The 71,386-nt window shown below is 43.6% G+C and overlaps 7 protein-coding genes across 7 annotated transcripts; 6 read left to right on the forward strand and 1 right to left on the reverse strand.

Annotated features, from left to right (window-relative positions):
- The first annotated feature begins 4,592 nt into the window (after window positions 1-4,592).
- On the forward strand, window positions 4,593-5,540 carry LOC149862524 (olfactory receptor 6E1-like). The gene has a single exon (XM_090053967.1). It carries the CDS (start codon window positions 4,593-4,595, stop codon window positions 5,538-5,540), a length of 948 nt encoding a protein of 315 aa, XP_089910093.1.
- A 7,905-nt stretch (window positions 5,541-13,445) lies between these two features.
- Window positions 13,446-14,387, forward strand: LOC149862525 (olfactory receptor 6E1-like). The gene has a single exon (XM_090053968.1). The coding sequence runs from the start codon at window positions 13,461-13,463 to the stop codon at window positions 14,385-14,387; it is 927 nt and encodes a 308-aa protein (XP_089910094.1). The 5' UTR covers window positions 13,446-13,460.
- A 9,364-nt stretch (window positions 14,388-23,751) lies between these two features.
- LOC149862526 (olfactory receptor 6E1-like) lies at window positions 23,752-24,717 on the reverse strand. The gene has a single exon (XM_090053970.1). The coding sequence runs from the start codon at window positions 24,715-24,717 to the stop codon at window positions 23,752-23,754; it is 966 nt and encodes a 321-aa protein (XP_089910096.1).
- An 8,820-nt stretch (window positions 24,718-33,537) lies between these two features.
- On the forward strand, window positions 33,538-34,512 carry LOC149862527 (olfactory receptor 6C75-like). Its single transcript, XM_090053971.1, has one exon. It carries the CDS (start codon window positions 33,550-33,552, stop codon window positions 34,510-34,512), a length of 963 nt encoding a protein of 320 aa, XP_089910097.1. The 5' UTR covers window positions 33,538-33,549.
- An 11,558-nt stretch (window positions 34,513-46,070) lies between these two features.
- LOC149862528 (olfactory receptor 6C75-like) lies at window positions 46,071-46,982 on the forward strand. Its single transcript, XM_090053972.1, has one exon. The coding sequence runs from the start codon at window positions 46,071-46,073 to the stop codon at window positions 46,980-46,982; it is 912 nt and encodes a 303-aa protein (XP_089910098.1).
- Window positions 46,983-54,214: 7,232 nt separating this feature from the next.
- LOC149862529 (olfactory receptor 6C1-like) lies at window positions 54,215-55,189 on the forward strand. The gene has a single exon (XM_090053973.1). The coding sequence runs from the start codon at window positions 54,215-54,217 to the stop codon at window positions 55,187-55,189; it is 975 nt and encodes a 324-aa protein (XP_089910099.1).
- Window positions 55,190-62,144: 6,955 nt separating this feature from the next.
- Window positions 62,145-63,089, forward strand: LOC149862530 (olfactory receptor 6C75-like). The gene has a single exon (XM_090053974.1). The coding sequence runs from the start codon at window positions 62,145-62,147 to the stop codon at window positions 63,087-63,089; it is 945 nt and encodes a 314-aa protein (XP_089910100.1).
- Window positions 63,090-71,386: the final 8,297 nt, after the last annotated feature.

The following is a 71,386-nucleotide window of genomic DNA, read 5'->3' on the forward strand; positions in this document are numbered from 1 at the left end:
CTACATATAATCAGTAGCCCATTTAGTGCCTAGCTGGCTACTTAATAGAGTAGGTGCTCCTCTGTGCTGTTTTGGGAGGCTGACGGCTTTTTCCCTTATTTTCTGGGTCTTGAGCATTGGTTCTGACTTTCAACTGCCCCAACATAGTCCTGTGAACCGATTAGGCATAAGGCAGTCACTTTTCTATTTCTCCTCTTGAAGCTGGCTCCCCAGGCAGCTGAGAGAGGGGTGTATGTGGAGGCAAGAGGCAGAAAGGTAAGAAAAAGGATGTGTTGTAGGGAGATAGATGCCATCATAGAATATAGGGAGTCTTGGGCTCTAGTCTAATTTCTTGTTCCTGCTGGGGTACAGTCTTCCTCTCTGCTCTCTATTGGCTTCAAGCAAGGACTATTAACAACAAGATATGGGTGGGCAGCTTCAGGAGAGAACTCCAGGATGTCTACTTTAGGTCTCATAGTAAGAGTGCTGTTTTGGGAAGTTGGACAGATACAACTCAAGCTCTTTCTGGTTGTGTGGGCCTTGAGCCTGAATTTTCTGTAAACAAGATGAACACCCTAACAACTTGGCTAGTAGTGCTAGCAGACAGGTCTGTCCAAGCCCTCATCCTTTTCCTCGTCCATCTCTTTTGGGTACTTATACTTCAGAACTGTGTAACTACCCTGACAGTAGCAGTGAATATGAACACTTGCAGATCTACATTTTACGGGTAATAAAATTACAAAATGTGTAGGTACCTGAGATACAATTTGGCCCATTTTTAAAAGTAAAGAGTGTTAACAGGGTGCAACTTCTCTCCACAAAAATGGAAATGAAGCTTCTAAAGATGTTTTATGTTGACATGAGCTTCCAAAAAGTTTTTTTTGTTTTGTTTTTTTTTAAATAATACCCTTTTGGGAGCAATCAGAACTGGACCTCTTTTCTTGGTATTTTGGTTTGACATCTGGTCTGGAAAAAACAAACAAACACACATTTTCCATATTCACTTTTTCTGAATGTCACCAAAATCTTCATGAATGAACCCTTAAGGTTCTTTGTAAAACCTTAGGGTTGGTAGGGATCTCAGGAGGTCATGTAGTACACCCCCCTGCTAAAAGTAGGACCATACCAAATTATATCATCCCAGCCAAGACTTTGTCTACCCAGGTATTAAAAACCTCCAAGGATGGAGATTCCACCAAGGATGGAGATTTTTGGTACTCATTCCAGTGCTTTACTACCCTCCTAGTGGAATTTTCCCCCAGCCCCCTTATAGCCAAACTCGGCTGCCCTTGCTGCAACTCGAGACCATTGCTCCTTGTTCTGTCATCTGTCACCACTGAGAACAGCCCAGCTCCATCCTTTTTGGAACCACCTTCCAGGGAGTTAAAGGATGCTATCAAATCCCCCCTAGGGCTTCTCCTCTTCAGAATAAATAAGTCCAGTTGCTTCAGCCTCTAATCACCAATCCTGTTTCCCTAGCCTCCTAAACATTTTTGTTGCCCTCTGCTGGACTCCCTCCAATTTGTCCACATCCTTTCTGTAGTGAGGGGCCCAAAACTGGACACAGTACTCCTGATCTGACCTCAGCAGGGCCAAGTAGGAAGGCAGAATCACTCCCATAAATCTGTTGGCAATGCTTCTAGTAATGTAGCCAAGTATGGTCTTAGGCCTTGTCACAACAGCACATTGTTGGCTCATATTCACCTTAGTGTCCACTGTAACCCCCAGGTCCTTTTCTGCAGAGCTGCTGTCCAGGCAGTCAGCCCCCAAACTGAGCTGATTGGTTCATCCTAAGTGCAAATGGCCAAATCACGATACACAAGTGTGGTGAAAAGAATTCCCTGAGATGAACTCCTACCAAGGAAGTGACTTACTGATGATAAAAGCTATGACCTATTCAGTTTTCTCTCTTCAGCTTCTGGGTCAGTGTGGGTAGGGGAGGTAGAGAGAACTTACACACAATATTCCTTGAAAAATCCAAGCAAACAAATGTACCTGCTCCTGAACCTTGAACCATAGGACCCACTGAATGCACATCTCTCCATAAGAATAAGTGTTACTCTTTGGTGGGGGTGGTGTGTGTGTGTGTGTGTGTAGAGCTGCTTCTATGGATTAAGCATTGTCAAACCATAAAGATGACTCAGCAAATACAGAAAAGACAATTCTCAGGATTCCATGGAGAAGTTGGGTTGGTGTCTCTTGAGAGACCTGCTAATGAGCAATGAAATAATGCCATCAATGCTAAACCGTATATATGCCTAGCCAACATAGGAAAACTTCTTCTTAATGCAGAGCAATCCTACATTATCTTAAAGGGCACCTGCAAAACATTAACAAAGAATATTAACAAAGAACTCATTTTCTAGTTCTTTTTTTCATTTTAGACAATTAAACACATGATCTAAGACCCTGAACTATAAGGAGCTGCAGAACTGTGTCAGATGATCTTACGTAGTATCCATTTTCACTGCACTTTAGTGAATGAAGAGACTTAGCTGCTAACAGGAAAGTGTCTTTAGAGGAGATTCTAACTTTCTGGGGACACCCTATTTCCTTTGAAGCATTTCTCAAGCATTAAGCAACAGGTTCAGGACTGGATACAATGCCTCAAAATGAATTTATTACGATCCAGCAGATCTGAAGATCTCCGTTAAAGAACTTTTTTGTTTGTCTATGTGAGAAGTGGTGAGTTTTATGTCTTTATGACTTATGTTTTAGAGCTACATACATTATACAATTTGTGAGGAAGAACATACACTTTTCTACACACTGATGGTTGAAGAGGGAGAAAACAGCCATGTTAAAGTAAAAAGAGACTGGGAAGGGCAAAATTAAAACCTCAGATGTAGAGGGTGGCTCTCTTGAAAAGATTTATTGACCTTTCAAATATTTTGAAATATCTTATTAGAAAATCCAGCATCGGGGTGTTATTTACCATAAACACAGAAATAATCATTTGCTAGTTCTCAATATAAATAGTTATTGTATATATGGAGTTAGCCATTGGCTGAAATCCATTGTAGAAACACATACTGAAAAGAAACAATTATGCCTTCAATTCAAGAGACAAGAATTGCTGGCATTGTATTTTATTGCACCAGCTGCATGATTGGAAATGACATAGGCCAGCTTTTGCATACCAGACTACTGTTACTAAAGTCTGCTAGAAAGAAGAAGAGCAAAGCTAAGTGGAATAAGGGCCTCCTTATGAGACAGCTACAATATCACTTCAACAGCACCATTCTTCCTTAACAGCTTTTTGCATTAAGTTATCTGAAGTGGCAGCATGTAGATGCAAAAAGGGAAAGAGAGGAAGACAAGAAAGCTATGTAAGTACATACGTAATTATTAAATAAAGGTACATCATTACAGCTCTGTGTTTTCTGTTAGAAGGAAAACATATTTTCTTCTACTTCTTTTTTTTTAATTCAGAGACAATCATCTGCCTGATATCTGCAGGATCCCTTAAATATTTCAGCCCCAAAAATAAAATGGCTTTGATTCCCCAGTCACATACTAATTTGCAGGTCTCTGCCCCAGGGTCTCACTACACCTATAAAGAGAAAAAAGTATCATCTAGCTCAAGAATCTCAGAATTACAATAGATTTGCTAGTTTTCATTCCATGGAAGTAAGTCTTCTACTGGGAGTCCATGAAGACTCAACAGACAAGCAATCAGACAGACTGCAATACACAGGTAGATGGATAGATGCCCAAGAGACCTTTTCTGTACTAACATGATAGGGGTCGTTTTTATAGTGCTGGCAATCATTTTTGTTCATTTCCTTGTTTGTTAGATTGATTCAAAAGACTCAAAGTAGCTTACATTCAACAAGCAATCCACCAAAAAGATTCCCCAAACACCCCTAGAACTCCAATGTTGATATTGCTCCCATTATGATAGTAGAAGGCTAAAACATGATAGTCTTTGGTTCCTTATTGAAACATAGACCAAAAAGAAAGTCTTTATCACAATGAAGATGCAAATTTTCTAGAGTTTGAATCTCAGAATCCACACACGTTAAAGGAGTGGGGCTTATAGCTGGACTAGAGAGTCCATGTTGATCTGAACATTCTGAGTGAATATCAGATATCCAGGGGCAGAAGCCAGGTGTGAGAATGTGTTTTCCTGACTTCTCCTCATGAATGCTGTGGAAGAAATCAAACTTCACGTTGTGGTTGAATCAGAACTGACAGAGCCAGCTTTTCTTTATTTAGGGCTATACTGTGATCACAGGGAGAATTCCATACAGCAAGGGGAATCACCCTTGTCTGTTTCAAAGGATTTCTCAGACTCTCTAAGTTTACAAGCGTATTTATACTAAAGACACAGAAAGGGATAAAAAATACACCTTGGAGAAACAAAACAATAGTAAATTACCCAGAAACTTAGAACGTTTACTTAAACAATTAGCTATGCATAGGGCTATCCCAAGGAATGCAGGAATGCGAATTCCTTATCTCAGAACATTTGAATTAAGCAGTATCAGCAGGTCTGGTCTTTATCTGTTTTTTTTTCTAGTCAAGTAAGCCAATTACTTCTACAATGCTTTTTTGTCCTTTCTCTGCTAAACACTGTTTTCTTTGTGTTTGCATAAAGATAAGCTCCACATATGGAGAACCAGACTGCAGTGATGGAGTTCATCCTCATGGGTTGTACCAGCAACCCCCAGCTACGACTTCTGCTCTTTGTAATGCTGCTTCTCACCTATGTCCTAACTGTAGCAGGAAATATTCTGATCATCATTGTCACCCTCATGGACCATCGTCTCCAAACCCCCATGTACTTCTTTCTTAGAAACTTCTCTATCCTGGAAATCGGCTTCACTTCTGCTGTCAGCCCCAAAATCTTGGCTATCCTTGCATCAAACAAAACAACAATTTCTTTACCAGCATGTTTTGTTCAAGGATTTCTTTATTTCATGCTGGGCACTACAGAGTCCTTCCTATTAGCAGCAATGTCCTTTGATAGATATGTGGCCATCTGTAACCCTCTGCGCTACACCACCATCATGAACTCTCAAATCAGGACCCTTCTGGTGCTGGGTTCCTGGATTGCGGGGTTCCTCCTTATTATTGGCCCTGCAATACTGCTCTTCCACATGCCTTTTTGTGGCCCTAATGCCATTAACCATTTCTTTTGTGACAACTCTCCACTACTTAAGCTTGTCTGTGCAGATACCAAGCTCTTGGAGTTTATGAGCTTTGTTATAGCTGTGTTTTCTTTGCTGGGCTGTTTCACTGTCACGCTTGTGTCTTATATTAGCATTGTCATCACAGTGCTACAAATGCCCTCTGCTGACAGGAGGCAGAAAGCCTTCTCCACCTGTGCCTCTCATCTCATTGTGGTGTTCATCTCTTATGGCAGCTGCATCTTTATGTATGTCAGGGCTACAAAGGACAGCGAAGTGGATGTCAGTAAGTGGGTGTCTGTTCTCAACACCATGGTGTCTCCTCTGCTCAACCCCTTCATCTATACCCTGAGGAACACGCAGGTTCAGGCAGCTTTGAGGGACATTTTTGGCAAGGGTGGAGTGTTTTCTAAAGAACCAAAAAAATAAATAAGGCTCTCTTCCTTGGCCCTCTTCTGTTCATGATTTGAAATCCCACTAATTATGGGTTTTGGTCAGCTACTCGTTTGGGTATCTAAGGCCACCACCCATATGCCCAGCTCCATATCCCCAGCTCTCAACCCTAAACAATAACCTGTGCATTTTGCTTTCATTTCACTGTTTTTCAGCCCAGGGCACCCCTCTCTGTGTTCCTCTGGTGACAACCTTCACCCTTGACCAGTGGCACCTTCATAGTCTAGTTCTAGACTCCCGTATGTTTCCTTAACTATGCTAATTTCTCTCTGTCCTTGCCCATGCCCATTTCAGGCCTGCTGTCCTGTTGTACAGTGCACTTAGTTTTGGCATGCTTACTGCCTATGGATCACTCTCTTGCTTGCCGCTGGTATAGAGAGTCAGCATAATAATATTATTAGTGATACTATTTTGTTGGTCTATTATTTTATGTTATACAAAGTTGATCTATTATTTTATTTTGTTAGCTCTTCCTTTACTCTCCCATTTGCTAAAGTATACAGCAGCTTCTCCAAGAAGTACTGAGCTGTTAAATTCATGAAGCTGCTTCCATTCAGATATAAACAGAAATTTTAATCCACCATATATTACCTGAGCTGGATAGACATCTGGTCATGAAGAAGTTATAAAACTCAGTCCCCTGCAGAATGGGATATGGCTGATGATATTATAAGAAATGTAATGCTGCATGTCTTGGACATACTTCTCCTTACAAGAAGCCTGTGACATTTTAACTTAAATCTAGACTATTTCTTGGTGAAGCTGACTAGTTCTCAAAGTAGGGCTTCATTAAAAACAAATTTTTTTTTAAACATCTAGATTTTTTCTAAATTATGCAGTGTTTTCCTTTCTGTTTTTGATTGCTATCTTCTTAAGTCGGTAACAGCTACATACTGTTATGTTTTGGAAATATTTGCCCTACATCAAGGAGAGGTTCTGTGTAAACCCTCCTGAGTTCAAAAAGAGCATGCATATTGCTCAAACATAAAACACCGTAGGATGAGCATGCTGTTCCTTCTACTTCAATTATGCTTAGATGGAATTCAGTGGAACACTATTATGCATGAAGTCCTACAAACATTACACAGCTCTTCAGAAACAAGACAACAGGATCAACAACTTCTAAGTTTCACTTAGAACCAAACTCTGGTACTGTGTCCATTATGTGAGTATAAGTCTTCTAATGTATTATCCCCATGCAGCTGTTCACTTTGGGTCATTTTAACACAGTTGACCTCCACCAGGTTCATGTGCCTATACATCAGAAGGTTCCTGGATTTCCACAGAGCTCTTCTGATGCAGGACACAAACTGATGAAAGCAAGCCAACGGGCTCCCCTGGCGTCTGGTTTAGCATCACCTCTCTGGTCAGCTGTCTGTCCCCTGTAACTGCTAAAAGAGCTGCTTTACCATTTTCCACATCTTCTTTGCATAGACGTAGAAGCTTGAAACAGTCCCCAAGTGCGGGGGGGTGGGGCGGGGATGGACCAGATGATCTTGTGAGATCCCTTCCGGCCCTTACAATCAATGACTCTGTGGGGTTCAGAGGAAGGGGAGGGGAGGGGCAGGGGGTTATTCAAGCCTCAGCTGGCCATAAAGGTTCTTGGGATGACCTGGCCAAGAGAAGTTGCCCACTCCTCCCCAACCCTATAATTGAGTTGCTTGGAAAAATTGACACAGCACTGTTGTAAGCCTCCTGAGCTGTGTAAGAACTGAATTGTGAATAGAAGGGCAGTTATAATGCTAATAAACTCTATTTAACAGTCCTAGCTACACAACCCCTCTCATCTCCCATCTCCCTCCCCTCCCGGCCCACAAAAAAAAACAGTTTGTATCATGGCTCCAACCCAATCTCAGGCTGCTCTGTCTCACATGTGAAGCAGGTCTGCTGGTTCTCATCCCTAACAGGCAGGTTGCCCCAGCAAGCCTGGCTAGGGAGTCTCCAGGTTATGGCTATCTGCTCTCTTGCTCTTCTTACCACTCAGTTGCTCTCCTTCCTGCCAGCTTCTGCTTCCAGTTCAGCTCCACACTCCTTTTCCCAATCTACTGCCCACTCCAACCCCACAGTGTACCTTGTCTCTCTGTAGTAAATTATATGGCTTCATTATCTTAGTGTCAGAAGGACAGGCTGTGTGTCACTGAGATCTCAAAAAAGACACACTCTCTGCTCTCAGTTCCAGAGTCAAAATAGGGGAAGTCCAGCCGCGCTCCTGTAGCCCTGGACAGGAGCATGCTAAATTGTAGGGGCATGTGAAATGATCCATATTCGATTCAGATTTGGATTTGGCTCAAACTGGGGACAGTCATTTGATTCATTGATTCGGATCACTGTCCCCAATATGATTTGGCCAAATCCAAATATGAAGATTTGATGCTGATTCAGAGAATAAGCAATTCTGCCATAGACACAGCTTTAAATATTTTTTCTACATATCTTGAGGTACCAGGCATGGCTCATGGAGGGTGTGATGCTGAGGTGCATGGAGCGCCCCACAGGAGAGCGGGGAGGCCCCCTTCAAGTACATCTGCTCCACTTCCAGGTCTGCCACTGAGTGCACTGTGGCAGGGGGAGGGGTGCATCCCCCATTCCCCTGCCTCAGCATTTGACCACCTGGGGACCCCAGTTGCCCCCCCAGTTGCCCCCCCAACACCCAGGAGGCACCAATCTCTGAGCCAGGTTCTGCACACTGCCCGGTGGACCCGGAAGTGGACCAGAAGTGCTTCTGGTCCACTTCTGGGTCGGTTGCTCAACATGCTGGGGAGCCGCCAGTGCTTCTGTGGGATGCTCCCTCCACCCCAGCATCACATCACTCATGTACCACCTGGTACCTTTTCATGGGATCTACCAGGTACATTGAAGCACAGTTTGTTTGCCCCTACCTTTCTTCCAGGAAGCAGCTATTTTGGCTGAATTCTTCCAAAGCCTTTCAGCAAAAGGAAGATATGCAACATGTTACATCTTATTCTGACCTGTTCCTGTTTAGTACTTATAAGCAAGGATCCTGGTTTTCTCTGATTTAAAATAAATCCCCAATATTTGGTTAAGCAGAGTAACTCCAAATCCACAATTTTCACTGATATAAATGAAACACCACTTTCTCTCTATATATAGTGACTATATATATAGAGAGAGAGAGAGAGAGGGAGGGAGAGAGGGAGAGAGAAAGAAAGAGATGTTTCATTTTAATCACAGAAAATGTGGATTTGGGTTTCTTTTTTTTAACCAAAAATTGGGGATTTTTTTCAATCAGAGAAAACCAGGATCCCTGCTTATAAGCAACTGAACAGAAAGCCTTATAATAGGAACTGTCTGGCAACCTCTAGTAATAGGTGGCATACTACCTGGCCTGCCTTTAATTCAAACTGTCCCCTTTCTACCTGTACATCTGAATGGTTCGTTTCTAAGATTACCATTATTTCTACTGTAATTTGTAAACCTAATTCTTGTAGCAAGTATGGAGCAAAGACTCAGGAAAGTTCTCATTCCCATTTGTTATCTCTTTCTTATTAATCATTCAGTAAGAAAGTAACTGCTGCTTTGCTATGATAAAGTCTGTAGGACCAGTCCTGCAGCTGTCAAAACACACTCTGGGCTGGAACCGCATGTCCTGTGGCTCAAAATATTTAAAGGAACATTGTTTTACAAATTCACCAGGAATGGGAAAAATGGGTACAATCAGTAATTTTGGTCAAAAACTGCAGGTCAGTTTGGCAATTTATAAATATCTTCTAATTTCTAACTGAAACACATTTGTAATCTCTAAAACATCCACTGATATCTTACGGACTACTTTCCCTCTTTCTAACCATTGTTATGCAGCTGGAGACCTTTAGTTCTTATTTAATCAAAAACATACTGTTCATCAAAGAAAAGCTTCAACACGTATCCAAGAAATACGTATTGCAAAAAAAATAGGTTTTATTATTTAAAGCAGGATTTAATTTTCTTGCTTCCTGGCTTTCTTGAAGCAGTTCTTTATATACCAAATTCATTAATTTAACTACAGCTGCTCCATTTCTCATCCTTTCTGGGCTAGCCAGTAGGAACGAAACCAGCAGATATGTCCTGAACTTGGAATTGTATTAATGTGTGAGAATCCTGCTGCATTGCTCTAGAGTTCATATGAGCAAAAAGCTCTGTCCATGTATATATGATTACAGGTTGGGGGGAGGGGAGGAAAGGAGAAGCGGCTCAGGTGTCTGTGCAGGTAGGTGAGCAAAAAATGGATTCATGTCTGGCTGAGCTGCTGGTGTCTGAAAATCGAAGCAACATCTGATGACCAAAAGGGTGAACTACACAAAAATCGCTGTGCCATCTGGTGGACAAAGTGGGTTGTTACATGTCTTTAAGTGCATTTCTGTTTGCAGGTAACAAATCCATGGATGTAATGTTTTAATTTGCTGCGACCCAAACTAAACTTTGTTGCAACCCAGACTAAACTATGTCCAGATGAGTTTTATTATAATGCACCACAAAGACTTTAAAAACACTAGGAAAACCTGCTCGTGCAAACAGTAACGCTGTTGGAATGCAAGTAAGGGCAAATTTTGTGACGTGTACAAAAGCCCAAAACGTTATTCCCAATGCTCATTAACAAGACCTTCAGGAGTTACCAACTCAACTTCTCACAGGACTCCCCAGGAGCACTTTATTCAAGTGATAGTGAATTGCTTAGTTTTTTAACCTGGCTTATTTCTAGTCCCTGCCTGGCCAAAAAATGTATGTGAGGTATGGAAAGGTCAGTATCGGCAAAGTGGAAATTCATTCAACACTCTCTTGCCCTCCCAGCTCAATTTATAAGCCCTGGGAAGAGAGGGGCTTCCTGTGCCATTTAACTCCAATCCTCCAAAAGTGCTAACAGCATTTAATAGAGCTGGGCAAAAACTTAGATTTTGCAAAAAGAAAAATAAAATAAAAAATCACCTGAAAAATATCAGTAAGCTTTCTCTCTCTTGCCATGTGACTCATCTCTTCCTCTTCTCCTATATACCATAGAGGGATAAAGAATATGGTATAATGTTGTTTGTATGGTAAATAGAATTGCCTGAGATGCACTGCTACCAAGGAAGTGACATACAACTGATGAAAGAATATGGTCCATCCAGTTCAGCTTTTGGGTTGGGTTGGGTTGGGTTGGGGAGAGGCAGGGTGAACTTATACCCAATGTTCCTTGAAAAATCCAAGCTGGCAAGTGTACCTGCTTCTAAATCCTGAACCCTAAGACCTACTGAAGGCACAAAGCTCCATTTCAAATCTCTGGGAATTTTGGATCCCTTTGGAGCTACTGATTATATCAGGATAAATCCAGAATCAATCCATAGACTGTGAAGAGCGAAGGTAAAATAATTGCTACAACTCATGACACTTTCCACTGGTAAATCTTAGAGCTCTATAGGGGACCTAAGTGCTTCTATTCCTCTCTGACTGCCAGAGGTACTGGGACACAGAGAGATGAAATGACTTCACTGAGGCCACTCCACCAAGACTGTGACAGGGACAAAAATAGAAGCCAGGCCACTTAACCATTTGTCTTATACTCTGTTCACTCACCCGCACTGCTAGAAATGTGTCCTGTCCTTTATTCACTTGCATTATCTGAGAAGAGGTGAATTAAAAAAAAACTTTCAAAAGTAGGAATAAAAGTGCTCTCCTTGGGGGTTTTAAGATGAACAGTTTCAGTAGTGGGTTTTGGGTTTTTCAAAAAGAAGGTAGACTTTTAAGAAAACACATTTATTAACAGTGTTACTGTTTCTTATCTGCGGGTGGGTGTGTGTGTGTACAGAGCTGTTTGCATGTAATAAGCATTGTCAAACCATGAAGATCATTTGACAAATAAAGAAAAGACAATTCTTGGGATACCATGGAAAAGTTGGGTTGGTGTCTCTTGAGAGACCTGCTAATAAGCAATGAAATAATGCCAACAATGCTGAATGGTATATATGCCTAGCCAATGCAGGAGAAACTTCTTCTTAATGCAGAGCAATCCTACATTATCTTCAAGGGCGCCTGCAAAATATTAACAAATCCTACTGGTTTTTTATTCTCCAGTTCTTTCATTCATTATTTTAGACAATTTAACCCCTGATCTAAGACCCTGAGCTACAAGGAGTTGCAGAACTGAAGAGTCAGATGACCTTATGTGGTATCCACTTTCACCCCACTAAGGTGACAGAAAGGAGTTAGCTACTAACTAGAAAGTGTCTTTAAAGAGGGTGCTAATTTTCTGGGTACACCCCATTTCCTTGAAAGCATTTCTCAAGAATTAAGCAACAGGTTCAGGACCAGATGCAATGCCTCAGAATGAATTTATTCAGACCCAGAAGATCTCAAAACCTCCATCAAATAACCTTTTGCTTGTCCATGAAAGAAATGGTGAGTTTTTTGACGTTATGCCTCATGTTTTAGATGCATTTTATAATGTGTGAGGAAGAACATATATTGCTCTACACTCTGACAATAGAAGAGGGAGAAAATAACCATCTTAAAGTGAAAAGACACTGGGAATGGCAAAATTAGAACCTCAGCTGTAGAGGGTGGCTATCTGAAAAAGATTTATTGACCTTTCAAAAATTTTGAAATATCTTATTATAAACACCAGAAATAATAATTTTCACTATCTCCAAATCAATGGTGTCCTATGTGAATGAGTTCTTTGTGCTAATTCTCAATATCAGTAGTTATTAATGTAGCCACGGGCTGAAACCCATTGTACAAACACAAACTGAAAAGATACAATTCTGCCTTCAATTCAAGAGGCACAAATTTCTGGCAATATATTTTTTTTGGACAAGCTGCATAATTGGGATAGACACAGGCCAGCTTTTAGATGCCAGAGTACCATTCCTTGGTTCTGCTGAGGAGAAAAGCAGACAGAGCACAGCTAAGTGGAACAAGGGCTTGTGTGCTCATGTGACTACAATATCACTTCAACAGCACCTTTCTTCCTTAAAAGCTTTTTACATTAAGAATATCTGAAGAGACAGCATGTAGATGCAAAACAGTAAAGAGAGGATGACAAAAAAGCTATGCAATTACATAAGTCATCATGAATTGAGGGTACATCCTTACAGCCCTGAGCCTTCTGTTGGGAAGAAAACACATTTTATTCTTTTCCTTAAAAAAAATCAGAGATAATCCTATTCCTGACATCTGCAGGATCCCTTAAATATCTCAGCCCAAAAAAGTAACAGTTCTTTGATTCCTCAGTCACGTACTAATTTGCAGGCCCCTGCCCCAGGGTCTCACTACACATATAAAGAGAAAAAAAAGCATGACCTAGCTCAAGGATCTCTGACTCTTAACAGATTTGCTAGTTTTCATTCTTGGGAGTCCATGAAGACTCAACAGACAGTCAGTCAGATAGACTGCTGTACATAGCTAGACGGATAGTTGTCTAAGAGGCTTTTTCTATAATCACAGTATAGGGGCTGTTTTTATACTGCTGGTAATGATTTTTGTTTGTTTGATTGATTCAAAGGCTCAAAGTAGCTTACTATAAACAAGCAATCCACAAAGAAGATTCCCCAAACACCCTTAGAACTCCAATGTTGAAATTGCTCCCACTGTGACACTAGGGAGCTAAAACACGATGGTCTTGGGTTCCTTATTGAAACATAGACCAAAAAGAAACTCTTTGCCACAATGAAGATGTAAATTTTCTAGAGTTTGATTCTTGGAGTCTACACACATGGAAGGAGTGGCGGTCATATTGGGAATAGAGAGTCCATGTTGATCTGAACAATTTGAGTAAGTATCAGCTATCCAGAGATAGAAGCCAGGTGTGGGAATGTGTTTTCATGACTTCTCACGAATGCTTCTTTGTCCTTTCTTTGTTAATCACTGCTTTATTTGTGTCTGCATAAAGATGAGCCACATGTGGAGAACTGGACTGCAGTGATGGAGTTCATCCTCATGGGTTTTCCCAGCAACCACCAGCTACAGCCTCTGCTCTTTGTAATGCTACTTCTCACCTATGTCCTAACTCTGGCAGGGAATATTCTTATCATCATTGTCACCCTCATGGACCATCGTCTCCAAACCCCCATGTACTTCTTTCTTAGAAACTTCTCTATCCTGGAAATCAGCTTCACTTCTGCTGTTGTCCCCAAAGCCTTAGGCATGCTTGCATCAAACAAAACAACAATTTCTTTACCAGCATGTTTCACTCAATGGTTTCTTTATTTCATGCTGGGCACTACAGAGTCCTTCCTGTTAGCAGCAATGTCCTTTGATAGATATGTGGCCATCTGTAACCCTCTGCGCTACACCACCATCATGAACTCTCATATAAGGACCTTTCTGGTGCTGGGTTCCTGGATTGCGGGGTTCCTCCTTATTATTGGCCCTGCAATACTGCTCTTCCAGATGCCTTTCTGTGGCCCAAATGTCATTAACCATTTCTTTTGTGACAACTCTCCACTACTTAAGCTTGTCTGTGCAGATACCAAGCTCTTGGAGTTTATGAGCTTTGTTATAGCTGTGTTTTCTTTGCTGGGCTGTTTCACTGTCACACTTGTGTCTTACATTAGCATCATCATCACAGTAACGCAAATGCCTTCTACTGCAAGGAGGCAGAAAGCCTTCTCCACTTGTGCCTCTCATCTCATTGTGGTGTCCATCACCTATGGCAGCTGCATCTTTATGTATGTCAGGGCTACAAAGGACAGCGAGGTGGATGTCAGTAAGTGGGTGTCTGTTCTTAACACCATGGTGTCTCCTCTGCTCAACCCCTTCATCTATACCCTGAGGAACAAGCAGGTTCAGGCAGCTTTGAGGGACATTTTTGGCAAGGGTGGAGTGTTTTCTAAAGAACCAAAAAGATAAATAAGGCTGTCTCCTTTGGCCCTCTTCTGTTCATGTTTGGAAGTCCCACTAATCATGGGTTCTGGTCATCTACACTTTGGGGTATCTATGGCCACCATCCAGAAGAGAAGCATCCATATGCCTAGCTCTCACCACTAAAAAATGAGCTGTGCGTTTTGCTTTCATTTCACTGTATTTCAGCCCAGGGCTCCCTTCTCTGTGCTCCTCTATTGACAACCTTCACCCTTGACCAATGCCACCTTCATAGTCTAGCTCTAGACTCCCATGTGTTTCGGTTTTTTGTGGGGGGGGGGGGTTTTGGGGGGGGAGGGGTTGCTATGGGGATACACTTAGGGTGTGGCAAGTTTAGTCTATTATTTTATGTTATTAGTTTTTCCTTTAATCTTCCTTGGCTTAAGTGCACAACTAATTCACCTAATAGGAACCAAGGTGTTTTGTACATAAAGCTGCTTCCATCCAGCTTTTAACAGAAATTTCCATCTACCACATATTACCTGAGCTGGGTTGACATCTAGTCAGCCAGAAGTTATAAAACCCAGCTCCCCTGAAGCATTGGATATCCCTGATGATATTATAAGAAATGCAGTGCTACCTATATTGGACACATAACATCTTATAAGAAGTCCGTGCCATTATCATTTAAAGCTAAACTATTTCCAAGTGAGGTTGACTAGTTCTCAGACTAGGGTTTCTTTAGAAACAGATTATTTTGTAATCTAACTTTTTGCTGAATTATGCACTGTTCTTATTTCTGTTTTTGATTTCTATCTTAAGTCAGTGAGAGCTTCATTTCTATTACATTTTAGCAATATTTGTCCTGCATGAAGGAGGGGTTCAGTGTAGTCTTTCCTAAATTCAAAGGTGCCACACAGTTTGCTGAAAGGCAAGAAATCATAGCATGAGCATGCCGTTCCTTCTACTTCAATTATGCTTAGCTGGAATTTAATGGAACAGTATTATTCATGAAGTGCTACAAACATTAGACAGCTCTTCAGAAACAGATGCAAGAAAACAGGATCAACAACTTCTAAATTTCATTTTGAACTAAAATCTAGTACTGATTCCATGATTTGATTATAAATCTTCTAATCTGTTATACCTGCTCAACTGTGTGCATGCCCTTTGACATGAAGATTTAACCCTTAGAGTCTTAACTTTTAGCATGGGAAGCTTTTTACAATTTGTATTCCAACATAATATAGTGCTCAATTCACTACTTATAGTCTCTGGCCTGTGTTATGAATAAGGGTCAGACTAATCAGGTCCTATCTGGACAGAACAGCAAGGATGAGGTCCTCATTCAGTGAAAAGATTTTCCATTCTAATTAATTCAGTGTTAACTAGTCAGCCTCTTATCAACTGAGAATCTGGCGTGATACTCTCTTGGAGATAATGTGGAGTGTAGCAATGGGGCAAAAAAACCTTGGAATGAGACCCAAGATAGTACACAGGAAATTCCATATTCCATCAGATCAGGTGTCCATCTGGCCTGAGATCATCTTTCAGAGAGTCGCTAAAGTATGAGCCTTCAAATAAATGAGAGTAGTTGTAGGATAGCCTCTCACAGCAGTTCTACCCTTACTCTTTCCAATTACCAGTTATCTTCCACCTTTGAACAAGAGGGTTTAGAGATGTTCTCCTCCATATCCAGTCCAGTATCTCTACGGACACTCTCCTTACTTATTTGGACCTCCGATTGCTTCCATGAACAAGCCCTGTCAAGATATCTTTCCAGTGACTTATGACATGTAGACACTACAAAAATGCATACAGGCTTAGTCAGTCAATAGAGTTTAGCACCTGTCTCCAAAAGGGAATTTCTACCTACAGAAATGTCAGACTTGACTAGAAAATTAATCTTGATTGAAAATGGGAGAACACCCTGTTCCCACCCCACCTACTTTTTGTTTTAAGGTAAAATTCTAAAAATATTCAATTTGGTAGAACTGATTCCCTCCACACACTCCATATTTCTTTCTTGACTGTCAAATAAATATTCTCACTGATAATCCAATTTAAATTTATGACATTGTTGGATGCTCTGAGCCTCCCTCCCTCTCTTTTCACCAGGCAGTCTGAGCTACAGGGCTGTGTAGTAGGGCTGTGCAAGGCTTTGGACCTTGCTTCAGATCCAGAGAAGCTTCAGATGCTTCAACATCTGAAGCAGCATGTCTGGATCAAAGTGCTGGCTTTGTTAGGCTTTTTGAAGCATTCCAGAGCTTCCAAACCACTTTGGAAAAACTTCAGAGCCTCCTCGGAGATTCAGACATAGGATATAATGGGGAATTAATTAAATATCTATAACGTTGTTTTCTTGTCTGATTTGGATAAAACTCACAAGGATGGTAGCTTCTACTAAGGGCATGAAGCATACCAAGTTTAAAGAAAATCGGTGCAGGAGTTTGGGGCAGTTGATTGTCTGTATTGATTATTTCCTCTCCTTAGTCTGTGGTTTTGTAGGTGTTAATCATTGCTAATTAACTGGCTACATTAGGTAGCTACTGTGTATTGAGCTGGTCCCTGAGTGAATCATGATTGATTGGTAACTGGTAACACAGTAGCTTAGCAGCCAGGCCTACAGTAGTGTCTCCCCTCCCCCCCGCTACCAAAGACAGAGACTGTCAGTTGCACAAGTACCCATGTCACGAGTTTTGCCTGTCAGTAGCTAGGGGTGCAGCGCCCCAGAACACAGAAGCCCTTCACTGATCTCCTTGACAGTTGGCAGTCTTGTGGCTGCAGCATATTCCATCAGATCAGGTGTCCATCTGGCCTGAGATCATCTTTCAGACAGTCGCTAAAGTATGAGCCTTCAGATAAATGAGAGTAGTTGTAGGATAGCCTCTCACAGCAGTTCTACCCTTACCATCCCTGCAGCCTTCACCCTGCTGCGCCTTAACACACACAGAGTCACCCACGTCACAAGTTTTGCTTTTCCACAGCTTGAGGTGCAGTTCCCTCCAAACCCCTGCACCGATCTCCTTCAAACTTGGCAGGCTTTGTGATCTCACCAGAGGCTACCACTCCTGCAGTTTTCACCCTCCTGTGGTGTAACATATACACGTGACATGAGTTTTGCTTTCAGGAATTTAGGGTGCAATTGCTATAACAACAAAGTTATAGATATTTCATTGATTCCCCATTATACCCTATGGCCAGATCTCCACTTCAGATGGATCAAAGCAGAAACCTGATCCAGAGCTCTGGATCGGATCACTGACATCGGAAGTGGCTGGATCCGAAGTTGGACTGAATAGCTGCCTACTCACACAGGCCTACTGTGTAGCTGTAGACCTCTTCTCAAATTCACTTTGCTCTTCCAGGGTGATATTGAAATAGAAATGACTCCTCTAGGCAGGTGCCAAATGCAATTATTTTAATTTTCCTATGAGATAGTATTGGGAAATGTTGAATATGTAGTTCACCTAGAAGATCCTTGTGATACAAGGTTTCCAATTGGTTAAAATTCTGCTTCCTCTTTAGAAAGGATTTCAATTTGGATAAATACAAAGAAATCACACTGCAGAAGCTGTTGAGATGTTGGTTCCAATCCTTTTAGTTTTAGTAAAATAAAAACTTGAAAAAAATAAATGATATATTTTAGCCTATTTATGCTTTTTTCCCCATTAATTAAAGTCACTATCATAAGCAGCCCTGAGAAAGGAAAATCAAACTAGGGTGACAGAGTTCATTCTGGTGGGGTTCCCCAGTACAGAGAGAATATGTGTCCTCTTCTTTGTCTTCCTTCTCATCTAGTTGGTTACAGTGACTGGAAACTTGTTTCTTATGGTCCTGATACAGATACTCTGCACCCACATGTACTGCTTTCTGGGGAATGTGTCCTTCCTGGAAATCATGGCAACCACAGCCATTCTACTGAAGATGCTCTCAAGCATTCTTGCAGGAAGTGGCAGCATCTCCTTTGCTTGCTGCATGACCCTGAACTATTTCTACATATCACTGGCACAGCTGGGGAGTGGAACTTGAGCTGAGCAGTAGTCAGGATGTAGTTCTCCCACTAAGACTCAGCTAACACTGCTTCCACCAGGAGCAACACCAGTCAAAGCAGTGGTGTGAGGCACCATGGCTTCCAGGAGCTGGAGCTGCAGCATCCATTGTGCCCATAGGGAGCCTGTTCTTCCCATAGATCTTTGTCCTGCCCCTTCTCACAAGCCTCTAGTGGCAAGTCACAGCAGTTCAAGGGAGGAACAATAAGAACCGTTTTTTTGCTTTGATGTGTGACTCTTCCACTATGTCGACCATTGCTAAGACAAGTAACATTTGTTTGGCTTAAAGCATAAGGCCTTGCAAGGCCCTTATAATCCTTCCTAAAAGTTTGCCCAAGTTTCCATTTCTTCTAAGCTTCCTTTTTGTGTTTTAGCTCACTGAAGAGGTCCCCGCTAAGCCAAACTTGTCTTCTGCCATACTTGCTAGTCTTTCTGCATGTTGAGATGATAGACAAAAAGAGTTTGCAACCAACAAATAATGAATGATCATTCTAGATCATTTGTTAAGCTCAATGCAATCAATACAAAATATATCTTTCAGAAAAAAATACTTTTCTGGAATTGTTAAGTAAAGGATGATTCTGCCCTGACAAGGGGGGCTGGACAATATGCTACCCTCCCTAGTCCCTTCCATACTTACTTTTTTAGGAAGCTGTAAATCTTTATGGCAGTGTAGAAGGTCTAACAAGTAGGAACCAAGAATGCCGATCAGATCTATAATTTAGGGAAAGGGGAAAGACTCCATTTTGGAAATCAGTATCTCTAAAAATATTTGGGAGTATAAGTAAATACCATAATTTTACCAGGGCAGCAATGGGACTCAAAAGGCCAATGTGTCTTTTGGATATGTATTAAAGGAAGAGTTAATAGGAGGTTTAAACTTTCAGTGTGAGCTGGTTGAAACAAAAATATTTTGTTTTACTAAGAAAAAATAATTTTACAGATCAGCATTGTCTAATAAAAGAACATTACATTGAACAATCTTCAAGTAACTCTAGTTATATTGCTATACATTTGGCAGTGATGTCGCCAATACTGGAATACTGCATCCATTTCTGGTTTCCAAATGTTTAGGACATCAAAATATTGGCACCATTTATAAATCCTTTGAAGCAACACTTAAACCCTTTGGGCTAGGTATTATTCCTTCTGTAGAGTGCCTAAGTAGATGTAAGCAGCTAACTGGAATTCTAACCTAACCTGTGTTCACTTCAGAAGTCCCCCGATAGTTGTGCTTCATCCCTTCCCCTGAGAGTTATTTTCCTCAAAGTAATAAAATGCACAAAAAGAGAAAGAAATGGACTAAAATATGAGCTTTTTACAGCTATCCACTTGATCGCAAATAGCCTGTCAACAGCTGAGCAGGAAGATTCCCTGTGTACAATGCAAAAAAGCCTGTGCGCCCTTTGGAATAGGATCCAGAACCTGCTTTCCCACTATCAGATGAGGGCTGTCTAGCTGTGAGCTTCTAGCCCCTTGGTCCTGAGGCTAGATCACCATTCTTTTATGTACTTTAATGGAAATTGCATATTAAGGAAAGTGTCACTTGAAAGGACTGAATGAGGCAACCCTGGAAGGAAGCTTTTTTTTCCTCCTGTCAAAAGGTTGAAGACCATCCTGGGGATGACAACAAAGGTTAAAAATATTTCCAAGAAGGATGAATTCTAGAGGAAGTAATACATGGGGGTTTGGAGATGAGCATCTAGCAGCAGGAGGAAAAGGATAACTGTGTTCCCCATCAGGATGCAGGGGAAGGTGAGCAGGAAGACAATCAAGAGGATCTCTAGTTGGCAATCACTGGTGAAACCCAAGAGGAGGAACTCTGTCACTATTGTCTTCTTCTCCATTTACAACTTCCCTTGAAACAATACAAAAAAATTGCAGCACAGTGTGCAGGCAAGAACCGGTAAAGACAGTTTATAATCAGAAGAAATGAGTCCTATAAAATTTTTATTGTTTGCTTTCTTTCCAGGTTCTGGAAGTTTGCAGTGAGTGCTTCTCCTCTCTCCTCTGCATAACATCCCAAGACTGCTCCCCTTTAGAGGGTGGCTGTACAGTCAGTTTGCTATTCCTTGCTGATGTAGAGATGGGCACACATGAGCATTTTTGTGTTTGGCACGATGATCAATCTTGAGGTAGATTGCATAGATTTTCTAACAAGAGCTTCCAGGCCATTGAAACAGAAGCAGACCCAATGAATTGATGGATCTCTGGACATTGAGCCAACAACCTTTGGTTACCAATGGATTGCTTCTGCCCTGTGCTGAATAACCATTTACTGCCCTCTCTCCTGATCTCCACAATTGCCTCACATGTACTCTCAGTCCCTGCCTAGGTGTCCTGCGCTTTCAATTCCTGCTTTCCAACATCTTTCTCTCCACTAAGATGATCCACCCCAAAAATGCATCCATCCTCTCCCTCTGTCCTCTCTGCTGTAAATCGGCGCTAACCTTTTCATAGGGAGATAAATGAATAGACACATTGCACGGATAGCAGCGACAAATGCTCATACCCAGGATTGCGTGTACCCAGGGCTCTTTGTACTTGACAAAGAAAGAACTCAGGAAACAGCAATCTTACAGGTCAATCCATGAAATTTGGGTATCCACCTGCTGTGAAAATCCTAAACTTCATGCCTATGCATAGTCATCATTCCAGCTGCACTGGACAAGGATAATTCTTCTCTTTCGTACCCTGTGGTAAATCTGAGATAGCTTTCATTGTTTTCTAGGAAGTTAAAGTGATGGGCACAGGCTGACAACCTGGCCAACTGTGGATACATTTTAAAGGTTATGATAAGGGGTCCCAGGTGCTCCTTAGAAAAATCTCCTCCATCATTTCTGTTATTTGCCAAACATTTTCTCTGGATGGGAGAGGATAATTTTGCCTCTTTTCCAACATTATCTATAAATTAGTGGACAAATCTTTTGCTTTTAAAAGCCAACATACTTTCAGTAAAGCTACATTGATTTACACCTTATAAGCAACAGTCTTGGGTGTTTATCTTATATTGAATTAAAATGGTAGTATTAATGATGCTGTAACCATGATGCTCCAGGAATTACGCAAGAACCAAGGATTTGTTTGAGCTATAACTTCTGTAGGACCAAATGGATCATTGGGATAGAGCTAGACAAGCCTTTGAATTCAAGACATTCTTCACTATGTCTGAGCAGTAAAGGCCAGTACAAGCACTGCCCTTTGTGTTTCTATATAGGATCATGCATTCAGTATCAAGGAATGCAGTCCATATGTACATGTTTCAAGGGCAGTAATCATTATGAATCATTATGTAATTCATGTGAGTAAAGCACCTGGAAATCTAACGTGAGGAGGCACGTGTCAAAAAGGGATGGAAGATCCTTGTAATATTGCTAAAGAAGAAATAAAGGTACTCATGTAATATCAAGGCATGATGATTCCAAATGTATATCTGAAGCTGATCAAATATCACTGTTTCCTGCTGTAAGACAGCACATTCAGGGAGTAATGGAAAAAAAAGAAAAGTTAAAAAAAAAAGAAAGAAATGGTCTATGCTGCTATTGTTTCCTGTCTGTTTGTCTAGCAAATCTTGACCTTCAGTTGTCTAAAACTCCACCCTCATGAATATGTTTTATTAAGTATTAAACTACTCATTTCATTTCCGTAACTATTTGATTTTCTCTATGATCCACTCAGGTATAATGGTGACAGGGCCAGATAGACAGTGTAATTGTTACCTCTTGTAACAATAAAAACATAGGAAAAATGCTGCAAAAATACATAGCAATAAAAAAATAGCAAAAATGTGGGGACTTTTAAACCAGTTTCATTTAGGGTTAACATTCTGCCATATTAGGTAACTTGTATTATTCCAGCATTCTGCAGGCAGGCAGGCTCCCACCCCCTTCAGTTGGATTTAGAAAGTACATTTCTCCCTAGTCTAAGATTTGTACTTCTTGTTTAGTAACTATAGTGATTTCAAACTGAACGTGTGTCTGTGTTGTTTCTTCACATCAGTGATTCTGTACCATTTTATTCATGTCAGTGATACTGTACCATTATGCCGTGGCATCTTGGGGTGTAAATCCTTTCAAGTACTTTTAGATATGAAAACATGATTCACAGGATAAAAAGAGAGGCCGTGTCCAGATGAGCACAGAGGTTTCATTCCTTGGGGACAAGTAGCAGTGGCACACCTGTGTTGGTCCCAGAAGTCTCACCTGGGGTGCTGAGGGCCAGGGAAGCTGTGCCCACAATGCTTCTGCAGCAGGGAATCTGGCTGGCAGCTGGAGCATGGCTCTGGTTGGCCAGGCTTCAATTTTGGATGGCAAATGCTGTGCCTGTGCCTCTCTGCTTTTTTTCTGTGTGTGTTTTTTTGACTCCGAGATCATCTGCAAGATAGCAGTGCGGGGAATGCCTGAATATGCAGTGTATGGCACCCCAGATGGATCATGCACAGCCACACTCATCTGGACACGGCCAGAGATTTCAAACAAGAATCCATAGTGTTAAAAATATTCTGCCCTATTGTGCTCTTTCTTTGCTGTTTGTAACAAGAGAATTTCCCTGTTATTTTTTTTCAGTCATCAAATAGAAGAGTAAAAGCTAGAGCTGGCATTTTTCAGTGGTGTCTTTGGTCCATAAAGTTTGAAAACCACTGCTTTCCACTATTCTAGTTGTGTACACAGGAAAAGACACAACATGAGAAAACATACAACCAAGAAGCTATACTCATATGAGAAGTATAATATCTAACACACAATGGACAAGGGGAAGAGGAAGTGGAAAACAATGAAACAGACAATAATACTGAACAGAAAAGAGGGAAAAATAAATGAACAGTTATAATACAGAGTTGCCAACCATTGCTGGGATTGCAGCAGCACACTTTGAAGGAGGATTTTGAAAGACAATGTGGAGTCTTTCAGGAGAGTTACAAGTAGTAACATAAACATTACAAAAACAAAAATTACAAAAAGACTAACAGCCCATCAAAGTCTAACAGCCCCACAGCCAACAGGGCTGCAGCCTTAAGTCCTGAAAGGTCCCACTGCCATTGCCACTCAGGATAGCAATGTAGCTGCCGTCACATCTACCCACCTTTGACTTCCAAAGCTGAATGGCCTGGCACACTTCAGGGCTGAGTTAATCTGAAGTCTTCTCTGGCACAGGTCCAGAAAAATCTCTCATAACTGTGAGGCTGTAACAAGATCCCTTAAAATCTTCACTGTAATACTCCCAAATTTAAGTAAGCATTATAGTGCATATACTATGAAACTAAGAATTGAAAGAATTATAGACATAAAAAGGTGTTTTCCTCTTATCAAATTAAAAATTTTTAGGGTCCATACTTTCAATGGCATTTATGTCCTTAAGTTCTAATGGAGTAAGGGGCCTAAGTGCCTTTGGGGATGTGAACTAATGCTCAGCCTCTTGACAACATTCCTCAAGGCCTGCTTGACTTGCTTGTTCCGGAGCGTGTATATGAAGGGGTTGAAAAGCTGGATGCCCAGGGTATAGAGAAGAGCCAACACTGTGTCAGACTCTTGCCCTCTGTTTTCTGGGGGTCTGATGTACCTGCAGATGCAGCTGCCATACAGCACAGATAGAACAATAAGGTGAGCAGAGCAGGTAGAGAAAGCATTTTTCTGCCCTGCAGTAGATGGGATGTGCAGGATAATGAAAATAATTTGGAGATAAGAGACAATGTTGATTGCCAAAGTACTGAGTAATGTGAATACAGCTACAAACAGGGTCATTAGTTTTACGAGTCGTGTATCCTGGCAGGAGAGTTGGAAGAGAGGGGTGGTGTCACAGAAGAAGTGGTTGATGATGTTGGGACCACAGAATTTCAGCTTGGCCGTCATTACTGAGGGTGGAAGAACTAAAAGAAAACTCACTCCCCATGAACACATCAACAACTGGAAACAGACCTTAGCATTCATAATGGTGGCATAACGCAATGGGTTGCAGACAGCTATGCATCTGTCCAAAGACATGATAGACAGATAGAAAAAGACATTGGTTCCCAGGAAGAAAAAGAAAAAAATCTGAATGAAACATCCGGGAAGGGAAATGGTTTTTCTCTCTGCCAAAAGGTTGGAGAGCATCTTAGGAATGACAACCAAAGAGTAAGTGATTTCCAAGAGGGAGTAGTTTCGAAGGAAGAAATACATGGGGGTTTTGAGATGACTGTCCACTAACGTGATGAAGATGATGACCATGTTCCCCATCAGGATCAAGAAATAGGTGATCATGGCAGCAAGAAAGAATAGGCTCTCTAGCCAGCGTTCGACAGCAAAACCCAAAAGGATAAACTCTGTCACATCTGTCAGATTCTCCATTTGCAGCTTCCTTTGAATCATGGAAAGGAAACAGGTTGAAGAGGAAGTCCTGGTGTAGTTTATAAGCACAACTAATCCAGCTATTAAATGTGAGAGAAGGAGGTTGCAGTTTATGCTTTGTAAAGCAGTGAACATGGAGACACTTGGTCACAGAATCAACAGTATTTACTGCTTTTCTCATCACCTATGAAAAGCATTACAGAGAATTCCCCTTCCCTAAGTGGCTGGTAGCTAGCTCAGGAGCCAATCAGGAACCGTATGGTTACTAAGGGCCACTGCCTCACTGGGACATATTATGGGAGGTGGTGGTGATGGGGAAACCTAGGTTATTTTTTCTCCCAAAATTTTGGACTATGTGGAAGGTATTCTCTCCTTGGTTCTCCACTGGGAAGTCAAATACGATCCTATGTTAGCGAGAGACCGTAAAGAATTTGTAGTAAATGCAAAGGTATTTTAGCAACAATTTATATAACCAACATTTTAAGGTTCTCACTTGTGAAAATGACAGTAAAGTATTTTCTACTCAACAAAAAACTGAAAGCTAACATACAATAAAACGTGGGAAGATTACTACTATAATCACAAATATTAATTTTCTCTACTTTTTTTTTTAGGAAACAATTCATTATTTTTTGTTGTTTTCTTCATTTCTTTAAAATGCAAACTAGTCAGCTCTACATCCTGAGTTCACAATATAAGGATAGCAGTGGACAGTCCCTGAAAATCAGAACTATTTTCCACGTCATAAATGGAGTTTCTAAAACACCAGCTTTTTTAGCTCAGGCTCTTCCAGGCTAACCCTACCAGTTTCATTGAATGCCGTCTCCCCACCCCCACTTCCAAAATAATAATTCCATATGCCTTCTTAACAGAATAAAGAAACAACTAAAACGTAGGTGCTTTGTGAGAATAAGCACTTCCAAAAACTAATACCGATGAAGATGATGATAATCACAACCATATGAATTATTCAAATTTATGATTTTAATCTTTGCTTTGAAAAGACTAAACATGGAGACTGCTAGGCATCTTATCAGTAGCACTTATTACTTTTTCACTACTTATGCAAAGCATTACGCCTGGTGTCAGCAAACTTTGGCCCACAAAGAGGTCCAATCTGGCCTGCAAAGATCCCATTTGGCATGGGGGATGGTGGCACTGAGCTGGGCTGTGCCATTCTTCCCCTTCACCGTGCAGCTTTCTGTTTTATGGTGTCTGTACTTTCCTTGCTGAAAAGTGTCCAGGACCTGTGGTGAGAATGAGTCCAGGTAGATGCCCTCTCTGGACAGTGGGAGATGGGGAGGGCTGAGTCTTCCAGGCCACACATGGCCAGATTGCAAGCTCTAGCCCGTGCTGGCAAAAGGCTGCAAACCCTGCATTTGTCTTGGCCTGCCATTGGTGGGGCTGCCTGCATATAATCAGTGATCCTTTCGGTGCCTGGCTGGTTACTTAACAGGATAGATGCTCCTCTATGCAGTCTTGGGAGGCTGATAGCTTTTGCTAGTTTTCTGGCTATTTGAGTGTTGGTTTGGGGAGTTGGTTTTCAATTGCCCAAACACAGTCCTGTGAACATGTTAGGCATTAGCCAGTCATTTTTCTAGTTCTCCTCTTGATCCTGGCTCCATGGACAGAGCAGAAAGGCTGTACATGGAGACAGGAGGTCAAGAGGAAGCAGAAAGGATGTGTCTCTATCATAAAAGACAGGGAGTCTTGGGCTTTAGCCCGATCCCTTGATCCTGATGCAGTAGTGTTACCTCTCAGCTCCGTGTTCTTGGGGAACCCTGACACAGGACGCAGTCTGTCTAACTCACAGAGATTCCCCCCCAGCCCCACTCCCTTCCTGTACCTGAACAAGAACTGATTACGAAATACAATGAAGATGCAGTGGAAGACGCACCTAAAACCCTCCAGATAAGGGTGACAGGAGTGAAAGAACTGGCCTAGGTCTCATTTGCATGCAAGATGGAACCAGATGACAATTCATTTACATGAAAGATGGAGAACAGAACACCTGAAGCAAAGACCTCAGTGAATTCTGGGATCAGAGAAGCAGGGGAGCACTGCATGATGGGGAATCTGTGCTCCAAATGCTAATCAACCCACACACCCAACTCAGCTTTTATCAGACCAGTTCTAATCTGGATTTACAAAGGACTTCCCCCCCACACACACACACCTCTAAACAGAAGTAAAAGTTTAATAGGCATCTCGGGCCATACATTCCCCGGTCCCACTATGGGAGGCCTATTTAAACTTGATTGACTAAAACGCAGTTGCTGGGTTAGGGAATGCTGAGGCAAGAGACCGAGTCAGAGGGGGGGTGGGCAACATTTGAACAATGGTTAAGGGTTCATCAGAGCACCCAACCCATTGGAGTCCTGACCACAAATGCTGTCATACTATTCCTGGGATGACTGGTGGAAGTCCTCCCCACAAAAAGTTATGAACACTCCAATAATTGCCTTAAGTCTGTTAAAAGACTACAGTAAGTTATGAAAAGTCATGCTAAGCTGAGGCTTGTTCACAACAGGTAAAAATCCAAAACTCTGATGTTGCAAGCTATCTATGGTTTCTGAAGAAACAATGAGGTATCCCATCCAATATATCTGCTATCCATAGGAATTTCAAGCTAGCTCCTAAGTGGCTGGTTACTCCTTAACCTTATATTTTTCCTGGTTATTAATCAGTTTCTTGAGATGTTCCAAACTAGATAACCCCTTGTCAATACAAAAGACAATTATTTACACCATTAAGAATGCTTTGAATAAGCTGAACCGAGGGTTTAAAAATCTGTAAAAAAAAAGCAGCCAAGTGTGTACTTCAGGAGGAGAAGTCTCTCTGACACCATCCACTGTTGCTCCTGAGAAGCTGGAAGAAACAGATCATCTCCCTTCACGGATTGTGCTAAGAACTTTACCTGTCAGCATTGGAACTCGAGTGCCTTGGGCTGGTGAGATCCCACCTCTTTCTCTCTCCCTTTTTTCTTTTTTTCTCTCTAGGCATAGATTTCTGAACCTGAATTTTATTAGTTAAGCTTGAGCTAAGTTTCCCCAAATACTTAGTGAAACCAGGGTAGTATCTTAATTGGTTATGTTTGTTTTCCTTTGCATGTCTGTTACTACTAGTACCGTTATATATTTCATATACTTAGCAATAAATAACTTTATTAGTCAAACTGGTAGTAACTGGGTATATTTTTCCATCTCTACTTCTCCTTCCCCACTTGCTCTGCAGCAACACTTCTTTTACCTAAGCTAAAGATCCCTGTGAAGCCCAAAAATACTGCAGGGTCTGCTCATCCAGAGGCTAAAGATTGGGACGTGCTGAGTTTGAAACTCATAAGGGGATCAGCTTGTACAGGCTGAGACTTGTCCTAATAAACTGAATGCTGGCCCATGAGGGTGTCAGCTGGACACCCAGCTGGATTCAGAGGTATTCTGTTTACCTGTGTCTGACTGCAGTTTATCATTGCTCTGATGAACTGATTCTTGGCATATGAGGGTGTCAGCCTGTCCATGCTGATCAACTCGTCTGGGTCAGGTGTGTCACGTTAAACTGTGTGTGTTTGTGTATGTATGGCTGATTTGGTGACTGGAGGAACCAAGCCCCATTGAAACTGAGTCCTGCAAGACAGCTCCACTGGGGATGAAGACTTGTAGAAGGGAGATATACAACTCCATATAGAAACACAAATAACACAAGCAGCACATTAATAGAATTACAAAGACCCTAAAAACATATCCCTAATAAATGAGCACACCCCAAAGTGATGGGCAAATCTGGTAACAGTAGCATCTTCCTCTGTGCTCTCCATCAGCTTCATCCAGTGACTATTAAGTACAAGATACAGATCCTCAGCCTCATGAGGAAGACTCCAGACTGTCTACCCTAGGTCTCATAGTAAGAGCACTGCCCTGGGAAGTCAGAGAGATGCAAATGAAACTCTTTCGGGTTGTTTTGGCCTTGAATATGAATTTCCTGCAACTTGGGTGAGTACCCTAACTAGTCAATTCCTGGGGCGAACAGATAGGTCTGCCCAACCCCTCATCCTCTTCTTCTTCCATCTCTTTTGGAGATGAAGCTCTCTCTTCAATGTATCACCATGTTTCTCTACTAGGGACTGACTAAAGCATAAGGAAAAATACCAAGGCTACGGACACACGATAAACAAGTGTACCAGCATGCACCCTGTCATGTAGTTCTTGCACATTTGTTTCATTGCTGGGGTCTTGGATATGAACTGGTATAATTACTCATTTAATGAGTATACATTCTGTAAGAATGTCATGAGCATCCTGACATTGTCTTGGGCACCTTTCACAAAGCATCCCAATAAATTACTTTGAGTGTGGACAAGCTTCACTTGATCTCCAGGAAGTGAAAAATCAGCAGAACCCCATTGCAGCCCAGTTAGTTCAAATCAGCTATGGTTATGACAATGACCTCCAGCTGCTTTTATTACTCTGAACTGATATTTTCAATAGCACCTAGCTTAAGGGTGGGCAAAATCTGGCCTGCAGGCTGGGTGGGCCTGCCAGGCCATTCTATCCGGCCTGTGGGGCCCCTAAAAACATTAGAAAATTAATATTTATCTGCCCCTGGATGCCTGTCATGCGGCCCTTGATGGCTTGCCAAAACTTAGTAAGCGGCTCTCCACCCAAAATAATTGCCCACCCTGACCTAGAGGCACCAGTCAGCATCAAGTCACTATTTTTATACATACAGGTTGAAAGATGTGCCTTTTGTGAAAAGGGTAGGCCTGTGGAAATCAGCAGTGATGTGATCCAGCTTCGGATCTAGCAGCTTCTGATGGCTACAATCTGATCCAGAGCTCGGGACTGGGTTTCCACCTCAATCCGCCCGAAGCTTCAGAGCCGCCTTGGAGATCCAGCCATAGGGTATAATGGGGAATCAATGAAATATCTATAACTTTATTGTTTCTGGTCTGATTTAGATGAAACTTGCAGAGATGGTATCCTCTGCTGAGAGCATGAAACCTGCCAAGTTTCAAGAACATTGGTGCAGGGGCTTGGGGGAAACTGTACCCCAAATTCTTGAAAGCCAAACTCATGTCATGGCTGTGTGTCACACCACAGGGGGGTGAAAACTGCAGGGCTGGTAGGTCTTACTGAGATCACAAAGTCTGCCAAGTTTCAAGGAGATAGGTGCAGGGGTTTGGGGGGAATTGCACCTCAAGCTGCAGACAAGCAAAACTCATGCCATAGGTAACACTATGTGCGCTAAGGCACACCAGGGTGACAGCTGCAGGGATGGTGGCCCCTCCTGTGATGCCTGTAAGCTGTGGAGGAGATAGGTGCAGAGACACTAGTCAGCACCAAGCCACTATCTTCATGCACAGGGGTTGAAAGATGTGCCTTTTGTGAAAAGGGTGCTGCTTTGTGTCTCATGAGGACATCTGGTCTCTCCTTATGGCTCTGCAAGTTGCCAAGTCACTGTTTAGAAATGTGGTAAATGGAACCAGGTCAGTGACATACAACTAATGAAAGGCTATGACCCATTTCCTTTGCCTTCTTCAGCTTCTGGCAGGGTGTGGCAAGAGGGGGCAGGGAACTAAACCCAATGTCCCTTGAAAAATCCAAGCCAGCAGCAGCTGCTCCTTAATCCTAAAATCCTAAAATCTAAGACTACAGTATGCACATATCTCCATATGAAATCTTTGGGAATGCTGGGTCCTTTTGGAAGCATCTGTTATAGCAGGAATAATCCACAATGAATCCATAAAATGTGAAGAGCAAAGATAAAATATGTTTTATGACTCAGGACACTTTCCACTGGTAAATCTTAGAGCTCTACAGAGGACGTAACGAAGAATAAAAGCAGTTGAATGCCAGAGCTACTGGGGCACAAAGAGTTGAGATTACTACACTGAGGTCACTCAGCAATATCATGGCAGGGACAGAAGAGGAGGCCAGGCCACTCAAGTCTTTGTCTTGTGCAGTGCTCATGCACCTACATTCCTATAAACACGTACTTTATTTCATTAAGTTATCTGGGAGGAGGTGATATTAAAAACCTTCAAGAGTCAGAGAGCCCTCCTTGATGGTTTTAAGATGAAAAGTTGCAGTAGCAGGGTTTGGGTTTTTCAAAGAGAAGGTAGACTCCTAACAGAACAGATTTCTGATCTGTCTTACTGCCTACTTTGTATGTTGTGTGTGTGCACATGCGTGCAGAGCTGCTTTCATGGATTAGGCATTATCAAAACATAAACAGTGCCTAGACATGTGATGATTTCTGCCATTTAAAGCATTTTGAAGTGGTCACTTAACACACATGGGCGACTAGAATGTTTTCAAAATAGCCAAAGTTACCTTAATTAAATCTTCTTTTATGTGTTTTAAATATAAGGCAAACTATGGTAGTGTATCTTAGCCTACTTCAGGGTGTAGGTTGTAGCAGCATTGGGCTAAGGATATAGGCAGACCTCGTCTGCCTTAGCCTACCTAGTTCACTTATTCCACTTGGGGCTTTTCCAAGTAGCAATTAACAGTATTGTGCATTTGGTGCCCTCTGCCTCCTATTCTGCAGAACTACAACAAAACACAAAACTTAACACCACCCCTGAAACATCTATTAAGTTTTAAGGTACTATGCCTAAGCATTTTCAATAAAGCACAAAAGTTACAGTGCCTTTGGAAATGCCTGTCCTGCGTGTGTATAGACATCCAAGGATCATTCAGTCAAAGAATAAACACGTCAATGAATAAAGAAAAGAAAATTCGTGTGGATTCCAGGGAGAAGTAGGGTTGGTGTCTCTTGAGAGATCTGCTAATGAGCAATGAAATAATGCCAATTTTAAATGGTATATATACACATAACAAATGTAGGAGGAACTTCTTGTTAATGCAGAGCAATTCTGCATTATCTTAAAGGGCACCTGCAAAACATTGACAAACCCTTCTGTTTTTTTTACTTTTCCAGTTTTTTCATGCATTATTTTAGACAATTTGACCCCTGATATAAGACTCTGAGCTACAAGAAGCTGTAGAATTGAAGAGTCCGATGACCTTATGTAGTACGCACTGACTCTCGTTGCACTTAAGTAACAGAAGAGAGTTAGCTGCTAACAAGAAAGTGTCTTTAAAGGAGATTCTAATTTTCTTGAGACACTATATTTCCTTCAAAGTGTTTGTTAATCATTAAGCAACAGCTTCAGGACCACATACAATGCCCAAAAATGAATTTATTCAGACCCAGAATATCTCAAGACCTTCATCAGAAAACCTTTTGTTTGTCCATGCAAGAAGTGGTGAGTTTTTTTGCCCTTATGCCTTAAATTGTTGAGCTACATACATTTTGCAATGTGTGAGAAAGAACATATACTGCTCTACACTGTGATGGTGGGAAAGGGAGAAAATAGCTATCTTAGAGTAAAGTGAGACTGGGAAGGGCAAAGTTCAAATCTCAGATGTAGAGGGTGGATCTCTGAAAAAGATTTATTGTTCTTTCAAATATCCTATCAACAATCCTGCATGGGCATTATGTTCACTGAAAAATCAAAAATAGTCTCCAAATCAATCATGAGTTCTCTGTGCTAGTTCTTAATATCAGTTGTTATTGTGTACATAGAGGAAGCTGTGGGTTGAAACCTGTTGTACAAATACAAACTGAAAAGATACAGTCTTGCTTTCAATTGAAGAGGCAAGAATTGTTGGGACTATCTTTTATTGGACTAGCTCCATGACTGGGATGGATAGGTCAGCTTTTGGATACCAGACTACCATGCCAAAGTCTGGTTGAGAGAAGCATACGGAGTAGAAGAAAATAGAATATAAGGGCTTGTGTACGCACATGGCTACAACATCGCTTCGACCGTTCTTCCTTCCTTAAAAGATTTTCCATTAAGTACATCTAAAAAAGCAGCAAGTAGATACAGAACGGTAAAGAGAGGAACATGAGAAAGCTTTTTGATTACATAGGTCATCATAGATTGAGGGTACATCCTTACAGTCCTGCCGGTGGGGCAACACATTCTATTCTTTTTTTTTTTTTTTTTAATTCAGAGATAATCATCTGCCTGACATCTGCAGGATCCCTTAGATAACTCAGCCCTTGATAAACAAGTTTCTTTATTCCCCAGTCAGATAGTAATTTGCAGCACCCTGCCTCAAGGTCTCACTGTACCACCTATACGGGGGGAAAAAACCATGACCTAGCTCAGGAATCTCAGAATCTTAATAGATTTGCTAGTTTTCATTCCACGGGAGTAAGCCTTCTTTTGGGAGTACATAAAGCCCCAACAGACAGGCAGTTGGACAGATTTGTATACATTGATAGATGGATAGTTGTCCAAGAGTCTTCTTCTGCAATCCCACTACAGGGACTTTCTTTATACTGCTGTTAATGATTTTTGTTTGTTTGCTTGTTTGTTTAATTCCCAAAGGGTCGAAGTAGCTTACTATAAACAAGCAATCCACAGATAAGATTCCCCAAACAACACCCCAAAACCCTAGAAATCCAATGTTGAAATACCTGCCATTGTGATACTAAGAGGTTAAAACATTATGGTCTTAGGTTTCTTAATGAAAAATAGACCAAAGAAGAAACTCCCTGCCACAAAGAAGTTGCAATTTTTCAACAGTTTGACTCCTGGAGTCCACATGCACTGAAGAATTGGGGATCATATTGGGCACAGAAAATCCATGTTGATACAAGAACGTTAAGTGAATATCTGATAGCTGGGATAGCAGCCAGGTGTGGGAATGAGCTTTTATAACTTGTCTTCATGAATACTTCTTTGTCTTTTCTCTGTCACTCACTCCTTTTTTGCGTGTGCATAAAGATGAGCCACATACGGAGAACCGGACTGCAGTGATGGAATTCATCCTTATGGGTTGTACCAGCAACCCCCAGCTACAGCCTCTGCTCTTTGTTGTGCTGCTACTCACATATATACTAACAATTGCCGGGAACATTATTATCATCATTGTCACCCTCGTGGACCATCGTCTCCAAACCCCCATGTACTTCTTTCTTAGAAATTTCTCTATCCTGGAAATTGGCTTCACCTCTGCTGTTAGCCCCAAAGCCATGGCCATCCTTGCATCAAACAAAACAACAATTTCTTTACCAGCATGTTTCACTCAAACCTTTTTTTATTTTATGCTGGGCACTACAGAGTCATTGCTGTTAGCAGCAATGTCCTTCGATAGATACTTGGCCATCTGTAACCCTCTGCGCTATACCACCATCATGAACTCTCAAGTCAGATTTCTGTTGGTGCTGGGCACCTGGATTGGGGGTTTCTTCCTTATTATTGGCCCAGCAGTTTTGCTCTTCCAGATGCCTTTCTGTGGCCCAAATGTCATTAACCATTTCTTCTGTGATAACACACCTCTACTTAAGCTTGCCTGTGCAAATACCAGGCTCTTGGAGTCCGTGAGTTTTGTTATAGCTGTATTTTCTTTGTTGGGCTGTTTCACTGTCACTGTTGTGTCTTACATTAGCATTGTCATCACAATAAAGAAAATGCCTTCTACTGCAAGGAGGCAGAAAGCCTTCTCCACTTGTGCCTCTCATCTCATTGTGGTGTCCATTACCTATGGCAGCTGCATCTTTATGTATGTCAGGCCCACAAGAGACAGCAAGTTGGACTTCAGTAAGGGGGTGTCTGTTCTGAACACGATGGTGTCTCCTCTGTTCAACCCCTTCATCTATAGCCTGAGGAATAAGCAGGTTCAGGTGGCCATAAGGGATATTTTTGGCAAGAGTGGAGTGTTTCCTAAAGAACCAAAGAAGTTAATAAGGCTCTCTCCTTTGTCCCTCTTCCAATCATGATCTGAAGTCCCACTAGTCATGGGTTTTGGTCAGCTACATTTTGGGGCATCTAAGGTCACCAACCATAGTTGCCATGTTTATGGGCCTTGACAGCTCCTGCACATGCTTGCTCTGTTCACATATATAGTTATTCCATAAACAGCTACACATCCAGGAATAGAATTGCCCTGCATCTCTAAAGGTCAAAATGTCATGTGACAAAAAATGACTAGGAAGCAGTTGTATGGCACCCTGTCTACTCAGAATGATTTGATGCATTTGTATCACGAGCTTGTGTAGTTTCCCATCTATTTAAGGCATGCTTATACTTGTATTAATCTTGACAATGGAAAAAAAGGGAAAAGAACAATAAAAATTCAGTAACTTTTCCTATTTGTCTTGGCGGGGGGGGAAAGAAATAGTCCTGAATATCAAGTCTGGTCAGCTCTGGAATCAAAGGCAACTTTCTCTGAATCAAATAGCAGAACCCACTACTGATTCTGAGGCGAAGGAAGACAGGTGATAGTTATCTTCTAGTGCATCCCTGTGCCTTCCCCGCAGTGCTTTATGCCTTCTTTTCCCTTTTTAAACCCACCTGATTTTATATCCCATACTTACCCCAAAACCGTTCTGATCTCACCCCTGAACAATGACGTGTGCCTTTTATTTGCTTTTCACTACTCTACTAACAACATCTATCCTTGAACCACGGTACCTTTGCTACTCCAGTCCTAGACTGCCACGTACCTACGCTAATGTCTCTCAATCCTGGTACATGTCCTTTTTAGACCTGCTGTCCTGTTCTACAGTACACTTAGTTCGTTTTGGCACACTTACTGCCTATGGATCACCCTGATACCTGCTGTCAATATAGAGAGGCAGCATAACGATGTTATTATTGGTACTCTTTTTTTTTTGCTCTGGGAATGTTGTTGGGATAGAGTGAGGGTTGGTCTATTATTTTATGTTATCAGCTTTTGCTTTGGACTCCCCTTTGTGAATGAGCAGAGCAGATTCTCCCAATAAGGATGGAGCTAAGTACATGGATCTGCTTCCTTCAGCACATCAACAGAAATTTCCATCCACTGTACATTATGTGAGCTGGGTAGGTATCTACTCAGCAAGAAGTTATGAAATCCAGCTCCCCTGAGGAATTAAGGGATGACTCAGGATTCTGTCTTCTGGGATATGCCTGATAATATTAGAAGAAATGGAATGGTACCTATACTGAACACACAACTCCTTACAAGAAGGTGGTTGCATTCTAACTTAAATATAGACCATTTCTAGGTGAGCTTGACTAGTTCTCAGACTAGGGCTTTTTTAAAAAAACAAGTTATTTTTTCATATCTATCTTCTTCTAAATTACGCCATTCTTATTTCTGGTTTTCACTTTTATTGTGCTCTTAAGTCAGAGAGAGCTGCCTTTTTGTTATGTTATGTTGTGGCAATGTTTGCCCTGCATGAAAGAGAAGTTTTATGTAGTCCCTCCTGAGTTCAAGGGCACAAAGTCTGACCAAAGGAGAGAAATCTTAAAAAGAGCAGGCTGTTCCTTTTATTTCAATGATTCTTATATGAAATGCAGTAGAACAGTATTATGAATGAAGGGCTACAAACAATGCAATGTTCCTTCCACCGTGGCTCCAGTCCTTTAAGAAAAAAAAAGTAGAGAAAATACCCTGCACTCACCCTTCCCGCCAGCTGGGGGCAATTCCCACTGCCCTGCCCCACATGGGGGACTCTGCACAAGCCCCCCAAAGCCCCGAGGTCACTGCAGGAGTGGTGAGTCCAGGGGCTTCTCATTTTTTTTGTTCTTAAAGGACCAGAGCTGGCCCAGGTGGGGCACCTGTGGGGGAGCAAGGGGAGTGAGGGGGATGTCAGGAGGCTCGTAGCAGAGCTGCCCATGCAGCGTGGGGCAGCAAGGATTGCCCCCCCCCCCCCGGCTTCATCGGTTGAGTCGAAGCTTTGTTTTAAAAAATGCAGGGAGCTGGAGGGGGGCAGCCATGGGGGAGGGGCTGGGGGAGTGGACTGGGGTTTTGGGGGGGGCAGGCAGAGAATTGGGGCTAGCAGGGGTCCCCCCCCATTTCCCCCGCCATCAGCCCCTCCCTCCCCCAGCCCCTAGCTCTTACCAGCTCCAAGTTGACTGCAGCACCCCCCTGCAGCCACCAGGGACTGCCTGAATCATCAAAAGGTCTCCAAATCTTTTCCAAAGATTCAGAGAGTTTTGAATTGATTCAGACCTTTAATTCCCCGATTTGATTTGAATTTGGAGATTCGACCACCGCATTGAGCCAAATCTCCTCCAAATCAAATCACCACCCAAAGTTTCACACAGCCCTAGTATCCATCCACCTGCCCATCCTTATGCCATTGTATCCATCCTTTAATGTCCTTTTGTAATGCCTTGCTGCATGTGGACAAATATTCTTTAGAAGCTCATTACCCTCGGTTGAAATTAAATTTTGTTTGGTAATTTTGCTTTTCTGACTGCCACTGAATTCATCTGTACTTATTCCAGTTAGCTTGTGCTTTGATCAATTGTGTTAACTGATGCTCTGATTTTTGCCAGTTGAAATTCTGGCTTAGGGTTTTTGGTTCTACTCTCAGAGAGGTGGCATTGGTGCAGTGGTTAAAGCACTCGGGCTGGGATATTAGAATAATGAACATTCGCGCTATGTCTGTGCAAAGGCAGCCTTGAACCTTGGATTTTGACTTCCTGGGTGAGTGCCCCAATTGCACAGCTCTTGGGATCAAGATGTGGCAGGGTCATTGTCCCTTGGGAACTCATGTTTAGGTAGCTACATATGTATTTAACCAATGTGTACTCTTACTTTGAGTACTCAGTCTAAGAATGCATGCTTATGCATCCACAGTGTAAGGCCAGGGATACAAACAGCTAAAAAACTTGGCATTTAGATGCATAAAGGCTCCTATTCCAGGCTCACTTAGACCCCCCAAAATTGTACAAGAGATGTTTATAATTCTTTTCATGATTCAGTTTTAACACCGAGATGATAGCATGTGACAAAAATAGATGCCTTTATGAATGTTCAGGAGCTTGAAAAAGGCAGAATTTGATTGTGCGTATGCACCTTAGTCCAGTTAGCACCACCAAAGAGGTCACAGACAATATGATAGCTGAATATGTTGCTATCTATTTTAGAAACTTAGGTAGTTTGCATGCCCTTAGTACTGGAGTATATTTGGATGCAGGTGCCTAAATCCCTCCCACCCTCCACCCACTCCCACCTCCATTCCACCTTAAGTCCTAATTTCTTAGTTTTGGATGAATCCCTTGGTCTATGTCTTCCTGGTGAGGTGTCAAGGGACCTTGGAAAGTCTATTCTAAAATGATCTGTTACAAGCACACGTTGAAAGTCTTTTCCAGGGCAGGGACCTAAGACAAGATTCCTTCATTTCCAGAAAAGTACCTAAAACTTTCTGGATCATCCTCCCTCTTTTGTCTTTCTGTTTTGTTATCTTGGGGGAACCACAGAGCTGTGGGCCCATGAATAATGTCTGAACAGTTTCTTCACACTGCTTTGATTGTGTACACAACAAAAGACAGAACACAAACAATCATAAAACCTCAAGGTTTTGCCCATGTCTACAACTTAAAAGTTTAATAAATACCAAATTAGAGGAAGCAACAAGTGGAAATAATGCAACAATGACAAATACTATTAAAAGAAAAAAAAAACTGTTACAAAAATTATATCCAGGTGCCACACTGATGTTTAGGTTCCCTTGTCATTGAAACAGCAGCTGAAGGGCGTGAGGGAGTTTTTTCAGAGAGCACAAGTCACAAAGGTGTCTTTGTGTACAGCTACATGGAATACAGACCACAGTTAAAATAAATGCCGAAGGTCCAACTCAGATATTTAGGTTACAGGTTGAATGTATGTTAATGTCTGCTAGGGAAATGGCATCACTGTCATCAACTCTGGGCACCATAGCTGGGGAGTCCATCGTGTCCACAGTTGATGGAAGTTGGGTGAGCAAGTTCCACTTTACATCTTAGTGAACAGAGGATCCATCTTTAGCATGGATCCAGAAAAAATGCTTAAACTCATGCCTCAGAAATGGTAACAGAATATACAAACCATTGTGCCATCCTATTTGTTGAATACCCTGAAAGTAAGGGAAAGTGTAACTACAGAAATAAACAGAAAGGCATTTGTCAGAAAAGTCTGAAAACAAGTTATCACCACTGGTGTTCTGGTATAAGAAACATTGGTGCTGAAAAGGAAGATATCCTAATAGGCTTCACCAGGTATTTGAGAAAAGCAGGCAGGACACTACTTTCCTTCCAAAGGCAATCTTCTCCACCTTGTCTTCTATTGATGCATGTCAAATTCCTACTTGTTCATATCAAGATGATCAGACAATTTTTAAGTACCTAACTTCTAAGGAGAGTAAGGTGCCGAAGTCTGTTTGGAGATGTGGACTTTTGCCACCACCCTTTTGACAGCCTTCCCCAACTCCTCCCTTATTTGCTTGTTCCCCAAGTGTGTATACAAAAGGATCAAAGGCCTGAATGAAGAGAGTTGTGAGAAGTGTCAGTGCTTTGCCAAATTCCTGGCTCCTCTTTCCCAGAAGGCCAATGCATCTGAAAAAGTGTTACTTCCACAAAAGACAACCACAATGAGCTGAGCAGAGCAGAAGGAAAAAGCATTTTTCCTTCCTGCAACAAATGGGATGCAAAGGATGGCACTGATGATAAGGAGATAAGAGACAAGGTTCATCAATAACATATACCAAGCAAGGTGATGTAGCGCTAACAAAGGACATGAATTCTAAGAGGCGTGTGTCCTGGCAATAAAGTTGGAAGAGTGGAGTGCTGTTGCACAAGAAATGGTTTAAGATGTTGGGGCCACAGAACGTCAGCTTCAGAGTCATCACTGTGTTTGGAAGGGTAAAGAAGAGATCAGCAACCCAAGAGCCCAATATCAACTGGAAGCAGACCCTCCTGCTCATAATGGTTGTATATTGTAATGTGTTGCAAATAGCTACATACCTATCCAAAGATAGGACAGACATATAGAAAAACTCTGTTGTGCCCACAAAGAAAAAGAGAGAAGAGTGAATGAGGCAGCTTTGGAAGGAAATAGATTTTTCCCTGTCAAAAGATTGACAAGCATCTTGGGGATCACAGCAAAGGTTAAAGATATTTCCAAGAAGGATGCATTTCGGAGAAAGCAAATCATGGGGGTTTGGAGATGAGCATCCACCAGGGTTATGAAAATGACGACTATGTTTTCCATCAGGATGCAGAGGTAGGTGAGCAGGAAGACAATGAAGAGAAGGATCTCTAGTCACCAATCACCGGTGAAACCCAAGAGGATGAACTCAGTAACTGATTCTCCATTTACAACTTCCCTTAGAACAAGACAGAAAAAGCTGTAGCATAGTTTATAATAAGAACTAATGAGTCCTAAGGATTTTCCATTTTCTGCTTCTTTGCAAGGTCTGGAAGTTGGCAAGATGGGCTTTATAGTCAGCTTGCTAATCCTTGCTGATGTAGAGATGGGTGGTGGGCACATGTGAGTATGGATGTGTCTGGCACAGTCTTCAAAATGCACCTTGAGCTAGACTGCAGAGAGATTCTCTTCCAAGAGCTTCCAGCTCATTGAAACAGAAGCAGACCCAGTGAACAAGTAGACCTCCGGACACTGAGCCAACACTATGGTTATCTATGGGCTACTGCCCTGTGCTGAATGGCCGTTTACTGCATCTCTCTCCCTAGCCAAACAACTGCCTCACTTGTACTCCCTACCTACGTGCCCTACCCTCTCCACTCCTGCCCCCAACCCCTTTCCTGCCATTGAGCTGATCCACTCCTAAGATGCATCAATCCTCTCTCCCTGTCCTCTCCCCTGCAGATCATAGTGCTAACCTTATCACAGGTAGGCAATGAACAGACACATTGAGTGGATAGCAGTGAAAAATGCTCACATGCAGGATTCCTTGTACCCAGGGCTCTTTGTACTTGACCAAGGGAGAAGAACCTGACCAAGGGAGAAAATACCTGTCTTGCCAGGAAATGAATGATACTGGGAACCCAGCTGCTGTGACAATCCTAAGTCTCATACTTGTATATAGACATCATTCCAGCTGCACTTGGCCGGGCTAATTCTTCCCTTTCATCCACTAGTGTAAATCTGTGATAATTTCCTGAAAATGATGAAAGCTAAGGTGATGGCTGTACAGTCAATCCGTGCTGTGCTGGCTTTTACAGCTCAAACCTGAAGAAGGATGTCTTGCATGTGAAAGCTTGTCTAACACTATCCCGACTATGCCAATAAAAGATATCAACAATAAAAAATATCACCCAAAGAAATCCTTGCCTCTCACTGATCTGAAATATTACTCGTATTTTGAATTAATCTTTTTTTTTTCTCCTTGTCTGAACATTTTAAAACTAAATATCTGGTATAAACTCCCTTTCCCCCTTCTTTTCTATTTAAATAAACATTAATTTAAGCTCATAATAAGAAAAGTTGCTGATAACTTTTTTGTTATGATTTGAAAAAAAAAAAAGTAGTTTCCATTCTCAATCTTTGAAACTGGAACACAATATTAGAACTTAATTAATTAATTTGTAAGGACCCATGTTATTTTTTTACCCACTGAAAGCAATAAAAAAAAATAGTCTCTCTCACACACAAAAAAAGCCAAAGGAGGAAGTGTAGAAAATGAACAAGCTTCATTTTCCTTGATCTTTTTCCCAGATAATAAATCTATTTTTCTTCTCTTTTTAGTCTGTCCTAAAAAACTTGAGAGCAGTTTTAAAGTTCATGACAGTGCAGGGTACTACCAAAAACAAGTCATGAGGCCACTGAAGGACATCACCTGCAAATAACAACTCTCTCACTTCATAAATGAAAGAAGTGAATTTATATAGCTCAGCCCTTCCCTATGAACATTACTGAATGTTGACAAAGAAGGTAAGAATCCATGCATCTTTGTATTGCCAAGTAGTCATTAGTAAAACATAAAAACATTGAAAAGAAAGACACACTTCATATATACTACTGCTGTATACTCAAGTAGCTTGAAATGCCACAATCTTGGCTTGCAAAGCACTTAGTAGAGATACACCTGGACACAGTGACAGTAGTACCGGCAGCTTTTGTCATCACCTGTGTAAAGCAAAGCATTAAGTATTGCTTTTCCACCCCAAGTTACTCAGTAGCAAACTCAGGAACCATGCAGAAACCAGTTAGGTAATGAGGGCCTCTGCTTCAGTGGGATATGTTTTGAAAAGTCATTCTATTTTTATTTTTTGCTTTGTTAAAAGTTTGCTAATGTGGAGCTTTCCAACTATGCCTCCATTTTCTTGTCATAAAGAAGCCATTATCTGCATTGTCTGGTTTTATTAGCCTATTGTTTCCTTTTTTGTGGGAAGCAGTTGAAGTTTGCAGGAAATGACAAACATCAAAAAAGGTTGGGGGAGATCTTTTTGTTTTTTGGGGGGGGGGAGTTGTTTTAATAAGAAAAAACCTGAGAGACATATATCTCAATTTTTTTTAAAGTTATTGCAACCTCATGACTATCCTGGGAGACAGAACTACAATTTTCTCTAGTTTTTGGAGAGAGAAGAAAGAGGAACTTGGGGCACAATTCATTTTGATCTTGAACACACCAAACAGGATTGGGTAGGTTTTTAGGAAACAAAAGCACATTCAGCGATACAGTTTGGCCCTCACCTACAGGCACCTAGCCTAAGAGGCAACTCTTTTCTGGACTGCAAATCTTCCTACAATGCACACTCCCCAGATACAAGCCGAGCCACTAGACACAAAGAAGGTAACGTATTGGGGCCAGGCAGAGAGCAAGAAAAATGCACTTCATTCCCTAAAATGCCTAAAGAATGCTGGCATCAGGGATTCGCTACCCCTTCACCTTCCCCGCCCCCCCCCCACACACACACTTTCAAGGGAGCACCATAATCGTTAGACTCAAGATATGTTCTCCTTTGGGCTTGTTCAAAGCATGGATTATGTACTTTACATTCTAGGCATTGGTTTAAATCAACCCAGAAATCAATCTCTCACAAGGGATTAGGAACTAAGACGGGGTGCCCACCAGGCCATTGTATCCGGCTCACGGAGCCCCTAAAAAATTAGAAAATTAATCTTTATCTGCCCCTGGCTGCCTTGTCATATGGCCCTCGATGTCTTGCCAAGACTCAGTAAATGCCCCTCAGCCCAAAATAATTGCCCACCCCTGAGCTAGGATTTCTTCCCTCCTCCCCTAAGAAAGTGCTACTATAAGCTAATATATTTTGCATAGTGCTATATGTCACGGGGCAGGGACCTAAGAGCAGCCATAATCTCTCCTAGCGCCCCCCCCCCCACCGTGAAAAGTAGATGTCAATGCACCCTCAATCTCGCCCGCCATGTCTTTGATGATAAGATTATTAAGGGAGGCTGCCTTTTTATCCTCCTTGACATGGTATCCCTGACATACTCCAATCTGTGCCCCATCTATGATGATTCTGTGCGCCCCCACCTCAAGGGCTACGCATGGCTCCTACCACCCCTAATACCATGCCCCAAGCCTCTCAGATGTACCGGACGTTGTCGAGTCAATTACTGTTGCTCGCACCCTCACAGATGCCCTCCGGGCTTGTCTTCTACTTGTGGCCCCCACCGGGGCCCTTCTCTGCACCCTCACCTGCACTGGGGCCTTTCTTGTCAGTGCACCCTCCCTGGGGCTTACCGCAAGCACCCTCTGGGCTTCTTACCAGTGCCCACACTGGTGCTCCCCATAATTGGGGCTCAGGTGGCTGTAGCCATGCCTGGCCCCTAAATCCCCTCCTCAGGTCTATGATTCCTATACGGCTCAGGCAGCCTTGGCCTTACCTGGCCCTCAATTCACTGGGCCCCTTCTCAGGGCTGGGGTCAGTGCACCCCTGACTGCTGTGCCTTCTCTGGCACCAGGGTCCCCACACCACTGTGGAGCCCCATGAGGCCTCCTCCAACCCCTATTAGCCTCACCCGGTCCTCTGGTGTAATAACAAATGAACAAACGGAATAACACAAGCCAACCAGCTATAACTCAAATGAAGCCTCCTGGCTAAAACGCAAACTCTAAACCAGCAGGTAGTTTATCCTCCCAAATTCCTACCAGGGCTTCCTCCACCCGGTCTCCTCACACCGAAGCTGTTTCAGGCCATCGGGCTTCTCTGCACTGCCTGCTCCAACAGAGCTCTAACTTCCTCAGCTGCCAGAGGGGAACTGACTTCTTTGGCCCCAACCTAGGCTGTTTATATAGGCCAGGCCCTGCCCCTTTCTGGTCAGGTGGCCAAACTGCAGTTGCCCCGGCAACCGGCACCTGTACCATTTCCTAGGCGCAGGGCACTTCAGTGCACTGCGACACTATACATTTTGGGGGTTTGGATGCCTGAATGCTGGCCCCTCAGACAGCAACTAGATTGCACCACGAAGCAATGCCACACTGAAGAGTTTAGCTCTTAACTCTCTTGCCACCACATGGGGTCCCAGGTCAGGTGCGTGGCCCTCCTTGTCCCATGCATGGGGAAAGCGAGGTTCCACACAATGGCAGCTATGAAATCCAGAATGCTGAGTGCAGACTCACCTGAGTAGGCCAAGACAATGTGCCATTAGCTGGCACCCTGCAGTCATACCCAACCCACATCTTAGAAGCAGCATTTGCACTCCCCAAGTCCTCACCATTCAGTCAGAGTTCAGTTTAGTCTACCATACTCTTTTTGTGAACTGCCACATCCTATCCCTTTGTGTTCCTTTACATTTAGAGGCATTTTAAACCAGAAGGAAAATAATTTTGGCTGGTTCTGTGATATTTTCTAATCCCATTTTTTTTTTAGGACTTGTGCTAATGTCACACCATTTGGGAGGTGAGATTCCAAGCTGTCATTCATTAAAACTCATTCATTCCTGAAAACTGTTCATTCATTATATCCATTCATTAAAAAACAATCATTGTCATTAGAATACCCAGTCCATTTCAGATGCAGAGGGCAGTTAATATACACTGACTGGCAGTGTGGGTCCGAAGGGTCTAACTTTAGAAAAGGGGGAAAAAATTATATGATTTTTCATTTCCACTTGCAGGGATCACATCTTTCATTCTCATGCTTTACCTGCAGAATGATTTTTCTTTTTCTGATTTTTTTCTGGAATTATTTTCCATTAAAGTCTATTTATGTAATTATTTAATGGGGTAATTTCAAGGTGGAAATACTGTATTTAAAATATGTATTTAACTAAGAATATATAATTCGAACTTGACATATAAAATAGCATTATATATAATAATAAGAATGTAAAATATGAATTTAAATGTATGTGAGAGTGGTGATTTTTTGTGCGGGGGTGACATCATGTGATTAAGCTGGCCAATGAAAATTAAGATTCTTAGATCATTAAGATAGATAATTAATAGATAATTAGATAGATAGATAGACCTGCACATATGTCTCTAAAAACAAAACTCATGACAAACAGAAAGCAAGGGGGGTTTCTGTGGCATAATTTATTAGACTAGCTTTCAGGAATTAGGCACATTTCTTACTTCTTCAGATCTCCTGCAGGTTCAACCTATCTCCCAAGTCGGAGCTACTGCGATACATGCACCTGGGTTCTACTCAGTCTGGATATAGTCACAGTAATGTGCTCCTTGAAAACAAGCATGTCTGGAATGGACAACAGGCACTAGTATAACAAAGGTGAGGTGACTGGGGGTGTATAGAAGAATGACAGCTGCTGCCATGGCCGCTCCAGGGGTTATAAGCAGCTACAAGTCACCACTGCCGCAGTGTATCTCCTCCACCCCAGGCACCAAACTGCCCAGTTATAACTCTGGCAACAAGAACCTTTGGTGCAGCTGGATGGGGAGTTGTTTTTATTGTTGCCCAGAAAAATACATGCCCAAAATAGAAGTGTTTTGTTTTGATCCAAAAAAAATGCTCATTGGTATGGTTTCTGTTTTCACAATAAAACCCATGCACCAAGATATTTCATGTTTTAGTAAGTGCATTTCCTTTCATGGAAAGAATTCATTCAGGCCCTTGGCCTGGGGGGAAAAAAAATAGTGGTTGGCTTATTGTTGAAGCCCTACAATCTTCCATAATTTTACCTCAAGATATTTTACCTGAACCAAATAACAAAAAGTGTTTCTGATTCAATGGCAAACCCTCCATCCCAAAAAATGCCCAGACTTTTGAAGATAACATTTCTTCCCAGAAAGGAAAAAATAAAATAGCCAAGTTCCAAAGACTTCTAGGAGAATTTTTCCTAATGCCCTAGGGACATGGCCATGCTTGTTAGCTGATTGGTCTCAGAAGGCATTGTCATGCTGGTAGGCAAATTACAGAAATTATAAATACATAAAAACAAGGAGGAGTTATTGGCAGCAAACAGCAATGATTAGAAACCATCTCATACTCGGCTCCTTTCCAAGACATGGATTACAAAGTAAAATGTTACAACTTGGTAACTGAAAAATTGAGACTTAGGCAGTTATTTTGTTCTGGTTTATCATAGGCCACAGGCATTTTCTTATGTCTGAATGAGGTTAATGCACACCTGGCTATGGATAACCAAACCATGACAGAATTTATCCTCATGGGCTTCACAGACATTCGTTGGCTCCAGATCCTGCTGTTCTTTCTGTTGCTCTGTGCCTATCTCCTGAGTTTAGCTGGAAACCTGGTCATCATCTCCATCACCTTGGTGGACCATCGCCTACAAACACCCATGTATTTTTTCCTCCGGAACTTCTCTTTCTTGGAGATTGGTGTAACCTCCACCACCATCCCCAACGTTTTGTTCAATCTGGTGTCAGGCACTAAATCTATCTCTGTAGCTGGGTGTTTTGCCCAGTGCCTTTTCTATGTCATTGTTGGCACAACTGAGTTTTTTCTGATGGCAGCTATCTCCTTTGATCGGTATATGGCCATCTGCAAGCCACTACACTACACTTCCATCATGAACAGCCAGCTCTGCAGGCAGATGGTGCTAGGCTCTTGGCTCCTCAGTTCTGTGTATGTGATTTCCCCATTCATTATATATTTCCAGCTGCCCTTATGTGGCCCATATGTCATTGACCATTTCTTCTGTGATACCGTGCCATTGCTTAAATTGGCCTGCACCGATATACAGTATCTAGAAATACTGATTTTCCTTTTGGCCACAGGCAGCATAGTTGGCACTTTCTCCATCACCCTCATCTCCTATATTAACATCATCTCCACAGTGCTGCACCTTCCCTCAGCCACAGGGAGGCAGAAAGCCTTCTCCACCTGTAGCTCCCACCTGACCGTGGTTTCACTCTCCTATGGTGGCTGCATCTTCCTGTATGTCACCCCCCAAGGAAGCAGCAGAATGGACCTCAGTAAAGGGGTGGCTCTCTTCAACAATGTGGTGTCCCCTCTGCTCAACCCCTTCATCTATAGTCTCAGAAACAAGCAAGTCAAGGATGCCATGAGAGATGCATTCAGATGAACCATGATGCTTGCTACAAAAACAAAACTGTGAGGGAACTGATATGGGGTGAAAAGGAAAGGAGTAAAGAAAATCTGTGTGTGTGTGTGTGTGTGTGTGTATGTGTGTGCACTTGCATATTCCTCCCATCTCTCTCTTTCCATTTCTGTCTGCATCATTTTGTTTATAAACAAAGTCACAGCCGAAAAGAGTTGTAATATGAAGAGGGGCTATTAGTCACATTGTCCATGCAGTATTTTTCAGATGCTAGTAAGGTGAATGGGTCTATTCAAGGAACAGAGAAAGTGGTAAGGGCATCAGAACCTGGTATCATTCTTTCCATGATTTCAAACATACTCATGGCACTAAACTATGATCCACTATATTTATTCACCCTGTAAGCAACTGGCCTCTCCAATTTGATTGTGCAGGTCTTCAGGCACCAGTCACTGTTAAGGTGACCTAGGGAATTTTGTGATTCATTAGGGTTTGCCGTTAAAATCTCAGTATTTTCCATCATCAATCTGATTCCACCTTGCAATTGAGATCTGTTTCGTTCAGTTAGATACTTAAAAAATATAGCCAAATTCATCATTTCCCTTAACTACTTTAAGGAATGTGTGTTAAAAATTATGGTAATGGCAATTCAAGTCTCTTAGATTGCTCTGGTATATTTGTCCCGTGATAATAATGGTGAGGATGATGGTGATTATTAGTATTAACCACAAGATAACCCTTACCAGAAAACAAGAAACAGCACAAAAGGAAATGAAACCCAAATAAAGAATAGGTGCTTGAAATGCTCTGTTTTCAAAATGAAGAGGATAGGATTTTTGTGGGTGATATCTTTTAGTGAATCAGTTGCTTGCTTGGGAGAGACGTAGAGAACCTTTGAAATTCAGTGCATTTTTCTTCAAGTCTGTTTTAAAAATAAAGACATTTCATTCTGACAGATGTCCTACATGAGTAATTAAAAAAACCTGAATGGAATGTACTTATATGGAAATATCTGACAATGCATAATTATCATATATTTAAGAAAGAAGTTTACCATTGCTTCCAAATGTCTTCTAAGACAAAGGAAATATCATGCCTGATGGTAATTAGCAGTTATTGTAACTTTATGTACAGGGAATTTAGAAACCCTGTCTTATGTGGATGCAGAAGAAGGACTGTCTAGCACCTCAGACATCGTCCAGGAGATTACAGTACGCTAGTAGAGCCCCTGTTTGGTCCTTCCCCAGACCTGGTGAGTGCCACTGGACAAGTCAGTTTGTAGCAAAACCCTGTTTCATTTTCTTTTTTTATTGCATTCCCTCCCCTTCCCCAACCATTTCTGACTTTCCTCTCCCTCTCTATTCCCTATAGATAAGTATAAGTGAGCTCAAACTTAGGATAAGCTTTAAACATTTTTATTTGGTAGCAAGTTTTTGGTTTTGGATATCCACTGTTTTATATTGTACTATTATTAGGTTTCTATTGGTTTTTACTGTTGTATATTGTATTATTATCATTTTTTATTGATTTTTATTGTTTCATATGGATATTGTATGGTTGAGGCCTGTGTTTGTAAGTGAACGAAAGTCATGTCAAGTTTCCATTTTATATGTTAAGCCTCCAGCTTCTGTCCTCTGCCTGGGCATCCCATGTTGCAACAATATGATTCATTGTACCCCTCCCATGTAAATTGGTTCCCTGATGAATGAGAATGATTGGGAATGATTGAAATACAATGGGAGCAGGCCTCTACTGAATGGCCTGTAATGACTGGGCCATCACCTCGCATTGATTCATCCAGGGACCACATACCTCACCCAGGAACAGAGACAAGAACAGCATTTGAAAAACAAAAGACCCTACAGAACCAGCAACTCTCACCATTAACAGACACCCAAAACTGCACATCCCTGCATGGAGCACACATGCTCAGTACCCCAGGGGCTGACCCTTACCTGGGCATGCCTCCTGTCACTAGGGTCACACAAGGTCTGCCCCTATAAAAAGGGGCAGTGAAGACAGACCCTGTGGGACACCCTTTCCATCTGAACCAGCACCATGCCACACCACCTATCCACCCAGAAGCCCTGCCGGCAACCTCCCTCTGGACAATATCTATTGGACAAGGACCCCTTTCCAGCCTGGATAGGAAGATATTACCTGCACACCTCCTCCTACAATTTGGACTCTCTCTGTCTCTCTCTCTCCTCCTGGACTTCAGTGGACTTCATCCCCTGCACCAAGCCTCTCTAACCCCTGCTGCCATTGTGTGTGCGTGCGTGTGTGTGCGCACGCATGTGTGTGTGCACACGTGTGTGTGTGGGTGGGTGGGTGGGTGCAGGTGCAAGGGAACCAATAAGACGTTGTGTCACCATCTCCCCCGTTCAATAAAACCACTGTCATTTGCAACCCCGAGTTGAGTCATGTTTTACTAAATCCCATTCCCTTCCTTATCTTAAATTCCAGCCTCATTCTCTCAGCTCCTGTTCCCACCCCCTCTGCTAGTTTCCCCATCTCCTCCCAATTCCATCTCCCCTTTTCTGCCACCTCCCTGCCTTCCCTGCTCTTACTGCCTTTTCCCTGTGACTCTCTGCTGCCCTGCCACTTGCTGCTTTTCCTGTGATTTTCTGCTGTCCGTTTCTCTGTTTTCAGGCTTCCCCCGCACCTTCTATAATCCCCTCCTCCCCACCCCAGGTTCCCAGCTCCTCTTAGCTGTCCAGTTTTCTCCAGCTTCCAGCAGCTGCTGCTGCTCTCTGCAACTTCTCTAGCTGCCCAGGGGCCATCCTCTGCCTCCCCACACCCAGAGCCCCTCTTTAACACCCACACTTTCCCTTAGTCCCATTTTTCCCTCTCCCTACCTACCTTTTCAGCTCCCCATAGCTGTGCTGGCATTGCTTCCCTGTTCTTCAGGCTCTGGGCATTGTCTTTTAATCAATTAAGATCAGTTAACCTAAAGTTACCCCTGAGCCTCAGTTCTTCAGCCCAGGCCCCTGTAGTCTACCAGTTCTAATCCTGGTATTGGTAACTTTAAACCCCTACACTTCTACTTTCTTACCTTAACCTTTCCCGAGGTATCCCAAGTACACCAAGCACATACATACATACATACCACAATACCCAACTTAGGAACTCACTTGTGTGTATGTGTGGGTGGGTAATATGTGTGTAAATTAGTGAATACACATATATATAGATATTGTGTGTGTGGGGTATATAAATTAGTAATCCACATATGTGTATTGAATGTGCAGGTGTTGGTAACTGGTAACTGATTCTGTCTAGATTTGGTGTGTGTAGTGTGCGTGAACCCAGACTAGTTATTTTGAACATGTGTGTATCTGAGTTGCTAGTGTGTGTGTGTGTGTGTGTGTGTATGTGTCATTGTGTGCATGATATACGAATTAATGATCTGTGTCTAACTTTTGGGGTTGATAGTGTATGTGCTTGAGCTGGTAGTGTGAGTGTGTATGCCTAATAGGGGTGTATGCACTTAGTGAGTGTGTGCTTAATTAATTTTTATGTGTGCATGTGCAGTTGTTCACCACGTCCTCCTGTCTAACAGCACAATATTGAGATCCTGAGTGTTAGCCTGACCCCTCAGGGAAACAAGTTCATCCCAGATTCAAGTTTATGGTGTGTCTACAACATCTTAGGCACCCAGATGTGATTTTGTTCTACTTTGTCCAAGTCCCTGCAAATCTTTTTGTGCATCTATTCTTGTAATACAGCACCATCTTCATTTTAAGGTTAAGCAATGAGGAAAAGCAGGATCAAGATGCCTTAAGTATTATCTGTTTTTGTTTCTGGGATTTGATCAAGGTAGAATAAGATTGCACTTAGGCACCTAATATATTGAGAAAACCTGGTCTTTAGACACTCAGAGCAGTGGTAATAACACTGATCTCCCCTGGGAGAGGATAGATTCACCTACTGGGGGGAAGGATGGCTGTGAAAGAAAGCTATCACATAGTAAATACCTGAAATAGAATCACAAGAAGTTTTACTGCAAGTATCCAGTCAAGAAATTCTTTGGTTGACTTCAGCTACCCACATTATTGCAGTAGAAAAATACTTGCCACAAGTTACTTCATGGTAAAAACAATTTGTCCCCCTCTGAAAGGACTGAGTATGGAGATAGTTCTTTTGGTAAAACCATACCCTGCTGCTATGATTGAACTTCCTTTGCCCTTTCTCTATGTCCACATGAAAAGGAAAAATGCATAAAATCAACAAAATATGTAACTTCCCTTTGCACAAAATTGTAGAAGGGCTAATATGAATAGCTTTCCTGTGGCAACCCCACTGAAACCATGGTCCTAATTAATCAATTATTTCCAGAGCCACCTCTTCTGTTCATGTCCAATTCTTGCATGGGCTCTGAAACTCACTTGCCTTTCTCTTGCCAAGCTCAAAAGGTATTTAAAAACAGAAGCAGTCAAAAAAGCTGCCCTGATGGATTTAGAAGTGTGTGTCACAAGAAGAGTTTGTTTCTGAGTAATGGTTGCCTTCCTGGACCCTTTGAACTCCTTGTTCCAGGTGGTGTAGATAAAAGGACCAAAGAATTTTGTCCCGTTCTTCAGATTCTAAATTGCCAAAAAGCAAAATTAAGGTACACATTAATGCAGGGTTTGGGGGGCCTTTCTTTTACTGATGTATCAGGGGGGCAATTGTGAAGGCCCCTGGTAGCCACACAACACCTGCCTTGCTCCAGCTCTTTGGGGTACCCTCACTTTTTTCTTCACCTGCCATACCTTGATAAAATTTTACAATGTTTAGGGAGGCTGCCCCAGGGCCCCAGAGTGAGCCCTAGTTCACTTTAGCCATTTGGTACTTCCCATACGCAGCTGACCCCAGTTTTGCCCATCAGGCACTAAACTGTGGCCCTCCTGGCCCTAACAGTTTCTCAGGGTACCAGTTGCCTTTTGGACTATATTCATGGTCTCCATCCTCCGCTGTAGTCATGCCTGTGCCACCTCAACAGGTATTACTTTGAGTTCTCCCACTGGGCCCTCTGGCCCAATCCATCTGTCAATTCACTCAAACTGCCGGGCTCCTGGCCTTGGCAAGGCTCACTTTTCCCTAGACCCGTGGCCCTAATCTACCTTCTGCTCCTTTTGGGCTTCAAATCCCTTCCCCAGGCTATTTAGCCCTCTTGGCCTAAGGCTGCTCTGGCTTCAACCCCTCCTTGGCTTTAGGCTCTGTACCATGACCTTAGACCCCCCAGACTTAGCCTAATTCCTCCAGACCTCTGGGCCCCTGACCTCAGCTCGGTTGCTGTAGTTCTGCCCTAACCCTGAGTCCTCTGGGTTCCTGCCCTGGCCTAGGCTGCTTTCCCTGCACCAGCCTTCAGTACCCTGGGTCCCTGATCCCAGGCTATGCTGCCTATCCCAGAGTACCATACCAGGCATCTTTCTGTGGGCCTCCATTCTGCCCTATAGCAACAGGCTGGTCCTCTGGGCTCAAACCTAATCTCAACATAAATACCAGCAAACTGCTGCACAGCTACAATCCATCCCACTGCAAGTCACCTGCCTCTGGAGCTCTTCTCCCTGCCGCAGGCATGGCCAGATTGTCTACTTGGTCTCGGGCACTGGGCTTACGTGCCCCAAAGGTTCACCCCTTCCTTTCATGTGGCTCCCCAGCCCCACATAGAGGTATCTGCTTTGGTTTGATAGCCAGTCTGCCCTCTTCTGCGGCAGCTTAATCCAGCTGCATTCAGCCTTTCCTTCTGTGCTGCCTGCCCCTTGGCTCCTTACTGCAAAACAGCTAGCTCCAGGACAGTCACCCCCACCTGCCAGTAGTAGCTTCTAGCCTTGCTGTCCATGGCCTGCTTACTTTCTAGCAGCTGGTTTTGCCCAGCTGCCAAGCCCACATGGCAAGTTTAGCCTGCCATGCTTTTCCCTTAATGTAGCCTTTGGCTTCCTGTTACAATGGGCCACTATCCTATTTCACTTCATATACCCAAATGGCACACCTCAAGTGGCATAATTGAGGTTTTTTGCACTTACACGCACTTTGACATTCTACTCCCTGTACAGGGTAAGTGTGCAACCATCCACATAACTATTATGCATGGGCACCGGGCTGTGCTGGATCCGGGCAGTTACCAAACTCCATACATGTGCACCTGGAAATGAGTCCCAAAATGACATGGAGGAGGAGGCCTCTGTATGTTTTAACCTAAGTGTATAATGGTTAGGTCACTCCACAAAGGTGGAGTTGCAGAGAAGATTGAACCTCCATCACTCTGAGTTCCCAACCAAGTCCTAAGAATACCACACCAGAGGTGGGGAAATACCCTGTGCCCTCTTCCGCTCTCCTTTTGACACTAAGCCACTACAACTTGTATTTAATGTTCATTGGACAAGATGAGTGAGTAGCTGAGGGGAAATTCTTGACCCATTAAAAGCAAGGGTCTGTGCTGGAATCCAGGACCGCTTCCTTGCCAGAAGCAAATCCATATAATTGAATCACAGGTTGTCAGGCTTCTTTGTTTTCTCATGATCTCCTCTATTTTTGGATGCCCAGGGGCCAGTTTCTAAACGAGGACCAGGGACCCTGTAATGCTACTGTATTGAACATGTTTGTTTTTCAAAAATAGCCATTTTTCTCCAATGTGATGAGTTACAGACTAGAATTTACCTGAACGTGAGTTCATTTCCCATATCCCCTCCATGAAAAGTTACTAGATTTTTTCAGTAAAAAATGTATTTAGCCCCATCAAGTATATGCCTTCATGAGGTTTGGCAGTGAAATAAGACACTTTCCTATATATTTAAGGTATTGACACTGGAACAAAACTAGAAAATTGTATCTGGAATTCTCTGGGTCAGAAAATTATAAATTATAATTATAAAAAAAAAAATTTCAGCTAGAAAATATGCAACCTTCATCTCTAGGGAAAAAAAGAAGTGTTACTGCAGTCCCCCAGTCTTTCAAAGGAGACAGTCACTCAAGGTTGTTCTAGTGGTCCCAGGGCTATTGTGCTGCTCATTAACCAATTGGTCTCAGAAGGAATTGCCATAACAGCAGTCAAGAAAAAGTCATCACAGATATACAAATGACATAAGAAGAAAAAAGGAGCCATTTTGTGATGTGTAGCATGCATAAGAAACACTCTCTATGATCACAATTTGTTTATATTTTCACAGCATACAGTTATGACACCTGAGGCAAACTGGCCAGTTAGCTAAGACAATATAAGTAACCTGGTTATTTTCTTTCTTAATTGTCCTAAATCATTAGAATTTTTACCCATGCTTATACGAGATTTTAAAAGCAGCAGTCTGGAGAACCAAACACTGACAGAGTTCATCCTTGTGGGCTTCACGGACGTTCGCTGGCTGCAGATCCTGCTCTTCTTTTTGCTTCTTGCCATCTATCTCCTGACCCTGCTGGGGAACCTTGTCATCATTGCCATTACCCTGCTGGATCATCACCTCCAAACTCCCATGTATTTTCTCCTCAGGAACTTCTCAGTCCTGGAGATTGCCTTGATCTCCACCTCCATCCCAAGAGCTCTGTTCAACCTGGCATCAGGTACCAAGTCAATATCTTGGGAAGTGTGTTTCGCCCAATGCTTTTTTTACATCACTGTGGGCACCGCTGAGTTTTTTCTGCTGGCATCCATGTCCTTTGATAGGTATGTAGCCATCTGTAAGCCCCTGCATTATGCTTCTATCATGAGCAATCAGCTATGTGCCCAGCTGGTGCTGGGCTCCTGGATTACAAGTTTTCTGTATATTATTGTCCCATTTATTCTGCTGGCTCGGTTGCCCTTCTGTGGCCCAAACATCATTAATCATTTCTACTGTGATAGCATGCCAATGGTTAAACTTGCCTGCACAGATACCCAAAACCTACAGTTCTTTGGTTTCCTTTTGGCCACAGGCAGCGTCCTAGGCACTTTTTCTATTAACGTCTCCTCCTACATCAGGATCTTCTTCGCGGTGCTGCGTATCTCTTCTACCTCTGGAAGGCAAAAAGCTTTCTCCACATGCATCTCCCACCTGATTGTCGTCACCATCACATACAGCAGCTGCATCTTCATGTACCTCTCTCCCACGGGCAGTGGCAGAATGGACCTTAGTAAAACAGTAGCTGTCTTCAATCATGTTGTGGGACCTCTGCTCAATCCCTTTATCTACAGCCTGAGGAACAAACAAGTCAAGGAGGCCTTGAGAAATACTAGCAGACACATACTGGTGTTTGTAAAAGTGCCTAAAATGTAATTGGCTCAAGCCCCGGGTGGAAAACAAAAGGAAAATATTTTCTCACTTTTCCTGTCTCTCCCCTCTCTGCCTGCCTGATCTCTCTCTCTCTCTGTTTCTAAGAACTGCTCTAAGCCATAACAAGGATAATGTCAACATACTCCGTCATGAGTTATTTTGAGCGGTACAGTATTCTGCAGGAATATCTGCTACGTTGAGTGGTTTTGCTCAAATAATAGAGTTCTGAAAATATTTTTTAATAAGGGCATCAACTTCTGTTTGTTTGTTTTTACCATGTCTGGTCCTTTTCCTAATGCTATATTTCGCAGTATTTTCTAATCTTGTTAAAAAATATAGCAATAATAACAATACACCCATTAATGGCGCATACAACTTCAAGCTTTCACAGTTGTTGATAGCAGAGGGGAACTTTGTCATTCTGTGTGCCTGGCATTTAAAACCCCAATTATTCTCAATGTGATCCTCATTCCATCTTATTTTGGGGATTAGTGTTACTGAGTTGAGCCAATAGAGTACCTTCTTGTCATGTATTTAAAAACATAGTAAAGTGTTGGTAAAATGTGCACTTCTTCATTCCTACAAAGATTTTAGGAAAAGACTTTAAAATTACAGGTAACTGGGGATTCAGCTCTTTTAAATTGTGAATTTATAAAAGAGATTTAAAATTGCTTCCCTGCTGCCTTTGTAGAAGGAAAATGTAGGGTGCCTATACACATGCAGGGCAGGCATTTCCAAAGGGGCTGTAACTGTTGTGTTTTATTTAAAGTTCATTAGGTACAGTGCCTTAAAACTTAATAGGCATTCTGTAGCAGGGGTGGGAAACATACAGCCCATGGGTTGGATACAGCCCACCAGGCCATTCTGTCCAGCCCATGAGGCCCCTAAAAACTTAGAAAATTAATATTTATCTGCCCTCATCTGCCTGTCAAATATGACAGCAGCCAAGGGCAGTAGGACCCAGGGGAAGCCACGGCAGTCTCCTGCAATAACAGGGCCCTCCTGTCCATCCCCTCTCCCCACGCCAGCCAGAAGCTTCTAGCCTGGGACTGTGGGGCTCTTCACATGGCCTGAGTTGGAAATTCAGATAAGAAGGGGGTGGGGGGACGGGCAGAAAAGTGGGGAAAGTGGTGGCAGGGGTGGGGGGAGTGGAAGGGAGTGGGCATACAGGAGCACAGGGCCCATGCCAGTGTCCCAGGGCCAGCACTGTTGGGACCTAAAGCAGGGTGGCAGGAGCATGGGGCATAGGCTGCAAGGGGTCAATGGAGCCGGGCTGCAATGCACCAGCAGACAAAGAGGGGAGCTTGCCTGGCTCCATGGAACCCCAGTCATCTGGGACCCTGCGCTCCTGCTACCCGCTCTGGGCCCTGCCAGTGCTGGCCCTGGGGCACTGGTGCAAGTCCTGTGATCCCACCCGGATGCCACATGCTCACTCACTCCCAGCTGTGCCAGCCCCAGCCCCATGGCACAGGTGGGGACAAGTGTGCAGCCCGAACCCTGTGCCATGCTCACCCATCTGGACTGAGCAGTGGTGGTGGGTGGGAAACAAGCTGCTGCTCAGCACAGTGTTGCAGAAATGGCTGCGATTCGTTTCTCGGGAGGCGAAGAACTCTCAGACACACGCTATTAGCAATACAAAAGGTATATTTGCAAATAGGGTCAGAGCAAAGACAAAAGACCACACTCTGCCCGCGGGGACAACTTCTCAGCAGGCTTTATCCCCTCTCTCCTGAGCACGTGTGCAGAAGCAGGAACTCTTACAACTCATTTCCGGTTCATACAAACATATATGAAATGACGTCACGTCATCCGTCGCATGTGCATTATAATTAACTACTTAAGTATGCGGGGCGGATAGGCTTATATGCATTAGCTAATTACGCCTGCTCAGAAAGCTCTTTAGGTTACCAAAAGTACAAACCTTCCCTGTCTTCAAGGACAGGATCATTAAAAATTGCAATTACTCTTATCTACCCAAGAAAATGAAGAAAGCATGAAAGGGAGGGTGATTTAGTGTAACAAAGAGATAGTAAATTTGCAAAACAAAGAGAGTGATACCTTAATACAAAGAGCCCTTAGTAGCTTCTCCTCCACCTCCCCCTCCCACCAGGGAGAGCTGGCAGCTGTGCTGTTCTAACAACACTATTCATAATGCATTTTTAATAATATTTCTAACAACAGGAAAAAAGTGTCCCCTGCCCCTGCCAGCACTACATGCAGCAGCTGCCCAGACCCCATGTGGGGCTGTTCTGCCTCTCCACTGTGTCCCCACTGAGAATGGGCACAAAATAATGGGCACAGGCAGCCCTGAATGGGCTCTAAGCTGCTGCTGCAGGGAGCACCAGTGGCAGAAGGGGAGGGGCTGCATTTCCCCTGCCCCAGGAGCAGTTTGTGCTTCACCACTGCTGCTGCTCTGCCCATCTGGTGAGCCTGCTGCCACCACAGGGCCCAAGCTCTCAATGGCAGTGACAAACAAACTGCAGCTGAGCACAGTGGAAAAGCACCCCCCTTCCTGCCACTACTGGGCAGTCTGCCAAAGCCTGCTCTGCACTAGGCTTTCCTGCAGCTCCTTTGCCATCAGCTCTGTGCTGCCCAGTGCAGCAGCAGTGGCCATGTGGAGCAGCCATACTGGGCAGCACAGAGACAGCAGCAAAGGAGCTGCAGCAGAGCCTAGTGCCATGTGGGCTCCCCCACCGAACTCTGCCCAGCAGTGGTGAGGCGCAGGGTGCACTTTCCTCCCCCTCAGCAGCAGTTCATGTCCCACTGCCACTGCTGCTCAGCCTGACAGGCAAGCCCAGAGCCAGTGCAAGCCCCAGGCACATGCAAAAGGGAGTGCCAGTGGTGGGAGGAAGAAGGGTTGCTTTTCCCTGTGTGTTGAGAGTATCTTCTTTCCCACCTGCTGCTGCTGCTCAGCCCAGATGGGTAAGTGCGGGGTGTGCAGGGTTGGAGCTGCTTCCAGTCATCCCTGCCTTTGCCATGGGACTGGGGCACGTGGGGCTGGGAGTAAGTGGGCACATGGCAGCCAGACAGGAGCCATGGCTTATGCCACTGGTAGTTACATGTGGGTAGTGGGGCAGCCCCAGAAGGGAGGCAACTAGCTCTGTATGCCCCATCCCACTCCCGCTGCCATAGCTACAGCTGGTAAGGTGCTGCCCATGCACTGGGGCCTGCGCCAGGTGGGGCAGGACCCTCCACCCCTGCCCACAGCTGTAAGCAGGAGGATGTGGACAGGGAAATGCTCATGGCGGAGGACAAGGAGGTAGCTCTGCTGCTTGCTCCTAGGAAAAGCAGCAGAGCCCCTTCTTCCTGGGCAGCCTCAGATAAGTCCCTCTAGGCCACCACTTGCAAACCCCCCTCCTCTGCAGGGTCCCCTGGTGCCCCAACTCCATCCAATCCTTGCAACACCCTCCCCTAAAAATTAAGTTTAAGCATGTAAATTAAATTTAAATTTCTAAATTAGACAGTTTGCAGGTCCGCAGTATAAAAAGGTTGGGAACCCCTGGCATAGACCCCTGCCAGCCTGCACCCCATGCTCCTACCACCCCATTCTGGGACCTGGCCCTACACTTCTACACACCTACTCATTTCCACTCTCCCTCATCACCACCACTTTCCTCACTTTCCTGCCCACCAGCTGGCTGCTGTGCACCCTGTGGCTCCCATACCCACAATACCATACCCACACACACACATCCTCACAAACCTCCATAATACCACCCGCCCACAACTCACCACAAACCCCACACCTACCCCATACCACCTGACACCCATACACACTCCACACAATATACAGGTAAGACTGCATTTTGAGCTTTCATACAATCACTTCTACACATGCAGCACAAACACACACAAATCAAATCAAAAATATATATTTTAAATTAAATTAAAATATATTATAATGGGTTTTTGAGTTTTAGTATATAATTTGAGTTATTTCCCCCCTAGGATGGCAAACACTCTGCCCCAAAGGAGTACTTTAAAGGCCAAAAGCAGGGACTTCTGGTGGCAAAGGTCAGAGGTTAAGGAGGTTGGACTTCTGGTCCCAAGATGACCAGTTGGGGCTGAAGGCAGTAAGGAGAGGAGCTGACTGGGCACATGTGGGGCTCCACTTGTATGTGTGCCCCCGTTACCTGAATGGAGGCAGCAATGGTGACAGCAGAGGCAGAGGCTGGGGCAGCAGCAGCTGATCCCCCGAAGGCAAGTGGGGCAGAGGAGCCAGCACAGCTGGGGCAGATCCAGAGGGGAAGCCCCCCAGATCCCTTTTAGTTGAGCTGGCAGAGAGCCATAAGGGCATGCTGGTGTTTGCACAGGCATTCACACAGGAAGGCAAGCAGGAGGGGCCAGGAGAAAGTCTTCAGCAAGGGAAAGGTGAAGGCACCACACTAAAAAAAACCCAAAAATGGTATTGACGCCAAGTGCTGCTACAGCCTCGGCCTGGGGGATGCCGCCTACCCAGGGCTTCATAGATTCATAGATGTAAGGTCAGAAAGGACCTGAGCAGATCATCAAGTCTGACCCCCTGTCTGGGCAGGAGAGAATATTGGGCTCATATGACCCCAGCTAGGTAACTATCCAGCCTCCTCTTAAAAACCCCCAAAGTAGGAGCCAGCACCCCTTTCCTTGGAAGTTGGTTCCAGATCCTAGCCACCCTAACTGTGATGTAGTGCATTCTAATGTCCAGCCTGAACCTACTCTCAAACAGCTTATGGCTGTTATTCCTTGTTACTCTGGGAGGTGCTTGGGGAAACAGGGACTCTCCCATTCCCTGCTGATCCCCCCGGTAAGTTTATGCATGGCCAACAGGTCTCCTCTCGGCCTTCTCTTGTGAAGGTTGAACTGGTTCAGGTCCCATAGCCTCGCCTCATAGGACCTGCTCTGCTGCCCCCGATCATGTGAGTGGCCCTCCTCTGGACTCTCTTGGTGCTGGCCATATCCCTCCTGAAGTGCAGCGTCCAGAACTGGATGCAGTACTCCAACTCTGGCCTGACCAGGGTCACATAGAGGGGGAGGATCACCTCCTTGGACCTGCTTGAGATGAATCTGTGGATGCATGACAAGGTGTGGTTGGCCTTCCTAACTGCATCCCCACACTGCCAGCCCATGTTCATCTTGGAATTAATAATGACTCCAAGATCCTTTTCTGCCTCTGTGCTGATAAGAAGGGAGTTCCCCAGCTTGTAGGTATGCTGCTGGTTCTTCCTCCCCAGGTGTGTACCTTGCACTTGTCAGTATTAAAACCCATCCTGTCCTCACCCACCCCTGTAACCTGTCCAGATCTAGTTGTAGCCTGTCCCTCTCCTCTAGCATGATCCTCTCCACTTCTCCCAACATCTTACTGTCATGCGCACATTTGAAAAAGGTGCTTTTCACCCCCCTCATTCAAGTTACTAATAAAGAAATTGAACAGTGCGGACCCAAGGACCGAGTCCTGGGAAACCCCACTGCCTACATCTCTCCAGGTCGAATAAGACCCATCCACCACCACTCTGTGGGTGCAGCCCCCCAGCCAAATTGCGACCCACCTAACTGTAGGCATCAACACCACAGTCACCTAATTTTTTAATGAGAATGAGGTGAGAGACAGTGTCGAAGGTCTTCCTAAAATCCAGAAAGACTACATCCACAGTAACACCTGCGTCCAAGGATTTTGTGACCTGGTTGTAGAAGGCCACCAGGTTGGTCTGACAGGACCTCCCTCTAATGAACCCATGTTGGTTGCCCCTAAGTATAATCAATCAACCCTGCTGGTCCCTCGCAGATGTGCTCCTGGATAATTTTCTCAAAGAGTTTCCCCAGGACCAAAGTAAGACTAATGGGCCTATAGTTTCCTGGGTCCTCCTTCGTCCCTTTTAAGAAAATGGGGACCACATTGGCCCTTTTCCAGTCCTCTGGCACCTTGCCACGAGTGCTCATAAAGTTGTTCCAGGGGTCCTGCAATGACCTCTGCCAATTCCCTCAGCACTCTGGGATGGAGATCGTCAGGACCTACTGATATGAACATGTCTAGTCCCACCATAAGTGCCATGACTAGGTCCTCACTGACCCTAGGCCTGGCTGCACCACCCCTGGGTAAAGACAAGGAGGAAGTTCCTGACCCATTAAAAGCAATGGTCTGTGCTGGAATCCAGGACCTTCTCCTTGCCAGAGGCATATCTGTGTCATTGAATTATGGGCTGTCAGGATCCTATGTTTCCTTGTGGTCTCATCTATTTTTTGGATACCCAAGGGCAAGCTTCTAGAGGAGGACTGGAGCCCATGTAGTGCTACTCTAGTTGAATATGTGTTATTTCCAAAAATGCCATTTTTCTCTTACATGCTGAATTAGGCTAGAATTCAGCTAACCATGACTTAATTTCCCATATCCCATTCATGAGAGAATGCTAGATTTTTTTTTCAGTTTAAACATGACTTCAGCCCCTTTGAGTCTATGCCTTTGCTTGTTTGGCAATGAAATCCCACACTTTCCAAGTATTTAAGATAATGGCATTGGAGCATAAATTAAAAAATACCCCTGGAATTTTCTGGGTCAACGTAAAAAACAAACAAACAAAAAAACTTTAGGTAGAAAAATATCCACCTTCAACTGTAAGTGGAAAAATAAGTCTGCGAGTCTTTCAAAGGAGACAGTCACCAAAGGTTTTTCTAGAGGTCCCAGGGATATTGTGCTGCTCATTAATCAATTGGTCTCAAAAGGAATTGTCATAACAGCAGACAAGAAAAGTAATCATAGATACTAGAAACAAGAAGGAGCCATTTTGTGATGTCTAGCAACCATAAGAAACTCTCTCTATGATCACAGCGTGTTTATTTTTTCACAGCATACAATTATCACACCTAAGACAAATGGTGGCCAGTTAGCAAAGACAATATAAGTAACCTGGTTATTTTCCTTCCTAATTGCCATAAATCATAAGAATTTGTACCCATGATTATATGAGATTTTAAAAGCAGCTGTATGGAGAACCAAACACTGACAGAGTTCATCCTTGTGGGCTTCACAGACGTTCGCTGGCTGCAGATCCTGCTCTTCTTTTTGCTTCTTGCCATCTATCTCCTGACCCTGCTGGGGAACCTTGTCATCATTGCCATTACCCTGCTGGACCACCACCTCCAAACTCCCATGTATTTTCTCCTCAGGAACTTCTCAGTCCTGGAGATTGCCTTGATCTCCACCTCCATCCCAAGAGCTCTGTTCAACCTGGCATCAGGTACCAAGTCGATATCTTGGGAAGTGTGTTTTGCCCAATGCTTTTTCTACGTCACTGTGGGCACTGCTGAGTTTTTTCTGCTGGCGTCCATGTCTTTTGATAGGTATGTGGCCATCTGTAAGCCCCTGCATTATTCTTCTATCATGAGCAATCAGGTATGTGCCCAGCTGGTGCTGGGCTCCTGGATTACAAGTTTTCTGTATATTATTGTCCCATTTATTCTGCTGGCTCGGTTGCCCTTCTGTGGCCCAAACATCATTAATCATTTCTACTGTGATAGCATGCCAATGGTTAAACTTGCCTGCACAGATACCCAAAACCTACAGTTCTTTGATTTCCTTTTGGCCACAGGCAGCGTCCTAGGCACTTTTTCTATTAACATCACCTCCTACATCAAGATCTTCTCCGCGGTGCTGCACATCTCTTCTACCTCTGGAAGGCAGAAAGCTTTCGCCACATGCATCTCCCACCTGATTGTCGTCACCATCACATACAGCAGCTGCATCTTCATGTACCTCTCTCCCATGGGCAGTGGCAGAATGGACCTTAGTAAAACAGTAGCTGTCTTCAATCATGTTGTGGGACCTCTGCTCAATCCCTTTATCTACAGCCTGAGGAACAAACAAGTCAAAGAGGCCTTGAAAGACACTATCAGTCAGACGCTGAAGTTTGTAAAAGGTACAAAAATATAATGGGCTCATACCAAGGGTGGAAAGCAAAAGGAAAATATTTTCTCACTTTTCCTGTCTCTCCCTGATCTAGTTGGTGCTCTCTTCCTGTTCTTACCAGCAACTGTAAGTCCTAACAAGGATAATGTCACCATATTTTGTCATGAGTTATTCTGAGCAGTACAGTATTCTGCAGGAATTTCTGCTGCTTTGAATGGTTTACTCTTTTAACAGAGTTCCAGAAAATGTTCTTTTTTAATAAGGGCATCAGCTTCTCTTGCTGGATTTTTTTCACCATTGTGTTCTTTTTCCTTATGCCACATTTCACAGTATTTTTTAATCCTGTTAATAAAATATAGCAATAATAATATACTCATACATTATTTGAACCTCTTCAGTCTTTCACAGTTCTTGAGGGCACAAAGGAACTTTGTCATTCTGTGGGCTTTGCAATTAAAACCCCATTTTTTTCTTAATGTGAATCTGATTCCATCTTGTTTTTGAGATTAGTGTCACTTATTTGAAGATAATTGAGTAACTTCTTGTCATGTATTTTTAAAAGATAGTAAAATGTTGGTGAAATGTGTCTTTCATTGATACAAATATTTCAGAAAAAGTCTATAATAATATGGTAACTGGGAATTCAGCTCTGGCAGGCACCTGTCATTTTTTTCTCCTATTTCCATTTCTTTGCATTTGATTATAGTTTTCAACTTTAGCTGATACTCATTAGGAATTCTAAACACAGTTTTTCCTTTCTTGTTTAAATGCTACTTCTGTGTCCAATCTGCTAGAAATTCAGAGCGTTGATAGAATCGCTGGCTTTCAGCTCCCTGGGGAAGTGTCTCAATCAGTTGTCTATTGGAGTTACGGGTAGTTGGGCTGTCCTCTACACTACTGTGCAAAAGAGATGGGGTGGTACTCATGCTTTTCCATCAAACAATGGCTTGTCACATCTTGTTTTTCCTATCATGTTTTCACCAAGAACATACCTACCTAAGTAATCTTATTTGGCCCCAGAGGATACACAGCTATAGTGGCATAGGTAGTACAGAAACACCAGGAAACAGAATCTAACATCTGCTTAAGGTACACTTTCTTTGCTAATTTACAGGTATACAAGTAACACTGAGGTGCAGGTCAAGGTGAAATAGAATTTGGACCTTAATACCCAGATGCTTACGGTTGTGGTAATTGCTCCATTTACCCATTTTGTCCTATATGATGTCTTCATTTCTACCCCAGCACAACCCAACCTTTTATCATTTGTCATTTGATAGAACTTTGCTAAAAAAAAAAAAAAAAGAAAGAAAAGTGGGGAGGGGGAGTTTCATGTTTAAAATGTTTCTTTTCCAAATCAAGAAATTTCATTTGGAAAAATATTCTATGCAAGATATAATTTAACAGAATATATCTGCATGGCTATTTCTGATTATGAGGAAACTTTGTGTCTAAAAAAAAAAAGATTTTCATAGTTTTATAGTTTCATAGTTTCTAGGGTCGGAAGGGACCTGAGCAGATCATCTAGTGCTTCACTGATTTCTTCCTAGAAGGGAAATGTAATGTCTATAATCATTATTAACAATGAGATAGATGAACTTCTGAAAGTGTTGTTACAGTCTGTTTCCTTCCATTACAAGGGCAGCATCTGTAGCTACTACTGCTTCCATGGGTACAGTTATGGGGGGTCCAGAGCCACAGCCCAAAACTGAATCTCACTAAGTAGGAAGGCGGTGGAAGAGCAGAGCAAAGAGAAAACAGGAATTGCTTGCAGATCATGCTCTACCATGGAAAGAGGAAAAACCTCACAACCATAACTGGATATTGGAAATGTTGTGTGGTTCTTTACCAGCAGTCAGGAGAAGAAGTCAGAGAAGCATTATTAATGTTTAGTCACATTATGAAATATGGATTTCACAGACATAATAGAACACTGCAAATTCATAGCTCAATCAATCTAATTATTTCATTGATTAAGTAGGTGACTACTAATAAATGCAGATTGTTGGCCCTTTTTCATCAAACAGAAGATGAAAGTAAAATAACCAGCTGCCATGGAGAACCAAACCATGGTCATGGAGTTTACCTTTGTGGGATGCATGATGGTTCACGGGCAGAAGATCCTGCTCTTCTTCATATTTCTCATTATTTAACTGTTGGCCTTAGAAGGAAACTTACTCATCATTGCCATCATCATGCTGGACTGCCATCCAGACTCCCATGTACTATCTCCTCAGGAATGTTTCCCTTAGAGATAACTTTAACATCCACATCCATCCTGAAAGGTTTTGCTCAACTTGGCAATAGGCACCAAGTTAATCTGTGTGGTCAGGTATTTTACCCAGTGCTTTACCCACATCATAATGGGCACTGTGAAGTTTTTCTTGCTGGCATTCATGTCTTTTGATCACTACCCAGCCAATGGCGACTGAGTTGGCTAGTTTAAGATTAGCTTGGGGGTGCCTACATGAACAGTCATGCAGTCATGCTATTGACCTGATGAAGAATGCCTTGTATATGAAAGTTTGTCTGATTTCATCCCAACCATGCTGTAGGTCCCACAAAAATCTCTCTCTTGCATGTAAACAGCAATAGCTTTCACCCAACTCTTTAAAACAAAACCTCAGGTCTCTGATTCCATGTAAGATCTGATGTCATTGTAACTCAAGTGAACCAAACAGGGTTGTTTACATGCACATATTTTATAATCTCAGCTGCATTTGACATTTCTTTTTTATAAACAGTTTAGGTTGTGATTTTCATAATGACATTGGTGAAGATTTCAAATACATTACACAGCTATGAAGTTCTTGTCATAATCATCATTTCCATTGAGGCCATCATTACAGTCACTGTCATCATCAGCATTTTTATTAGTAATTGTGTGAGTAATAAAATTCTTCACTTCTCTTTGAAGGGATTTTAAAAGATCTGTGTATATATATAAGTGTGTGGGTGTATATGTATATATATATGGGGGTGTGCGCACGCGCGTGTGTATATATATATGTGTGTGTATGTGTATATATAGACAGTAGCCAATTGCCTGTCAAGAATGATGGGGGAGGTGGGGACAGAGCCACCACCCGGCGCCCTGCACTGCTGCCGCTCTGCCTCTGGCCCTGTGAGCTCCACCCAACCCCCTGCACCACTGGTCTCACTCCCCCGCTCTGGCCCCTCAGTCCCCACTGTCATAACAGCACTTCTGTCTATGCAGAGCACTCTGATTGGTTGTTTCAGTAAGCATGGTGATTGGCTGCTGAGACAACCAATCAGATTGCGAATAAAACATTATGGACAAACACATAGACTAAGGCTTTTATAATATTAGATTATGTAGTGAGTGAGTTACAGAATTGCACCTGGGCAAAAACACATTAGTGGACGAGGCAGATGGCATGAAATGTGCATCCAGCAAGGCCTGGGGGGGCAGGGACTGGAGACTCCCACACCTGTCCTGCAGGCGCCCGCCTTAGGGCCCTGGAGGCGCAGGTGAGGGAGCTCCAAGAGGAGGTTAGCAGGCTGAGGGGAATCAGGGAGGCAGAGGAAGAAATTGACAGCTATTTTCTTTCCCTGCAGGGTTGTACGACCAAGGAGGATGCACCTCAAGATGAGCCCTCCACTGCTAAGTGGAAGACGGTCACCTCCCGTGCCAGGGCTGCTCGAGACATGGCAGCACCACTTCCTACTGGAGAACAGGTACAAAGCTCTGGCAGACCTGGAGGAGAAAGACACAGAGGACGAAACCGGGGAGGAGGCAACTCCACACACACCGCATCCCATGCAAGCTGAAGGAGGCAAGAAGGCCAGGAGGAAGAAGCGTCGCTTGATTGTCATTGGTGACTCCATCCTGAGAGGTATGGAGAGCCCCATCTGTCGCCGGGACCCCTCAGCACACGAGGTATACTGCCTACCTGGAGCGAGGATTCAGGACGTGAAAGGGATGCTCCAGACCGTAATCCAGCCCACCGATTATTACCCCATGGTCCTAGTCCATGTGGGCACTAACGATGCGGCCAGGAGGAGCCCTGATCGCCTGATGGAGGACTACCAAGCTCTGGGGTGCGTGCTGAAGGAGATGAGCGCACAGGTGGTTTTCTCTTCTATCCTGCCAGTGAGTGGACGAGGCAGATGGCATGAAACGTGCATCGCGGAGACCAACTGGCGGCTACAGGAATGGTGCTTCGAGGAGGGCTTTGGCTTCCTCAGCCACGACTGGCAAATCACAACGAGAGACATGCTGGGATGGGACGGGCTCCAACTTTCCCCTCAACGTAAGCGTGTGTTCTCTTCTAGGTTGGCGGACTTCCTCCAGCAGGCTTTAAACTAGGCTCGTTGGGGGAAGGGGAAGATGAGGGTGGAGGAAACATCAGATTGCCAGACCAAACAGCACCCACAACTACAGCCCAGCCCAGACCAACGGGCGAAGCAATCAAACAGGTAAGAGATAGGGGCCAGGGTAATGCTGGGACTAGGGGGTCAGTACACACACCCACAGGAGGCCTCAAATGCCTCTACACAAATGCTCATAGTATGCAAAACAAGCAGGAGGAACTCACCCTCCTGCTGGCTGACACCAGCCTGGACATAGTGGGGATTACAGAAACGTGGTGGGATGAAACGCATGATTGGGCAGTGAATGTCAAGGGCTATAAGCTGTACAGGAGGGACAGGATAGGAAAGAGAGGTGGGGGCGTGGCACTATATTAAGGAGGAATACACATCCTTGTTAATTAGCAAGGAGTCAGGGGAGGGGCACTCTGAAGTGCTTTGGGTTAGAGTACAAGGCAGTCGAGGGGTAAGGGACTTAACGGTGGGAGTCTACTACAGACCTGCCAACCAGAGAGAAGAGCTTGACCAGGAATTCTTGGGTCAGCTCACAGAGGTAGTGGAGGCTAAGGATGTGGTAGTCATGGGGGACCTGAACTTCCCAGACATCTGCTGGGAAAAGCAGTCAGCCAGCTCTGAACGCTCACGTAGGTTCTTGGCCAGAGTGCAGGACCTCCATCTAACCCAGGAGGTGCACAGCCCCACCAGGGGGGATGCCTTGTTGAACCTAGTGCTGGCCATGGGTGATGATCTGGTGAGGGGGCTGCGGGTGCTCGACCACCTAGGTGACAGCAATCATCGCCTGCTGGAATTCATCATCCAGCGCAAGGTGGCAAAGGCATGCAGTAAGGCAGCGGCCCTAGATTGTAGGAGGGCAGACTTCAACGAGCTAAGGAGGATAGTTGGAGAAGCACTGAGGTCCCAGAGGGGAGGGGAGCCAGGTGTCCAAGGAGAGTGGTCGCTCCTTAAGGAGGCGATCCTCCAAGCCCAAAGGAAGGTAATCCCAACCAGGATCAAAGGGAGCAGGAGCACACACAAGCCTCCATGGCTCACCAAAAGCATCCAGGAATGTCTCCTTGCTAAAAAGGAGGCTTACACCCAATGGAAAGAAGGGGTCATCACCAGGGAGGACTATTCTGTAGTTCCTCGGAGATGTAGGGAGGTAGTTAGGAAGGCCAAGGCGGAGGTGGAACTGGGACTGGCTTCCCAGATTAAGGACAATAAGAAGTCCTTTTTTAAATACGTAGGGGGTTAAAGAATGTCCCAGGTAATGTGGGACCCCTGCAGGACGCGTTGGGAAATTTGGTCATCACACGAGACGGCAAAGCTAACATATTTAACGATTTCTTTGCCTCCGTCTTCCTAAGTAGGGACCAGAACAGCCACCTCCCTGCTGGGCCCCCCTCAGGCCCCAGGGGAGGCACACCTGGGCCATGGGTTAGCGAGGATTTAGTTAGGGAGCTTCTGGAGGGGTTGGACGTATTCAAGTCAGCCGGTCCGGATGATCTGCACCCTAGAGTTCTAAAGCAACTGGCCGAGGTCATTGCAAGTCCCCTGGCACGGCTTTACGAGCACTCGTGGTGCTCTGGTGAGGTACCGGCGGACCCTCAGGAAGAGGGCCAACGTGGTTCCCATCTTCAAAAAAGGCAGGAAGGAGGACCCAGGAAACTATAGGGCGGTTAGTCTTACCTCGATCCCAGGCAAGCTGTTTGAGAAAATTATGCTGGCACACATCCAGGAGGGGCCAGCAGGGGACTGCATGCTTAGGAGCAACAAGCACGGGTTCATCAGTGGCAGGTCCTGTCAGACCAACCTGGTGGCCTTTTACGATCAGATCACCAGATCATTAGATGCAGGGGTGGCAGTGGACATAGCCTTCCTGGCCTTCCGGAAGGCTTTTGACACTGTCTCTCACCCCGTTCTCATTAAGAAACTGGGGGGCTGTGGTGTCGATGCCCACACAGTCAAATGGGTCACCAACTGGCTGGAGGGCCGCAACCAGAGGGTGGTGGTGGATGGGTCCTTCTCAGCCTGGAAGGACATGGGCAGTGAGGTTCCACAGGGCTCGGTTCTCGGGCCCGCACTGTTCAACATCTTCATCAGTGATTTGGATGAGGGGGTAAAAAGCACCCTGTTCAAATTTGCTGATGACACTAAGATGTGGGGGGAAGTGGGCACACTGGAAGGATGCAACAGGCTACAATCAGACCTAGACAGGTTACAAGGGTGGGCGGATGAGAACAGGATGGGCTTCAACACAGACAAGTGCAAGGTGATGCACCTTGGGAGGAACAACCGGCACCATACCTACAGGTTAGGGAACTCCCCTCTTGTCAGCACGGAGGCGGAAAAGGATCTTGGGGTCATCATTGATTCCAGGATGAACATGGGCCGGCAGTGTGGGGAGGCAGTTAGGAAGGCCAACCGCACCTTGTCATGCATCCACAGATGCATCTCGAGCAGGTCCAAAGAGGTGATCCTCCCCCTCTATGTGACACTGTTCAGGCCGCAGCTGGAGTACTGCATCCAGTTCTGGGCACCACAATTCAAGATGGATTTCGACAGCATGGAGAGGGTCCAGAGGAGGGCCACTCGTGTGATCAGGGGACAACAGGGCAGGCCCTACGAGGAGAGGCTAAGGGACCTGAACCTGTTCAGCCTCCAAAAGAGAAGGCTGAGCGGGGATCTTGTGGCCTGTTATAAACTAGTCAGGGGGATCAGCAGGCACTGGGGGAGTCCCTGTTCCCCCGAGTACCGCCAGGAGTGACCAGGAATAATGGTCACAAGCTGGCAGAGGGTAGGTTTAGGTTAGATATCAGGAGGCGCTACTTCACGGTTAGGGCGGCTAGGATCTGGAACCAAATTCCAAGCGAAGTGGTGCTGGCTCCTACCCTGGGGGTCTTTAAGACAAGGCTAGACATTCACCTTGCTGGGGTCATTTGACCCCAGTACTCTTTCCTGCCATGGCAGGGGGTCGGACTAGATAATCTGCTCAGGTCCCTTCCGACCCTAGAAACTATGAAACTATGAAGACAACCCTTCTATTTATTTGCTATATGCTAAGTGACAGCTAGTGTTTCTTCCAGCAACAAAAAGCAGAAACAGAAAGGGGAGAGGAATGTGTCCAGCTTCAGACGCAAAACATAGGATAGAACCTTGTTCCAGTTTGAGACATTATTCAGTAGGCAATTTTGCCTGCCCTGTTAGGTATACTGACACATGCCTGCTGCAGTGTGGAAGGGATTTCATGCATTTCTAGTTTCTACATTACTTAAGCAATGTTGTGCCACAGAAAATAAGCATATTATGAAAAAATGAAATCTTTCTGACAATGATTGAACTCCAGAGCCAAAGTCTAAGTCTAGGAATGCCTTTGAACACACTGAGTCAAAGTCCTCTGCTGATTTCAGGGTCCAAATAGACTGGAAGAAAGTGTTATCACTGGTCCCTTTTGGAAAACAGAGGACCTAGACTTCTGGAGAAGGAATTTATTTATTATGGACACTCACCATGTCTCTGGAAGAGCAGGGAAGTGACACCAGATTCCTCTTATCTCCAGCAAAGTTTTCATGTTCTGATCACCTTCCCTCTCTAGAACACCTGGGCCTTAGAGAAACTTTGGACACAGAACACTTCTAGTCACCATTATGAAAGTATAGTCAGTTCTTGATTCTGCATGGGTACTTGTCTTTCCATTCTCAGGAATCTCCCTAATTTTTTTTTTTTTTTTTGCATTTATTTTGTTTCATTTCCATTTCAGAAGAGAATTTTTTTTTAAGTACTAATGAAACAATTTTGAAACCGAAATCTTTTCAACATGACCATTTTTCTTGTAAAAGACGTGCAACTGGCAATTAAAACAACCAATGAAAAATGTCAGTACATACCAATGAATGATAAAATACATGACCTGAGTGGCTTACAGGAAATAAGCATATTCTTGCCATGGGGGAAAAAACTGTGTGTAAATGCAGATTAACAGAAATATACCA

This window comes from Crocodylus siamensis, chromosome 6, assembly GCF_052110815.1.
Source record: "Crocodylus siamensis isolate JL-2025a chromosome 6, ASM5211081v1, whole genome shotgun sequence".
Lineage (NCBI taxonomy): Eukaryota > Metazoa > Chordata > Crocodylia > Crocodylidae > Crocodylus > Crocodylus siamensis.

Bases quoted from the DNA above. Each gene is read 5' to 3' on its own strand.
- LOC149862529 (XM_090053973.1), top strand. From the start codon at position 54,215: ATGCTTATACGAGATTTTAAAAGCAGCAGTCTGGAGAACCAAACACTG.
- LOC149862528 (XM_090053972.1), top strand. From the start codon at position 46,071: ATGGATAACCAAACCATGACAGAATTTATCCTCATGGGCTTCACAGAC.
- LOC149862526 (XM_090053970.1), bottom strand. From the start codon at position 24,717: ATGGAGAATCTGACAGATGTGACAGAGTTTATCCTTTTGGGTTTTGCT.
- LOC149862530 (XM_090053974.1), top strand. From the start codon at position 62,145: ATGGAGAACCAAACACTGACAGAGTTCATCCTTGTGGGCTTCACAGAC.
- LOC149862524 (XM_090053967.1), top strand. From the start codon at position 4,593: ATGGAGAACCAGACTGCAGTGATGGAGTTCATCCTCATGGGTTGTACC.
- LOC149862527 (XM_090053971.1), top strand. From the start codon at position 33,550: ATGGAATTCATCCTTATGGGTTGTACCAGCAACCCCCAGCTACAGCCT.
- LOC149862525 (XM_090053968.1), top strand. From the start codon at position 13,461: ATGGAGTTCATCCTCATGGGTTTTCCCAGCAACCACCAGCTACAGCCT.